Consider the following 72,089-nt stretch of genomic DNA (forward strand, 5'->3'; position numbering starts at 1 on the left):
GGTTAGCATCTTCTAGTTATTCTACAAGCTAGCTTAGGTTAAAGCAAACATTCACAATAACAGAATAGTACTAGTACTACTACGTACTCCACTAGTGATACTATCATACTACGTAAGTACGTATTGAATGACAGTACTACGTATTTAACTGTTTCTCAGCAGTATAATTGGTCCCCAAGAACATTTCTGCTACAAGTCTTTAATGTCACTTCTAGATCTGATGCCTTTTATTTGGTTTTGTATTAGTACGATTACTATTTACTACTATAGCTAACGTATGATTTCTTTAAAGTACTAAAAGCAACTTTGAATTCAATGCCTTTTATTGCAAAAATTACTTTACACTGCCCAATTGAATTTGTTTATGGCTTTTACTTTTATCAACCTTTTCTTTTGTTTTCAATTTACTTCTTATAGATAGTGTGCATATAATCTTATATTATCAATAATTCAATATCGAGTAATATTGAAAAAATTGCGATGCTAAAGTTTTTGTCTGTGCTAATGTTATACTAAGTATAGAATAAGAAGGTATCTCACCATAAAATGTCAACCTATTATTACTCTAAAATTTAAGATTTTTGATAGTGATCAAGCATGTATAGATTCTCTAGCTAATTATGTTAAGTAAATATCATGTACATGCTAGATTCACATTAGAATTGTTTATTGTCGATCTAAAACTCAAGATCAAATCTTGTTTAACTTAAGAACAACTAGACTCTAAATATGAATTAAGTTACAGTAAATCACATCAAGCTAGTTTTAAATTATTAATGAGTCCAAGTAGAATAATGTAAATTAATAAAAATAAGAAGTGAAGAAAAAAGCAGGCTGGTCTTTGACATAACATAAACTTTATTTGGTGAGTGGACTGTGGAGTGTGGGCAATTATAGTCAAAGATTTGATTAACGAGCATCATGGCATATGATTAGGGTATCAATCATTTCACTGTCGCATCATTATTGGAGATAATAAGTGCCAAAATTCTATGATTATTAAAGATTACAACAATAACAAAAAAAAAAAAAAAAAAAAAAAGGTTTAGGTGCAAACAAATATAGTAATAAACTATCCAAGGTTAATTGAAGTGAAAAGGTGGTCAAATGTGATTCTTTTTGCTTTAGTTAATGATTAATTTGTTGGATTTTGATTTCGGAACAAAATAGTGTCTCGCATGTAAGCCAAAAATGCTAGCTGTGTATATATGCTAAATCACACTTTTATTCCCATTACTTTTACATTATAAAATACGGGAGTTTATTGGCTTGCTTTTTAGCCTTTTAGTCAACAAGGAGATCGATAAAGATATACTAGCTTTTTAAATCTGTTGACAACTAATCATCCGTTATTAGAGTCAATTCAATGTTTGGTGTTTATGATGAAAGAGGATGAGAAATTCTTAGTAATAGTTCCAAAACATCAACTTGGGCATTTCTTGATTAATCCTAATTATACTTGCCAAGAGCGAGCTAGCAAACCAGGCCATATAAAATACAAATAGATAATTAGAGAATTTTGCATTAATCTATACTTCTATACTTAGTATTTAAAAACACAAACCATAAATTTTTCATATGACACATGACATCACAATTCATAAGTCGCTCATCACCCCATATGTCACATATCATTTCCCTAAATATTTATGTTTAAGTCTTTATGAATTATACAACTTGCAAATTCAAGTAAGAAAATGAAGTGTTTCATTTCCACCATAATAAAATAATGTTTTAATTAATACACATTACATAAACATATAAATTATAATAAAAATTGTTTTTTCAACTCCTAGACTTTTAATATAATTTAAAATAATATGTCATTTTATATCCCACAATCTTCACGTGTATATATCTAATAACCAAATTTGCAGCCCTTGGTTTTAATTTTATGGCCCCCCCTTAAATTATTATATATATTTTTAAAGATAAGAATGTAATAGCAAATATAGTTTGTCATGTTGGTTGGGTCTTGATGCATTTTTAGAAGGGACCGGGGATTAACTTCTTAACTAATAATTTTAGTGGTACGTGTCAAATTTTATTTTATTTTAAATCAAATTTTGTGCATAGTTTCTTTTAAATTATTGAAGCAATATTGGATATCATGTAATTTAATTTACTCATCCTATTTGACAAATTTTCTTAGAACTTTTTGATAAAAAAAATTCAAAACGGGGCAAGTAAAATAAAAGCGAGGAAGTATTTACTACTACCGAGTCATTGGGAATTCATACATTTTTTTGTAACACTGAAATATTTACTGCTACGAGTCATTGGGAATTCATACGATTTAACTAATTTTTTTTGTAACACTGAAATATTAATATAATACATTTTAATTTTTATATATTTCCATCAATATATTGTGTAACAAGTCCGGCCCCCATAACTGAAAAATCCTGGCTTCACCCCTGTTCACGGTTCTACCCTCTCTCTTTTTTTCTTTTAAGTTTTAGAAATGAAACAATCTTCATACATATGAAATAATTAACCCAAAATAACAACATATGCATTGAACGGGCCAAAAAGTTAGTTATATATAACAACTATAATTGAGGGAGAGAATATCAGAATAATATAAGTGGTTCTCCTATCTTATCAATGGAAAAGTAATTTGCTTACCCATTATAATTATTAGGGGGGTTGGGTTAGGAGATTAGCTTAGGAAGTGTCCCTATTATACCACTTCATTGCCTAGCCCACTCAACTCAGTCGATCACATCTAAAATTAATTAGTGCACCTACAAGCATGATTATCATCATGTAAAATTATGTTACTATGCTCTATTTATTTAATTATAATATATCCTTTGTCATCTTTTAAATATTTTTACGTGTATGTTACATATACTCTTTTACTACCTAATGCTCTTTTATTTGAGAGCATGACACATATTTATTCATAAAAATAGTAACTAAAATTAAATCAGGACGGAGGGAGTAACTTATTAATTAGGAGAATTATATGAGACATAAAATCAGTACCTCCATCTAAAAATTTATAGAGGCAAGGTTATAATATACAACGTATAACATAGTAGGCTCGATTTTGGCATAAAGTACTTATAATGTTGGTGGTTGATTGTATATTTGAACAAAATAAGATATTGTTGGGAGAATCTTGCTTCATTCATTAAGTGGCTCCTATGATTCGAATAATTGAACGTAGAAATCCACTTATAATTATATATAAGATAAGTAAATATATATAATATGCCTGAATGTGAATGAATGGAGGACATACATATATATAGTACGTATATATTAATAAAAATCTGTTGATAATAATATAGAGAGAAGTAAAGGGGTTATGGGCATGGATGCACATGTTCTGTTGGAGAAGACATAAATAATATTGATTTAGATTGAAATGATATAAAGTGGGGGCAAACCAAAAAGAAAAATGTTACCTAAGGATGGAAAATACTAAGCAATCAAGGTAATCGATCACCAAATAAAATGAGTTGTTTCCCAATTAAGTGATATATATATATGAAGGTGTTTTTATTTTATTTTTTAAAAAGGCGACCCTCCTCATTTGTGCGATGTCTAACAATAATCTTTCCTTGTTTATTTGTGTTGACTGTTGTGTACTCTTGGAACATGGATTTGATGGTGGTTACCTTCGCATTTTCTCACTATATATGTCATCTACGTACTCCTTTCTTTTTTTGACTTATTCAACTTGTTTTCCCTTTCTTCATATCATGCATGCGGGTTACTTTAAACTCTAGCGCCTTGATGCTAATTAACGATATCTATCTATGAAGATAATTATTGTTGTTGTTGTCGTCGTCTATCATCGATATCTATTATTTGCATGATGCCAATTATTGGTGTCACTTGAGAGGCTAATTAGAAATATGCATACTCATTATTATTGTTGAAGAAGTAGATAAAAAATGGAAGCAATTAATTTTATTAGAAATGAGAAACTGATTGTGAATGTGAATTACATGTGTAAGTTATGAATTAATTGTCTGTAGGAGCTGGGTAGGACCATCAAAGTTTGAAAGAGATGTTAGAAAAATGATTAGCAAGAATAATATCAAACGTTTTGAGACTCACATGGGTTCGCCAATGCAATATACAGTCACCTGATATTTAAAAATTAAGTTTGGTCTTGCTATTGGTGATAAATAAATATAGGTATATAAAAATTTAGATGTCCAAATTAAGTCTTATCAACGATAAAGCTTCTTCTTATCAATTGAAGTTACACTTACAAATGAGATCTATCATTTGTTTCATCATAGCTTAAATATACAAAATACTATACACATGTTATGTTTTAGTGTAGTTAATACACATATTTTGATTGTATATATATAGTAATGCTTACAAGTTACAATTGTGATATCTTTACTTGTAATAGACTTATTATTAAAGTTAATTAGCAACCTTAACATAAATATACTGTATTAGTCTTCTTAAACTTATCAACCTTAACTTATTACAAGTATTTAAATTAAAAGTCAAATACATATTTGTAATGATTTCTTCACGGAATTTCTTCTATATATTTTAAAGGTTAAAGAAATAATGATAAGATTGTCCGGTAGGATTTACTGAATCAATTTGCTCAATACCATCATTATCATCCGATCATCATCATCATCATTATTATTATTATATAAAGTTACGGGAGATTAGGTTGCAAAAAGCTCTATCCTAATCAATGCAGTAGATTATAAATTAAAATTACTTTTTTTAAAATAAAAGTTACTTCTTAGTCCGCTTTATATTCCTAATTAGCACTTTTTTTTATAATTTTTTTTAAAAAAGAAAAGAAATATATTAAGGAGAGATGGAGTAACAATATAATGTAACATCAATCACAATCAAATTCCTGAAAAACTTGGGTCTTAAAATGGCAGGCATGATTGCACGTTTGCACATACCCGGCTTCTGCATGTCCTCGCAATCGATCTACATTCATACTATTCCATTTTCACATACCTTATTCCCCTACTCTACTTAAATCTTACTCTCTCTATTTTTAAATACGGAGTACATTTTTTCATGTGTGAAATTTTAGAAGAAATTAGATAAAGTATTTAAATATGGAGATAGTGGGGTTGGTGGAAGAATAAAAAATTGTTAAAAACCAAAAGTAGTGGAGAGAATTGAAGGAGAGAGAATATGAAATTAATATTGTTGGATTTATTGAGAGAAATTAATTAAATATGTAAAAGCTTTCTAAATAGGAAAATAGAGAAAGTATTTAAAAACGGCCGAAAAAGAAAAGTAAAGCTAGTACGTAGTATTTAAAAATAGAGTGAGTATTTGGTTTGTAAAAAAAAAAGTCTATAATTAAAGATTAGAGTATGTTAAGGGCATGTTCACTTCAGCTTAATTTTAGTTCAGTTTAGTTCAGCTCCAAATTTTCCTCTCTCATAAAATATTCATTTCAGCTCAGTTCAATTCAGTTCAGCTCCAATCAGTTCAGTTTAGTAAATGTGAATAGGGCCTAAGTCATGTTGATTTTGATATCATGCAACACACTATAATCCCCTTAAGTCATGCTCACTTCACCTTAAAAAAAATATTTAAAAATAAATTTAGTTCAGCAAAATTAATTTCAGTTTAATAAAAATAATTTTAGCTCAGTAAGGGTTTGTTCTGATTTATTGAATAGAACTAAGCATAACTAAAATGAATTGTTTATGAGAGAAGAAAATTAGGAGCTGAACTGAAATGATTAAAGTTGAACTGAATTAAAATTAAGTTGAAAAGAACGGACCCTAAAAATCAGTAACTTTAAAGAAGATGAATAAATTCAGTAGTTCAAAAAAAAAAGTTCAGTAAAAATAATTTCAATTCAGTAAAAATTATTTCACTTCAACAAAAATAAGGTGAATTGAATAATTGAAGTATTCTCATTACCTTGATATTTACTAAAATACACTAAAATGTTTACTAAAATACACTAAAATGTACAAAGTATATTTACAGTATATTTACGGAGAATATGGCTCCATAAGTTTTTTTTTTTTGAATAGCAAAAATATTTCATTAATTAAAAGTCATACGACATCTACAATAGAGATTCGACGTTAACAAATACATAAGATAATGAATCAAATAGAATTTTCCTTCATAAAAACTACGATCGTCGAGTAGATCTTGCACTGCGGAGCATCTCCCGCTTATATCGCTGAAAATTACAACCTTGTTGGAGAGACAATCTAACGATCCTTTGTAGTCGTGAGGATGTTTTCCTTCTGATTCATCTGTTCGTATTCGAAAACTTGATAACTTTTTCACCAACGAAATAATTTCACGATAATCCATTAGATCTGCTACCATGGATTCAAAACTAAGAAATTTCTCCCTCGAAAAGAGGAGATAAATCTTGTCTTTCGAAGGAGATCGGAAGCCCTTTCTTTCGAGGGAGAAAAGTTCCTCCCAAAAGGAGGAATCATTATTATAAACCTAAAAAAAACAATAAAGAAATAAGGATTGGGGCTTTCCACCGATTAAAATCGATGGAAGCCCCTTCAAAATTCAACAATGGAAGCTAGGGTTTTGGAGAGAGAAAGGAGGAAAGAGAAAGGAGAAAAAAACAGAGTTGCTCACAAATTATAGTAGTAATTATCTAATTATATATGGCTCGGTAAGTTTGTCTTGTGTGTATATGGTAAACTGACCGTGTTATGTCATGTATCAATGTATGTCCGGAGAGGGCCGCCAATGCAACTTAATTAACTTTAGGTAAATACTCGAAACTTCTTTTCTTTTTAGAATTATTTTAAGAAATTATTATAACAGCTTCTTTTGATTGTTTCACTTGATCAATATTCTCTTCTAGTGCTGGCATATCCGCATATATATACAAAATGCCTAGTTACTAGCTAGGCGAGGTCCAAGATACCATCAACACATAACCAAAAATGATAGTCTTACTTTATTTTATTTTTAAAAAAATAAATAAAAATATGATGTGTATTACATAATGTGTGTAATATATGCTCCACATATATACTTGATATTTTGAGATGATTTAACGTCCAACACTATTCAATTTATCTTGGTTTCCTTATTGTAAGCTTGTACTACAGTAGCATATTGTATATATACACAGTTCCAAGTTAAGTGTTATTAACCTCAAATATGAATTTTGGAGTATGTAGTAGTAACTAGTTAGGTATAGGAAAATATTTTTTGTAAATTGATTTCATTTTTTTTTCCCTCTTTTTTAATTCCCAGCAAATTTCAAAATAAATGGCATATTGTTATGACTTATGAGTGTACGAGATTAGGGTTTCATATGTGCTGCTTAACTAATTTCAAACCTTTGATTTTTGTAGTTTTATTTATCTATGTATTTTTATTGTTAATTTCCATAAAACCACCTCATTGATCTGATTTGATTGATTGTTCGTTCGTTCCTAAGATGGGAGTTTTTTTTTTTTTTTTTTTTCAAAGCTAAATCAATTAATTAATTTGATTTATTTAGTATATTGATGTACAAGTTGTTTCTTTATGACTTGTGAGTAGTAAGGAGTATTTGTGATGGAGCCAAAAGAAGGTCAATTCTTGGAGAAGATAAATCAATCAAAGATCATCTTCACATACGTCTCACTACATGTTTAGTAGTAATGCATACACTATTCAATTATTTTGTAATGTATTGAAAATGTAAAATGAACTTAAAAAAGTCCAAGAAACTTCAAGTAGATGATTCCAAACCAAGCGACATATTTATGCTAAAAAGTCGACATGACTAGAGAAATTAATAAGTAAATACTCTCCATTAATATTGTTAAATAACACGACACTTGGGATTTTGGGGGAGAGTTTGTGTCTTAAGAGGTGAATGCTTTGAGTAGACTTCTGATTGGGACTATAGTTATACAAAATGCTTAAACCTTAGCTATTCTATGACCCACGTGATTGGAGAGTTAATTCACGTGATCTAGTCTATCTAAACATTGTTTATGTCTTCAAAAGGGCTGACACCATTAATCATTTATAATTTTTATCAAGGTTCTGTGTGTAATTTGAACAGGATGGGTTTTAGTTATCTTTTAATCATTTAGAAATTTGGTACCAACTAGCATATACGTACAATATTATTATTATTATTATTATTATTATTATTATTATTATTATTATTATTATATTTTCGCAATGAAAAAACAATTACATACTATAATTAAATTGACAATATATAAAATATTTGGTACTAAGAAGTACTATTATATTTTCGTATAATGAAAAAACAACTATGCCCTATAATTAAATTAACTTTATACTACTACTTTAAACTTTATTTAGCTTAATTATTCATCTAATTTTTCAACCAACTTAATTTAATTAAATTAATTGGCTAGAATGATTTATAATGTCTCTTAAGAGGTCTTGATGTCCTGCTCACCTTATTTTCACTTATTAAACCTATAATAAATTTAAATTAATTTAGTCGTAATAAGGGATATTCAAGCTAGTTTAGAGTACAATGATATTTTAAAAAAAAGTTTTACCAAGTAAAACCAAATTAATAAAATGCATCATAAAAGTCACTATATCCATATATATGTACAAGGATGGTATAATTTATATTACTTATTCCTTAACATTTTTTTATGCATAGGATGGATTCGAATGATATCATGTTTTATTTATTAGTCACTGTACTTAAAAAAAAATACAATGATTTGGTATTAATAAAAAGATCATATTGTATTATTGCACCACACAAAAAAAAAATAAAAAAAAATGATTGAGTTATTGTTAATGAGAAATGAGATAGACAAAGAGAAAAATGCAAAGAAATAAAAAAAGTGTTATCATCATCATGATAATGTAACTTTCAACCGGCCAACTGCCAATAGGCAATAGCTTAGAATAATGATATAAGTGGTCAACATCATAAGATAAGTGTCAAAATTGAAATCAAGTCTATTTTCTTTGTTTTGTTAATTAATAATTAATACGATGAGTTTGTACAAGCTAATAATTAAGTATGTACACGGTTTTGGTAGGACATAGTCTTGATTTTGAATGTATTACGTATAAAACCCCATGGCAGTGGGGGAAGCGTTAGTTGAACATATTGCCGACATGTTGATTTGGGCGACTGAGTGGATGTTATGTTAATCTGTTGAATAACTAGGACACAAATATGCCCACATTTCACTCATTACAAAACTATTACATACTTGTATTTATATATATGGACCGGGGGGAAACTATATATAAATTAACTCTAATTTAAATTTGCATGCAATGGCATATCTTGTACTGTATGTGCGAGCTAGTCCATGCATACACCTGTTTGCTTAGCAAACGTTGCCGTCTTTTGGCTTTTCTTCTCAACAACCCGACGCAGCAGCCACAAACACACTTGCCACTTGCTACTTGCAACCTCGCTTGACATGTGCTCATCAGTATTCGATATATATATTATGCAAAATAAAAACACTTATACGTAGTACGTATAAAATATAATGTCCACTTAATAAATTAATGTACTTCCAAGTTCCAACCTCAATATGGTTGGAGGTGTAAAGGAAAGGGTTTAATCCACACTTGTGATATTTTAGAGAGGATTCCCTTAATATACGTCTATTTTTAAAAATCAGGTCTATTCGAATCAGGTTTATATGTAAGAGATAAATTTAATTTGATTTTTATTTGAGTATGCCAACTAAAAAAACAAAATAATAAATTAATTTAAATGTACTTTGCATTATGCTTGAATATTTATAGTGACACAATAATAAATTCAGAGTACAGAGATGGACTAATTAGTACAGACGACTTACAGTAGACGACAACGAACAGGATTGAATTGAATACTCTGTAGTGATTTACGAGCTGAGTAAAGATTAAACACGGTGAGTATCCTCTATAAATTGAACACGTAAGTAAAGAATGTGTGTGTGGTGGGTTCAAGTTAATGCAAAATAAAAAGAGGAAAGAACGCAACAACAGAGTACGAGTCGAAGAAACAGTAATCGACTACTACTAACGTGTTGCTTACCACATGTATGTGGCACAGTAAACCAAAACCCACGCTTGAAGGATTTTTTAAAAAAAATTTACTAAACCTCTTTTTTAATACAGTAGTAGTATACCCGTATTAAAATTAATTTCAGTACAAGTGAATAAATTCCATGTAGAGTACATGCATAGTTTAAAGTGTCATTAGCCCTTTAGCTGAAGCAAAGGGCTCCTTTATTTTGGTGGGGAATTTCATGCTCTTTGCTACTATTACTACTGTATTAATTAATTACTGCTACTCTTATTATATTTTGTTTTTATTCACTCAACTTGTATGTATATACTTTAGCATACTTTACCACCCCAATGATTTTTAGTCTCAATTTCTAGACATTTTAATTTATATTTTTAGTCCGTGTTCTCCACGATTTCAGATTTATTTAAACATCATATCAACTAAATTCATATTCGACTTTAGGCCGTATTATTCTTTACCTCTTCTTTTTTAATAATATTTTTCGATCATTGAACGCATTACTACTCTTTAATTAGGGCATAGTTTGTTCAACTTAATTTCAGTTCAGTTTTTATTTTCCTTCTCTCATATACAATTCATTCAACTCAGTTCAATTTAATTCAATTCAGTTGTTTTCAAGAAATCGAAACATACCCTTAGTCCTTACTAATTATGGTAAATATATATGTCTATTGTTGATTGTTTTATTAGTTATCTTTTTAATTTGTCTTTTATCTATTTTGTTGAATTGAAATGAGTGTATTCTATATATTCACATGAACTTATATGAATTTAAATTGAGCATTTGTAAAATGAATTATCCCTTTTTAACCCGTTTTAAGTCTAGTCCCAATTTATATAGAATTAAATCTTTTCTCAAAAATCTCTTATTTGCATAGATCCAATTTAAACTCATACATCATGTAATATATAAGAAATACAAGTATATGAAAGTAATGTGAACGAACTTTTATTAAAGGTGAATGAAAGTTACTTAATTTCGATCGACAATTAAAATAAATTAGCCTTCTGGCCCGTTCCATGCACGGGTTATTACTTAGAATATTTTCCTTGTAATGTGTTGCTTATTTGTGTTTATATGAGTCAGCATTGTTTTATTGTACTTTATATATATGTTTATATAATGTGGACTAATTAACTCAACTTTTTTTTATTTTTTTTTATTTACTATTACTTTATTTTAAGTTTAGGAGATGAAAAGTCTACGACTTTATTTTGGTGTAGTTGAAATACTTAATTTCCTTACTTAAATTTGCAAGTTACAGAATGCATAAAGACATGAACTTTTTTTTATATATATATATATAAAGAAGGTGGTATGTGGCATATGAATGATTTGTGGTGACATGTGGCATATGAGTAGTGTGTGGTTTGTGTTTTTAAATACTAAAACTAAGTATAGAGTATAGATATAGATATAGATATAGATTGTATTAATTTATTAATATGTGAAATGATGTAAATAAAATACATCAATCTTTAATAACTAGGAATACTATGACATCAAGAAAGAACTGTATGTAATAACTTTACTGAGTATTATAATACGTTCCGTGATGAAAAGAAGTAAATAAAATACATTTTAAATTATTAGAGTGCTACGACATCAAGAAAGAGAGAATTAATTTACAGCTAAACAAGAATTTATATTACTAATAATGATATACTCCGTATATATGGATCATTTAAAAAGGTGCAGTATATATGTGCATGGTCCAGTTGTAATATATATCACCCACAGACAAGAATAATCTCGTTTGGTACAAAAACCAGTAAATTTCATGGCGTATGATTTAGTTTATGTTTAGTCGACACTCCCCACATGTTAACATGAACTAATGCTTGAAATTGAAGGCAAGTTTTTTGTGAACTGTGTGCACTTATTTTATAGTACCATATAATCTTTTATTTCTAGTAATAGTATGCAACATTTACTATATTCACCTTAGATTGTTTGAGCTAGCTATATTGATCTTCTGGACTCCAATGACTAGTAATATAATAATGCTCGTAATGTTTATAACATGCACACTCCATTCCAAAGTTATTCTCGCTTAATGTAATTTCACATATCTAGGAAAACATATAAAATAATTTATGTAAGTGTTCACTAGTGAATTAGTGATTACCTCTCAAGAGAATGAATGAGTTTAATAGTTTAATAAGGAAACTATAAAATAAATATATATAAAATGTTATTAGATTTGTTTTAATATACATTTTCAATCCACAAGAGTTATAAGTTTAAAACAATTAGTAAAATTCAGGTGAATAAAACACACCCTTATAACTTGTTTTACTCACCTTATTATTTTTAGGTATTTCGGGAAAAATAAGCCAAGCTAAGATAAGATGGGCAAGGAAAAATAAATTCTAATAAACTCTATCAAGGGCCACAAATAAATTCAATATGTTACAACTAATGTAAGTTATACTCCATAATTAGGAAAATTTGCCAATTACTACCGCAAGTTAATACCACTTTGTAAATTACTACCGCAAATTAAAAAAGTTGTGAATTACTACCGCAAAATTTTTTTAAAATGTTGCGATTACTACCAAACCCCCATTAAACCCAACTATGACGTCATTATATCACTTTAACCCATGGTTAAAGCCCTTAACCATGACGTCATTATATCCCTAACCCATTTCTTTTTTTTTGGGGGGGGGGCTGATTAAAGCCCTTAACCATGGTCAAACACGGGTTAAAGGGATATAATGACGTCATAGTTGGGTTTAATGGGGGTTTGGTAGTAATCGCAACATCTTAAAAAAATTTGCGGTAGTAATTCACAACTTTTTTAATTTGCGGTAGTAGTTTACAAAGTGGTATTAACTTGCGGTAGTAATTGGCAAATTATCCCCATAATTATGTCTAATAAGTTTTGATAAGATACAATAAGCAAGATAGTTTCAAATAAGATAATTTAAATTAAGTAAAAATCAAGTGATATGAATTTAAAGGCACTAGTGAGTGTTGGCTCTTGTAGGCCTTATTTCATAAGTTAAAGAAAAAAAGATCTAGCTAGCAGACGCCTCTAGACATTACGTTTTAAATTTAGAATGCATGACAAAATTAGATATCGATCCATTCTCTTATCTAACACCCTAAAGAGCACTAATTAGCTTTTGCTAAAGAAAAATAAGGTCTGATAAGTTGTACAGATGTTAGATTTATATGATCCGAGTACATGTGAATTTAAAATAATACTGGTATAAATTGAGAATTCTCCATAACAGATCTGAAATACTAAACCAAGAAGAAGCATAAAAACAAGCAAAGTACCCATCAAATGTTATACTTCGTAATACGGAGGCATAGTATTTGGGTATAGTGATGGTAAAACGTAGGAGTATTAAATAAAAATGAGAAAAAGAAGAAACAAGCTTTTTGCTGTGAATTCTCCTCTTCCCGGCCCCCCTCTATGTTTCTCTCTCCACCGCAAATCCACTCCCCAAAACACCATTTCGCAAACTTCATCATCACTCATAACCTTGCTTCTTTCTTCATTTTTTTTTTAATAAATATAAATATATAAATATAAATAAACGACTTGTTCATTCATTGATTCGTAAATAAGATCCCCAAAAATATCCCACATTTTGCCATTTCTCCCCAATTCCCCCGATTTTCTCTCTCTTCTATTCTTAATTTCACAGCTCAACCATTCAACCATATCCCCCCATAATTATTATCTTCATTCATTCTTTTTAATAAATTTAATTTAACCCCCAAATCCCTTCCTTCTTTTCTTTTTTCCCATCATTTATTTATTTATTTGACGATCAAATAAATCATGCGGGTTAAAGATATGCATCCTCTCTGTTGCATTTCATTAGAAGGCGGCGGCGGCGGCGGCAGTGGCAGCGCCGGCGATAGCAGCCCGGGCCCACGTATCGGGTCATTGGAATTAGCCCTATCTCCGGCGGGAAGCCTGAAGCGAAGCTCCACCCTGCCCGGATCCTTTACGGGCAATGCGGGCAGTTTCCGGCGATCTGAAATGAGCGTCGCCGGAGCATTATTCAAATGGACGAATTACAGCAAAGGATGGAGATCTCGATGGTTTCTGTTGCGTGGAGATGGGTTGCTTTCTTATTGTAAGATTCTCTCCCCTCAATCCCTCAATTCTCTCTCCTCTTCTTTGGGAGATGACGTCACTGTCATCGGTGATTTGACGTCACCGCGTCTTATTCGTTTGGATAGTTGTGGCCGGAAGAAGGATTCCAAGAAAAACTCCGTCGTTCATCTCAAGGTACTAAACTAATGCATTTCTTTTTGTCAATTATATTTATTCATTTAATTTTTTAAAATTGAGAATTTATCCATTTTTATTTCCAGGAATTGGTAATTAAAATACTCGTAGAAATGGAAAAATAGGGGTTAAAAAAAGAAAGAAGGGGGGAGGTGGGGTGGGGAAGTGGGTGTTAATAAGGAGTGGGTCACATCAACAGGTGGGTAGGCCATGAAATAGAGAGGGGGGGCTATGAGTATGAGTATGAGTATGAGTATGAGCCCTATATTACTTGTTATAAATGTTAGGTGGGGTCACCTTTCACTTTCACTCTCACTCTCTTCCATCTATCAGTCATCTCTATCATCCACAACTCCTCAATATTTGCTCTTTCTTTCTTTTTCTGTTTCCCTTTTTTTTTTTTTAATCACTTGTATTCATATTTGTTGCTCTTTTATTGGCACTGTATTTTTTGTTGCATGTCTTTCTTTGCTTCTTCACATATCTAATGTGTGTGTTCTGGTAAGTTGTAATTCTAAATGTCAAATTTAATTTTAATTATTGTTATTATCAACTTTTAGTATTGTAGACATTGTCTGGATTGTTGGCTTTAAATTACTGGCTTGCTGATATTTTTGACCTCACATTTGGTGTTATAAGAATTGTATGATTATCAAGTTTCAATTTTTTATTTTTGTATATTTGTATGTTCATTTTAAGTGTATGTTTATACTTGTATATTCTTCAATCATGTACGAGTAATTTAAATCTCTTCACTGTTGTGGGATTTAGGAATTTTGGTTTCAATGTGGGTCTTTCATAGTGTTAGCTTGACATAAACATTACTTTTTTCTTAGGGTTTTAGCCTTTGTGGTTATAATATGCAAAAGATTGTCAATTCCACCTTTATAAAAATGGGTGTTGGTGTTTCTCCATTCGTCACATAGCTGTGATGTAGACGATTGCATATAGACTCTTCTATTGTTGGCCATTTACATAAGACACCAATGTTTGCTTCTTTCTTTCTTAGCTCTTCTTTCCCCTCTACTGTAAATTGGATTGTATCAACTCTTTTCCAGATATCTTTATCTGTTATTTTAGTAAATAGACGAGTTTTCTCGTTTGAATATGTAATTTGTTAAATAAATGTGGATAGGAAAGTAAATTGTGATATGTATGCTTGATTTTATATTCCTGGTAAAAACTAAGCAGTTCAGTAGTTTTCCCTTTGCAGAACTATTTGGTGTGTATTTGCAACTTGAATCAGTTTGTCAAGGCTAAGATAACTGACTCTTTCAATTTTTTTCTTTGGCTATAGATCTGATTATATTACTCCCTACCTTTCCTGAAATTTAAATTTGGGAGGACATATATGCGTGTTTGTGTGTGCAGGGTGTAATTTCTTTGTTGTCTAGCAGCCAATGTTCTCCGTAGTGATGATTGCCTAAATTTAAGGATTTAGTTTGTGTAACTTAACTGTTATCCTATGATGATAAACTCTCTTTGTTTGTGCATGTGTGTGTGTGACAAACAAGTTATTTTCAGCTATTATGGCTTAAACTTCTTAAAATTGCCATTCAACATGGAAAATGTTCTAGTTTAAGTGCTTAACTTTACCCGTGTATATAACCCTAATGGTTTCATTTGAGTGTGTGCACTAACATTCGGGATTGGAGATGTTGATGATTTTGAACATAATATTACTCGATACCCATCGTCCTCTTTTGATATTCTAGATAGAATTTGTGTTGAACTAGCAAATTTTGGATGATTGGTTCGTAATCTAAAGGATACCCTACATATAAAGTCTAGAACACACCTAATTTTTTTTTGCTGGATTGGAGGAATACTATTATCTGTGGAAAATCTTTCAATTCATTTCAAAAATTTGATTGTATATAAATTGTAAGCAGGTATCATCATTTCGAGAGAGCAGGTCTGATGATAGGAGGTTTTACATATTTACAGCTACAAAAACTCTCCACCTAAGGACTAATTCAAAACGTGAAAGGGCGCTTTGGTTAGAAGCTTTGGCATCAGCAAGAAGTCTCTTTTCCCTGAGAAGACCACTGAATGATAATCTCCCGCTTTCTCCTGACAGCATTTCCATTTCAACTGAAAGATTAAAGAAGCGATTGGCTGAAGATGGGGTCAATGAGTCGATTGTAAAGGAGTGCGAGCAGATTATGCTTTCAGAGTTCTCAGACATACAACGAAAGCTGAAAGTTCTTTGTGAGGATAGATCCAATTTGCTGGACACATTAAGGCAGTTGGAGGTAATGTCTAATGCTCATATAGCCTCTACTATGATTTGATTCGAGTTCATTATTATCACGGTGGCTGACTGGGCAAACTCTTACAAAAATAATTAACAGTTCTCTGTGATCAGTTATGTTTTCCATTAGATTATCATCCCTCATTCGTACTACTTACTTAAGAGCAATTACCTAAAATTTGAAGTCTGTGTATCTTTATTGTTGGCTATTAGTTAAGATGTACAGACTGTGGATTACATAGGCTCGGCAATACTTAAGTTGGTCAACCAAACAAAACTAGGTAGCGTATGTAGGGCTGTCTTCCTATGAGGGTTGGTTAACTTGGGTCTTAGGTTATAAATTAGTTTGTTAAGATCAGAATCTTCACAAAGACTCTCACATTTTTCTACAATTTTTTGAAATAAAATTAGTGAGTCTAATTAGTGAGTCTTGACTATGGACCACCAAAGTCAAGTGGTTGTTTGGTTGCAATCCTTGAATCTACAATTCCTATGTTATTCTAATAAAATGAATAAATTTGTTTGATTGACCTAAGGGGATTTAGGTAAGCAATTCCCCCCATCAAGGGAGAATTAGAACATTTTTACTATACTTGGTTATGCAATCAAACAACTAGTTCCTACTTCCTAAGATGTATTGGAAGTCAACTAAAGAAATAAACAGCTACAAGTTCAAAATTTGACATTTTTATAAAAAAAAAATAAAAAAAAAATAAAGGTACTTCGTAGTATACTCCGTATGTATTTTCTAGTACAATTTAGTGTATGGGTTTAAGAGAAGAAGTCTGGTAAAGGTATGTTATTGAAGAAGTTGGGTACAAGCATCCAAATTGAGTCTGAATAATGACGAAATGATAGGGCCAGCTAGCAAAGAGGCCCAATAGTGAAAAAGACGTCCCCAATCCCAAATAGGTTAGGCCCAGCTTTAGCTTCATACTTCCTTATTCAGAAAGGAGAAGGAGAAGACAAAATGTCTGTCAACATTCAGGGTTGCGTCAAAACTTGTTGCTATATCTATCATCTATGGCCACAATCGAGCTTAATTGAATATCTGCTCAAACATTTCATTGTCTTAATAAGATGTGCCATGCTTCTGCTATCATGTAAGCTCATCCTCTTGAATTTTCATTTCTTTTTATTTCTCTTCGTTTATCTGTTCATTCTCATCTAAGCTCAATGTTATTGCAACTCCAAATTACTCTATTTTGCTTCTTCTGGGCAGTTTCTAGTCATTACGAGATCAGCCTTGCCATACTGTTTTTAAGGAGAAACGTCAATTTTGCTTAATTTGACAATCCTATCCAAATTTCGCCAAATCCTCATTTATGACTAGAATAAAGACTTAAAATTATCAAGTATTTCTGAATTTTGTTTTTCTTGCTCAAATTTGCCTATCTTTACATGCTTTTTTGGTTTGATAAGTGCTATACATATTTATAGTCTCAAGATCCTTGACTCGTAAACAAAGGGAAATGAAGTTGATCCTCATTAATATTTGTTTTGTGCAATTGATGTAGGCAGCAAATGTCGATACTGAAGCTCCAGGAATCAATGATAATGAATATCATCTTTCAAAGAACGAATACTCCAGCCTAGAGCGTGCTAAATATAGTGGTATTAATGCTATGGTGCTCTTTCTGTCTACTCCTCTTTTTCTTATGTCATTAAACAACATAGAATGAATATACTGTATTTATAAGATTCACCTTCTGGTTTATTTGCACTTTCTGGTGTAGTTTTGAGTTTTGACTGCTTAGCATATTAGAGATGTTCCATACTACTTTTGTTATTTTGACTGTGTATTCTTTTATAATTTTCCTATTCTTCTGAAATTAGATTCAAGATTTTATTTTCAGTTGATCTCTGCTTATTCCCTCTTCCTGTTCCCTCTAGCTTCATACATTGACAATACTTCAAAAATCTCTGTTACGCATCATTATAGTTTTACTGATCCCAGGTTTGTTAAAGTAGTATACGTTGCTGTTATTGATTGAGAGTTGAAGCTGTGGACGTATTGTTGGCTATGTTCTATATTTGAGTTACATATTCAAATCTTAACTAAGGCAGTGGATGTATTGCCCATTTCTTTTGGATTTTGTCTTGACTCTTACACTTGGGAGTTCTTATTTATTGCTATCCTTTTTAATTATGTGCTTTGTAGAGCTAAAGTTTTCTGATCTTGAGATTTTAATAATAATCTTCACTTCCAAGACCACGTTCTATAATTTTATTACTTCTTGACTTTTGTTTGCTTTTGGATGTCTAGAATGTAGTACCACTGAGTCATCTGATGACACTGAGAAACAAGACGTGGAGGAGGCATCAGATGAAGACAAATCTTGCTATTATGATTCGAAGGACTACTTTACTGAATCTCCATCTCGTCTTTTTGGCAGTGGTATGGACACTGAAGGTCAAGTTGGTGATGTGAACTATGCTTGGCCTACGGAGGCCTCAGGTGAAGCTCTATGCTCACACATTGAAAGGCGTAAAAGACTTCCTGATCCAGTAGAAAAGGAAAAACCTGTCAGTCTCTGGTCCATGATCAAAGACAATGTAGGAAAAGATCTTACGAGAGTATGTCTGCCAGTGTACTTCAATGAACCAATATCATCACTTCAGAAATGCTGTGAAGACTTGGAGTATTCTTACCTTTTGGATCGAGCGTATGAATATGGTCAAGAGGTAAGTTCAAGAGTCCTTAAGTTTCTTGGTCTTACTCCATGGTTTAGGCATCCAAGGGCTGGGAAAGGAGATCCTGATTTACTCTGTTGGTTGTTAGGAGTTATTCAGTATCAATATTAATATTCAATTATATCAGTGCTCTTTCAATGAGAAATACAGAGTTATATTTTATTCTTCACAAGAACTAAATGAAAGTAGACTCGGAATGCAATTTAAATTAGATTGAGTTGGGAGTGGAGGCTTTTTCTGAAGACCAATGTTTTCTTTCTTATCTTTCCTATTTTGTTTGTTCAATACCTCTATGTTGTGTATTTCCACCAAGTCAAAATCCTGCTTCAGTCTCAAATTATTGCATTCTCTATTGTCTGTACAATGTGTTAACAGTATTAATGCTGAATGCTATGAATGTTCTAATGCTATTTGTTAGGGAATCTTTATTTTTTTCTTTAGTTCCCTAGTTAGATTGGGATGTATAATTGGTGTCAGGAATATTCAATATAGCCAAGAACTTTTTTTTGTCTAGTCTCGACAAATTCATCATAGCTGAAGTACTGGTAGAGAAGTAGTAAACATAGCTTTAAAATATTCGTCATTGGCAATCTCTTGAATGTGTGCCCAGTCAAATTTTCTTTTATGGCACTGCATATCTGATCGTGTACTCGTTTCTTGCAGGGAAACAGTCTTATGAGAATTGCGAACGTTGCAGCTTTTGCCGTTTCTGGCTATGCATCTACAGAAGGCCGACTCTGTAAACCATTTAATCCTTTGCTAGGGGAAACTTATGAAGCTGACTTTCCTGAGAAAGGAATTCGGTTTTTCTCTGAGAAGGTTAGTACCTGCAAATTTAAAATGGGCTGAACTGCTTGAGTTTTCTTGTGTTTATAACCGTTCCGTTCCTTTTCATTTGTTTCCTTCAAAGTTAAATTGAAATATTGTCCAAAATCTTCTTTTGCATCTTATTTAATAGGGAGGGTACAAGGTTGTCTACTCTTTCAGAAAATTCTTGCTATTATGATAATCACCTGAATTATGTATTAGATTACAAGCATTAGGAAAGAAAAGGCTTTGTGTTCAAACTTTATTTGTGAGTTTATGACCAGTGCAAGTAGCAAGCACGAATGTCCATGGAGCTGCTCCTTTGGCCCAAAACAAAAGAGGATTTTATTTGATTGTTGGAAGCTTTTAGAAAATATTAATCACTATCTGATGGATGTCCTAATCTCCTAATTATGTTATCATTGGTTATCATAGGTAAGTCACCACCCCACTCTCATAGCCTGCCATTGTGATGGTAGAGGGTGGAAGTTCTGGGCAGATAGTAACTTGAAGACCAGCTTTTGGGGTCAAACTATTCAACTTGATCCAGTTGGAGTATTGACTCTTGAGTTCGATGATGGAGAGATATTCCAATGGAGCAAGGTGTGGTCTTTTATCTCCATCATTCTAAGATTTAATTGCCTTAATTTGCTTCTCTATGAATGTTACAATTTAATGTCTTTTATATTTTATTTTTTTGTTTTAGGTCACAACTAGCATTCATAACCTTATCATTGGAAAAATTTATTGTGATCATCATGGAATGATGCACATACGTGGTAATCGTCAGTACTCATGCAACCTTAAATTCAAAGGGCAGACTTTTCTTGACAGGAATCCCCGCCAGGTAAATTGTCTATTGTTTTAATCTTTGAAGAAGAGAGGGGTTTTCGCTTGATTTATGGATTTTGTGGAATAATATATATATATATATATATATATATATATATATATATATATATATATATATATATTTTGCATATATTTTTTGCATATGCATTGATTACTCGGAGTAATCAAATTTGGTTTATGTAGCCGACCCCACTCATGGGATTAAGGATTTGATTGATTGCATTGTATGGTTGGAAACCTATACTAGTAAGAATATCTAGTTGTCTTGACTAAACAAGATGAAGGGTCATCTAGATGATGAATGGTATTCAGCATCTTTGTTGTGATTTATTGATGCAGTATTTAAAAAAGCTTGCTTGATTGAGGCACAAGGCACTACGGGTTATGCACCTTTTTGTGGTTTCTTTGAAGCATACCTAGGAGGCTAGGAGTACACCATTTTTTTCTCAATATTTTACTGTTTATAAGGTGTGCCTCACTTCAATGAGGTGCGTCGTCTATGATGTAGGGAACCTAAAATTTATTTTCTTGGCTCGCCTTGGGCATTTTATACACCAATCTCATGTCATTGTTTCTAATATGGATCTTGATGACCCAATAGAGAGAATTTAGAAGGTAGTGACATCTATGAGTGAAATAAATGGCAATTTTTTGAACTCTTAACAAGAATTCTTATGCACAGACGCTCAACTCAGTGTCATATATTATATGCTCAATTAAATAAACAATGACCCCCTATATACATGGTTATCTGGCTAACATTAACTCTGACCAAGATAAAATTTTAATGTGATTCTTAGTGTTCCCATAAGTCCATATTATGAGTTAATGAAGCCGTGATATATTTTTTTGTTAATTAGCCCAGAAAGTATGATGAATGTCACTTTGAGTGATTAACTTTGGGTCATTTTGCTCCCTCATTATTCCTCCCTTTTTGGAAAAAGGATCCATCCTCGAATTAATGCCCCTTGTAAGATTTGGATTAAGAACACTCACAATGTCATGAATCAAGGGTACCTTTGGATTAAAATATAGTCAACTTGAGTTTTAAACATCTTTATTTTGATCCATCATCCTCCCATTAAGTAGGGTTACCCTTTGAAATTAAATTGCTATAACAGATGAAGGAAATACTACGTAATTATATTTATTTTTCCACTTGTGCACCAGTTTCTATAATCAATTTTTCCTGCAGGTTCATGGTTTTGTCGAAGATGGCGAAGGGAGCAGAGTAGCAACAATATCTGGAAGGTGGGACGATAGTATTTATTGTATCGAAGGAGATGGAAAGAATAAGCGTAAAGATTTAAATTCATCAGATGATGCTTCTTTGATTTGGAGAAGGACCAAACCTACTCCTAATCTTACTCGATACAACTTAACACCATTTGCCATTACTCTCAATGAACTGACTCCTGGGCTTAAGGTATTCCCGTCACTTTGTTAGGCCTGTCACTTTGTGCATTCTATATAAGTTTTTCTGTTTCTCTAATTGTTTCTGATAGTTTTTTGTGATTCTTGATATTTGATCACGGATTAAGGAGAAGCTTCCCCCAACAGATTCAAGGCTTAGACCTGACCAGCGACATTTAGAGAATGGGGAGTATGACAGGGCAAATGTTGAGAAGCTACGCCTGGAGACGAGGCAGCGAATGGTATGCTTAATCTCAAATAATGTGTCGAGTATAGTGTTTTATTCTTATTTTGAACGCATATCCTGCCTCAAAGTTTTTGTGACAGTGCCAATTTTCTGGTGAGATCTTTATTTTAATAACTTGTGAAAATGGCATCCACGATTAGCTGTTCTCGTTCTGATAACCATTTTTTAGTGGCTTGCATGCCAACACAGTCAACATACTTTGTATAGAACATTCTTCTGTTTCAGGCTTGCTTACTGTTGTCTTACTATCATTATTCCTGGATAAGTAGATATAATCTGATTATCTATGTTACTTTGGCTCTTTATTTTGTCTCGTGTACCCTTCCTAGAAACTATAAATTGTTGATTCCTTATTCAACACTTAAGTTTACATTTAGCACCTTGATTATTTTGAGCTACATTATGGGGAAAATAAAGTGTTTAAACTAGGTTTGAAAAAAAAAATAAATAAAACTGTCATATGCAATCTAAAATGGGCTTGAAATAATGATTTATACAAAGTACAAGAATTTGCGAACAAGTCAGCCTAAAATATGTGTTTATGTATATTTAAATGTGTAAAATTACATGGAAATATTAATTAAGAGTATGTGGCATGTCTCATGAGTTCTTGGCTACCAAACCCATGTCAGTTTTAGGATGTGTCTTACATTTGGGCCTGATCTTGTCTGAGTAACAGTGGATATAACGGATTTCTGGCTATATGTATGTCAAAATAGTTTCTGGTATTTTCAGTAGTATTTATACGCACAACGTTTTGAATATTCTAAACTTCTGGCAGTTCGGCAAGTAGCCTTTTCAGAGTTTTTATCAAGTCAACTATACAGTTGTGACTCAATTAAATTCCAGCAAGCACTGAAGCTGTGGAGATTTGCTTTTTACGCAATGTGATCCTAAGTATTTCAGTTCTTTTTACCTTTCATCTCTTTCTTAAGTTTCATCTGAGTCTGTCTCGATCAATTTATATCATTTTGGAAAGTATTTAGTGCAAACAACCTCTCTTTATTATTTATTGGCAAGCCTTTATGCATTCTACCCTTTGTTGACCTTCACTGAGCTACACATCTTTAGAGACGTCACGACAAATGTTGATACTGTTCTTGACATTGGATTCAGGAATGCCTGTGAAATAGATTTGGTTGTGCAAATGTCTGTGAATCGTATTTGGTGTCAGGAAGGATTGGAAAGGACTAATTTTTTCATTGTTTGCTAAATAGGAATCTGTTTGTGTTTTATGAGTTCATCAGAGTTGGTTTCAAATGTTTCTGAAATTTATCTTCTTGCATTGCAGTCAAGGAAAATACAGGAAGATGGATGGCGACCTCGATGGTTTGAGAGAGAAGGTGAAGACGGACCTTACCATTATAAAGGTGGATATTGGGAGGCTAAACAGAAGGGAAATTGGGAAGGGTGCCCAGATATTTTTGGAGAAATTATTGAAGCCTCTGACAACCTCAACCCAAGAGGCTAAAATATGAACATAGTTAACTAAGGTATAAACTCCTTTTCTTACAGCTTTTCCCCTGGAGTCTTTAGTTTCTTGCAGTTCGTTTCAACATACACGTGATCATAACACTCAAATTAGTTAATATACATCTTAAGAGCTCTCTCTGACATATATACTCTTGAGTATCTGAAGTATTGTAGAGAGAGAATTAAGTTTTCATGTAAACATCAGAAAGTTGTTCAATTCAGAAAGCAAGTTGGAAAGATATAGTGGCTTTGCCAGATTTAGATCTTGGTTTGATTGTCAGGGGGGGTGACTGAGGAGCATAGCAGTCTCTCTTGTTGCCTGAGGTACACAGGATGGAATCCCCAACTTATCTTAGGATTTTTTTTTTCTAAAAGCATGATCAAATACCGTAGGTTTATGTTATAGAAGCTCTAGAATGATCTAAACTATTTTGTTCTCCCTGATCCAGAAGCTGTCTGAACCTGGTGGCACTACCCAAATCTGAAACTGTTACAGCCGCCCTTGCTGCTATCATTTAAAGCGCACCATTTTATCAGGAAGTGGGAGAGACTTTCAAGTTAATCCACTGCTCTCTTTTGCTGATGTATGGAGATTCCACAGTTTTACCGGCCAGAAAATGGGAGTAAGGTTGGCAAAATTCTTGTGGAGCCACCAAAGTAAAGAATGTAGTCCTTGTTATAGTCAGATGATTTTTTTGTATTTTCAGAGGAATAAATGTGGAGGGATCTTTTAGGGTGCGGGAATCACAGAGATGTATGTAGGAAATTGTGGTAAATATCTGCAGCTTAATGTTTCCATTACTTAGTTTTCCAGCCCCCAGTTGTATCACCCCCTTTATTTTCCCTTTTTCCTCCAAAGTTGTAAATTTTTATAAGTGTAGTCATAAAAAAGGTCGCAATGAAATTATTTTTGTAGTACTACGTCATGTCGTTCAAAGGCGTACATTCAGGCAACTCATAACAATTCATTATTGATTTTTGTTACTCAAATATTCTCATCATTGCTACAGATATACTTCAATCACTAACAGGCCATATTTAAGTCTATTGATATACCTCCTAACATGGCAAATTACAAGTGCTGTACGTTATAACATTATTCCATTTAGTTACAGTGCTAGAGTCGAGGTGTGAATAATCTAGCCTTTTGGCTGAACTTGTGATAGAGCTTAAGAAGTCTTGTTCATCATCTAACAATTTTCAATATAATAAGTATAATAGATTTGCAATAGTGAATTAATAACTGTTTCAAATGTACATTTAGGAATTCGATTTTTCTGTATAGGTGTAATTAAAGCAAGTAAGTAGTGTAAATCTTGTTGATTATGAAAGTTGAGGTAGAAGTAGGCTTCAAGTAAGAATATGGATCCATATGACTGTACAAATGTTGAAGATTGCGTGAATCGTGTTTTGGGCTTGCCCAAATCGTTTGACACATATGCTTGTCTTGGTGGCCCAAGTTACTCATGGTTTATGATTGTGAATTGTTCTTTTACAGTGTTTGGTCAAATCCCATTTGTTCTTCTAGTCTTCCACTGAAGAATAGTACTGTGATGCTGCATACACGGTACACTCTATGGATCCATTCTTTTTTAGCAGAGTTAAGCTAAATCTTATCATCCATAATATCGTCAAGCTTCTATAGTTCTATACGAGAATTATTTGCGTCTTTTTTGTAAGTCAATTCAGTTTTAGGCTTTTAGCACGACCTTAGTGTACATATACTAAGATTCAAGTATGATTTTCCATGGGAGCTAGCTACTCATGGTGATTTGGTGGTTCATGGTTAGCTAACATGCGTTTATTTACTAAGATAAGATCCGATTTAAGTATACATACTAAGGAGTTGATCATATCGCTAGGAACAAACTACTGAACTGCTTGTTGATAGATACATACTGGTGAGCATATGTTTGTTGACAGCATATACTTTAAATTAGTGGACGAAAGTGTTAAAAGTAAACTGTCGTTACCTTGATGAAAATTGGTATCTTTTATAGTTTCTTAGAAGCATTATACAATTAAATTAAAAATAACACAAGGAATGTCTTTTATGCTGCCAAACAACTTAGATAAATTAACATAATGGATAAGCATGCATTAGTATTTATATTTCCCCTTAACTTCCAAAATATATATAAAAAAAAGAATATAGATGTACAACCTTAACTTCCAAAATAAAGATGTTTTCAATCAACAACCACCAATCTTATAATGTGGGCAATTATAAATTGATCCACTTCATAGCACATAATTAATAGTAAAAAGTTTGAGTAGTCGGTTTAATTGAACAAGTCCAAATCCATCTAGAATAGAGGTATATCGAGAAAATGGGAAAATGATTACCTAACCCAACTACAAACACTAATTAATGACAGCTTTGATCACATATGCATGTACCATATTAACTCTAAACGGCACTCAAGTAAACCAGCTCGACAACCACCTTTATTTGTAATTTGTCTCTCATTATTATTAGTTACGTACGATCATAATCACCTAGAGAACAAAATTACATTAGGACTGTCCCTAGTAACCAACTAACTATTGTTTCTATTTCTATTATTATTGGTTTACTATAAGAAGAAAGAAATAGCTTAGATCCCTTTATTTTCTATCAAATCACATGCACGCACCCAAGTTGGATTGAAGAAATTAAGATGACATATAGTAGCTAGCCTACTTTGTAGTTCGATAACAAAGTTTTTTATATAACCAATATGGCATCAGAGCCCGGGTTACTTATATATAAACCGATAAACGTGCCACATCATGTACTCATGTATTAGATGTGAGTGACAACCAAGAATTGCTTATACAAATTAAAGGCTTGAACTTGAGACCTACAACTATTACATTACACTACGTAAGTCTTAACGTCTTCATTACCTTTCCATTTAATATGCCTTTGTACGCATCAAAAATATAGTCAACTTTGATAAGATGAGTGCTTAAATTAATTGTAAGTTTTTCTTCAAATATGTAATGATCATAAGGCAATTTAGCAAATTTATTTCGAGGTTACATCCGGGAACCAAAAAAAAAAAAAAAAAAAAAGAACTGTTCAATGTTTTGAGGTTACAACTTTAATATAGGGAAAAAAGGAGTATGTTTTATGTTTTTAGACCGCTTGGTAATAATAGTAGGATAACTCTTGTACCATATAAAATACTTTGATTTACATATAAGATTTCAGGAGGTTCCATATTAAAACGAAATGGTGAGATATAGTTGTATTAACTTCTCTATTTTATAAAGTGTTACTTCATCTATCTTTTTTTTTCAATGTGAAACATTCACAAGTAGGATTGCAATGAGTTTTTAACATTTTTGTGCAAAGTTTATATTTTTGTTTAACTTATGTAATGATAAGTTTGTAATAGTATGTTTGTATTTGTTAAACCCCATAAGCTGATTTTGACACGACCTTAGCTTGATTGATATTGGCACATATTCGTGTGAGAAGAGAATAGAAAAGAAAATAGTGGTGATTGTTGGTATGTTAAAATCATTTCCCATTAAGCATGAGCAGAAGTATGTCGAACGGGTAGAAATTATTACTTTGTAGACTAGACAAGTTTGTCCAAGTATCAGAGAATCACAAGAATTCTGTGGTAATACGAAGTAGTTCGTATAAGTTAGGGGCCGATAAAACAGTAGCACCCACTTAGATATACGAGTATATTAATGACTAAGTTGTGATCACTTAATTTGATGAATATAATGATGATAAAATTAAAAATAAAAAGAAAAGTCAATGAAATCCAATTTTATTCATGAGCCACCTGACAGATTGAGACAATTATGATTATGTCTTGTAATTTTATATGGCTGTGCTTCGATTGATATCTGATTATAACCTGTTGTGTGTTTGTGCTTCACACAAACTTAGCTTGAATTCAGAAATGCTTTTAGTTGCCCACTCCTTAAAATTAAAGGAGTAATACATTCCAACAATTGGAATATTAGCTAGCTTCTTATTGTTACAAAGTCAACCTTTGTTTATTTGGAACAGTCTCAACTGCACTCAGTTGATCTCCAACGAGGTTGTGATTTCACAATACCTGGAGAAGAAGTGTGGTGTGTAGGGACTTCTACATTATAATCATCAAGAAACTAATGATTACAGTTACGTCCAGATCGAACTAATAATAGATGTATGTATTACTTTAGTCTCTCAATATATTTGATCTTGCGTCAGCATGGTTATCACTTTGTTAAGACAATAATCCACATGTGAGTAATGGCTAGGCATTCCGCATTTTACCATAAAAAATTTCTTATAGAATAAAATTAAATCCTATGTTAAAAGTTATTAAGTTTTTTTTTTTTAAAAGGAAATTCTACTGACAATAATTCTTATTACATACAACTACGATTTATGAAAAGTTGAGCTCAGATAATCTAATAAAACCATATCCGTAAGGTGTAAGGTGTAAGGTGTGAGACTGTGATAGTACTTTTAGACTTTCACTTCACCAGATGTTTCCAGCAATCCAAGAAAAAGTTTATGTCTAATATTCAATGTGTTGAAGTACTAAGGTTGTGCATCTTCTTAAAACCCACTAGGTTGAAAACTGGAAAGGGAAAATTTTGGGGAGAACGATCGAAGGTCTGATTATGCATGGGTACATATAGACCTCCGTCAACAAAATTAAAACACGATTATCCATCTAACTCAATGGACAGTACTTTGGTGATGAATTAAATTAAGTTGAAGGATTGAAAGTAAGGAAGTAGTTGCAAATGACGATCAATATAATATAGCTATATATTAATGTAATTACTATTGTGACACAGCTAGGATGATGGAGCTTAGAAACAAAAGCTGATTCGCAATGAATGTAATGATATTTTTCTGAGCCAATAAGATAAAATAGTATCTTAGTAACCATTCGTTGAAAATGGCAATGTAACTTCCCCAACTAGAGAACCCAAAATGAAAACTCTCACCACGTAATTGGCTAGTGTAGTACTACCCCCACCATTAAAGAAAACATCACACATTCTTCAAGAATCAAGATAGTGACTAAATAATAAACGGGTTCATTCGTTGTTATATATTATATGTGAATCTCCCTCTAACTTTAATTTTGTCAAACACGTACTCTACTGCTGTTAGTGTTTTCTCGTCTTTTTCTTGTTTAGTGAAGCTTCCTTTTCTACCACATGGACTCACTTTAGTCTCCACTTCATTCATGTCATGTTTTTCTCTTCTTGTTTTTTAAGTCAACTTCCACACAAGTTATCAATCAATAATAATACACTATAACTGCATTATAATTTACAATTTTATTACTCTATATCTTTCTGTATAACTAGCTACTGAATACATATTTAATAATTAATAGTATATGTTATACAAATTGTGTAATTCTCTTACTATTGAAACTGGCATCAAAAACTTATTAATTCTAGGAAACTATACACTGTTTTATATACTTTTTATAAAAAAAAAAACTTGTTTTACTCTAAATAATTATCCTTGTAAATTGTAGAATAGGTTATCAATATATTTATAATAATTTGTTACACCATATAGCTAGCTAAAGCCAGAAAGGATTAAAACTTATTTGATTTAAAATCCATAACAATAAGGAAAAAGTCTTATTTTATTCCTTCTCTGCATTTTTAAAGTTTTTATTAAACCAACCAAAATTCTATTATCGTTTATTTCTATGTACTTTAAATCAACTAAAAAAAATACACAATCTTCTTTAGCAAAAATTAAATTACACAATCCTTTTTATTATACCTACAATAGTCAATCAAAGCCACTAATTGATTCATCGTTATATAATTACTACCAAACCCTACTATTTAAAAGAAGAAAAAAAAAACGTGTATGAAATAACAAATGAATTTTTATTTAGGGGGTGAAGGAATTTGATGAAGATGTGGTATATTAGAGTACAATTATAGAGATACAAATCATACAGTACAATACATGATTTTCATGTTCTCCCTTTTGGCCTGTGACAACTAACTAATCACTCTCCCTGTATCATTGGTTTTGGTAGTATAAATTCCTTGAAAATGACTTTACATATATATATATATATATATATATATATATATATATAGACCTTAGACCTCTCACCTTTCACACCCATCCATGGAAAGGAAATTAAACCTAGCTCGGAAAACTACAACTAGAACAAGTAGTGACCAACCACATCAACAGTACATGTTCTATTCTTCTAATGTGCCCACAAAGTATTTATAATAGGAAAAAGAGAAAAATAATATGATTGAATTGCTAAGTCTTACTTCATTCATATGTTTTTTTTTTTTTTTTTTTTTTTTTTTTTTTTTTTTTTTTTTTTTTTTTTTACAACCATACTTCATATGTCATATGAAGTATCGATCTAGTATTAGACAATATTAATCAAAATATTACAATGGTCTATTGCAATTCGCAAAACTATATATCTTACAGAGTATATAAATATTGACAATCGTCCTAAATTTGTGATCATTTACATGATAACGAAGCAATACATCTTTTGAAAAGCTACACTGTATTTGCAAACTTTGGAATATAATGAGACCATAGTGATTAAGCAAAAAATTACGGAGTATTGTAAGAGCAAATACATGAATGATAGATAAAATTAAAGAGTAGGATAAAGACAACTGGGACTAGTCGATTCCACTATAAAAACTAAAGTATAAAATAAATTAGCATAGCATTGGTTAGAAGAACATGCATGATATGATAGAACTAATTGGTCGAGATAACTACGGAGTATCAAGTAAATGCCAAAATCCAGCAAATGCCGCATCTTTGTTAATTCCACAGCTCTTACTTTTAGTTGTTCACTTGTTAATTCGGCTTTTCCATACTTCATCCTAAGGAGTGTCTTCATTTTGTCTCTTTTTTTTTAAAAAAAAAATTTTTATTTTATTTTTATTTTTTTAAGTGTACTAAGTTTGACTGTAATTTGTTTGTTTTCCTTATGTCAAAAAAAAAAAAAAAAGAAGAAGAAAAGAGTTTTGGTAGTCTTCATATAAACCTATTATGGTGTTAGAAATTATTTTTTAACAAACCTATTTTTCGAAGTGATCCACCCTATAAGATAACTATCCGTTTCATAAGAGAATATGGGAGTAATTACCTGTATAAAAAAAGTTTTCTTTCTTAGTTGCGACTTTCTAGTTTGGCAGCACCTTAAAGCTAGAAATTGGAGTGTATGCTGTAGTGCGCTAAATGAGAAAATATCATTCCCATGGAATGTAATTTGTGGGGCAAAACCTCACTCACTTTGAACTTCGCTAGTCGAAGCCTTTGCTTTATCAATTCTCCTATTTTCGAGCTGAAAATATACAACTCATTCTATCACTATTACGACTAATAGTTGAAAGAAGTCATGCTATACCTATTCTACATGGGAAGGTTTGAGATATATTTTGCGTTTCATTAAGACCGTAACGATTCAACCATGTTACATGATTTTCATGTATTCTAGGTTTAATTTGTATATAATTTAAGTATTCTAACGAAAAATATAAAAGATACATTTAAATTTTGTATACTCTAAAACACATACAAGCTTAACACAAAGAACATAAAGTAACAAACAAATATGAGTTGAACATGTAATTTAAGTTTTGTATTATTGAAACCCAAAGCAAATTTTTAGACTATAAACATTAAAAAAAAGATAATTTATAATGTAACAAACACATAATTCATACCCAAAGAACATGATGATCAAATTCAAATAACATATTACGCTCGATTCTTTGTAAATATATGTAATGTTCTATTTTTACGCGCGTCCTTTATATTTATGTGTCATGTTCTTTCCTGACTTAGTGTACCATGCGCATGGTGCATCCGGGTATACCATAAAAAATTTCAATAATTAAAACGTATATAATGATTGAAGAACGTTGTTACAAACAAAAAAGCAGACTACTCTGATGGAGTCGATCTATATATCCTTATGCAAAAGGGTGGACTTTGCAAATTAAACAATAGAATACTGCTTAGCTAGTACGGAGTAGAAGGGAGTAATGGTAACCTACATACACTCGTAGTAGACATGTTTCCACTACATCAATAAATCGCACTATATATCCAATAATCCAAATATTCTTTAGTCGCTCAGATGAGTCCATTTTTTTATAGATTAGAATAGATTCTGCATAATAATGTTTGTGTTTGGTTTTTTTCTTTTTGGTTCTATTATCAACTTTTTTCGTTTGATGGAGACAGTCTACATACATAAGATACATATCCAATCCATCCAAGTTATTGTAAAGTGATCTATGCATAAACATGTAAATTAGTATTAAAAACCTACTCTCTCGATCGGATTTTTTTTTTTTTTTTTTTTGTTTTGTTTTAAGTATTATGTTTTGACTTTTTGCATCATTCACCTAATTCAATTGACTAATATTAGTGATTTATATATGAGGGAAAAAAATATAGTAATCATGTGAATAGCTGTTGGAATCATCTCAAATTACTCTTAATGAATAATTTATTAATGTTTAATTATTATAAATTTTACTTATAAATATTAAAATATATTATTGATCAAAGTTTTATATTAACATAAGTGTTACAAATTATGATCAAAGTTTTATATTGTACACTTAGAAAAAAAAAAAAAAAAACAAATGGTGTTACCAAAATGTTCTTAATTGTTTATTTATAATGATAAGAGCAGATAGGATTTGCATCAACTTTTTGTAACTTGAGTGAGCTCACAAAATTTTCATTTGTAAATACGTGTGTAGCGTTTCCTCTGTTTCAAAAGAATACCATTAGATCGCTTTAACTAAGTAATCCCTTTGAAATTATTACACAAGTTTCACCATAAATATATTTTTATTATTAGCAAAAATCGAAAATTATAAAGATAAGTGACTAATTCAATATCAACATATATTTTGATTACTTGATTACATTTGCTTTTGATAAGTTAATGAAGATTTAGAGTTGTAAGAATAAAAGTGTTGCAAGAAAAAAGTATCTTTATTAGATACATTATTATAATTATAATGTAGTGCAAGGCTATTGTCTCAAATATATTTTATTAAATAAGTAAAAGTTAATAAGATTCAGTTTAGTGCATACTAAATAATTAGTTGGTACTATATAAAGCAAATTTGAATGTCGTATTCGGTTAATTGATTTGTGGGGTTGGTTGATTTTCATATACTTCGTATGTTCCAGCAAATTATAATAACAGTAGTGTATAGTATGATTTATGAGTGTTAAAATGCAAGATGTTAATGTTAGTTGTGCTGGGGTGATGACAATCTAGTAGAGCGCGCCATATTGGACCAATAATAATGTAATAGCTGGGTGTTGTGTGGCCAACTTTAAATTGTGGTGATACATTATTTTATGTTTATGGCCTGCATGCTGCTGCTATTCTTATGGGCATTCATTTTATTACATTCGGAACTACTCGTAGCTTTTTGAATTTGCAATGTCTTTACTAGCAACAAATATTGGATCAAATTTTGACTTTTTTGGCAGCTTATATTACCAGATTATTACAATATCAATGATTTGTCTTCTTTGCATGATCTCACCTATTATTACAATACCAATAGTTTAGCTCTACCACTTGAGTTATCTCTCACTCTCTAATACGTTTGATAGTGATAGTGCTTGATAATTGAACATACTCAAAAGCTTGATATTTTTATGAAATGATAGGAATATTAATTTAATTTGTGATGTTACGAAGAGTATTGAACCTAATAATTTTTTAATTTTTGAAACAATATTAAACCTCATATAATCACTAAAATAACATAAAATTATTAATAATCATATCTAGTGGCGGATCCAGGATTTTCAACTAGGGGTAGCGAGCGCGTAGTTGTTTAAGAAAATCATCAATTAACCTATACTAAAAGCGGACCTAAGATGACATTTGTCACGATGTCATTAATAATTTTCCCTCCTTTTTGCATTTTCCTTTTTTTTTTTCCAAATTTTAATGACTTCCATTTTATAAGCTACAATAATACTTATTTCTATTTTGACAACATATCTAATCCAAACATACTGTATTAATATTTTGTTTTTAACATATATTCTATATATACTATTAATCTTTTAGTACAAGTATACAAACATAGATTAAAAATAAGGTATTAAATATTAAGGAGTATCAATTTTTTCCTCCAAGCTCCAAGATTAATCATTTGACATTAATCGTTATGCAATGTGATTATTAAAATTAAAATAAAAACCGCTACTACTCACTATATATACATTTTTAAAAAGTTGATTATGGAATACTAATTATCCTAAAGTAATATAAATCAACTAAATTTTCATTTAATGCCGGTCAAAGTGTGTCAAAAAAAATATAAGGACGAATGTATATGAGTTCGTATACGGGTACTAACCTTTTATTTATTTTTTTCCTTTTTTTTGAAGACATATACGGGTACTAACCTAAGCTTATATTTTCGTTTTCTTATATAAAATCCAATAGTATCTAAATTTCTATTAATAAATTATTTTTATAAAATTCAAAACAATAACCTTTACGCATTTGGTATAAATTAAAATTCAAGTTATTTTGTCACAAATATTTTTTTTTGGATAAATTGTTAAATTAACAATCATTCTTTATTCCCCTCAAAATAAAAATAAAAAATAAATAAAAATCATTCTTTATAATTTTTGTTGTAAAGTTTAATTATAACCGTGCATGGCACGGGACTTAACCTAGTTTAAAACTAAAATTAAAACTAGACTTTATTTTAGCTATTCATATTGAAAAAATTCCCACAAAAACGATTAGCAATATAACAAACTGAGTGGTTTTATTGATGCAATGCAATGTGTTAGTAAATTGTTGTGCTACTTATTAATTGACAATGTGATTTTGAACATGCATACATATGACCGAGAACTTAAAACAATTACTAAGATATATTATACTTATTAAAAATAATTACGATAAAAAAAAACTACATAATGGTATGAGGTATCATATTAATTATTTTTAGAAATTGATACTAGTGTTTTTGCTGGTACTTTTATTTTAACAAACAATTCGTATCTAATTATCATTATAGTTCATAAAATACTCCATAAATCATAGATAATTTGTGAAAATGAAATAAAATCTTTATTAATAAGAGTAATGAGAATTTTAAATTACTATTAATCTTATTAATGCTTTACTTATACATGTACATTATTATGCTATAAGAAATAAAGTCTAGGGGGGAATTGATTTGGAACAAAGAGTAAGAATAAGTTAAATGTTAAAGTGCTTAGAAAGGGAAAAAAAATGAAAAAATAAGAGGAAGCGGGGCTCGAACCCTTGCCGCAAAACACCAAACTTGGGAAATTCTCTTCCCACTTCAGCATTGATAAGCATCTAGTATAAATGTTTAGTATTAAAATTTTTATACTGAAATTCTGGGGGTAGCTGCTACCCCTTGTTAGTACATGGATCCGCCACTGTTCATATCATAAAAATTAATAAGAAATATGTTCATACAATAATGTGATAATATAATACTCGTATATTATTATATCATAATAACTAATACACCAAGAAATATATGATACTTTGTACATTTCTAATAATTATACACGATTAGCTAGTATGAATTTAGTCGTGAGATATTGTTTGTAATAATGTAATATGCATGGATTTTGCCAATCTGACACTGCTTGACCACTATATGAGATTGTGTGTCCGAAGACAAAGTCCTTAAAAAATGATGATATTCACTTAAAAACACATGCAATAAGATTATATTAAGTTGTTTATTACGTTATTTATCTTATAATGATCAGTAAAAAATTAATAACTTCAAAACAATAATATCATACTCATATATAATACCACGACAATTAATACATACGTACAGTAATATAAACAAATTAAAGTCGGCTAACCTTGCAGTTGGAAAACATACGTACGTACAGTAGTATAAACAAAAAAATTAAATTACAAAAGAGGGAGTGTAAAAGCACAATTGTTGATATTCAATTTTATTATCATCACAAGAATGTGACATGGGCAATAAGGGCCTCAAATTTGCATTGCACTTGTGAAATGTCATTTTCCCCAAAAGTACAAAGTCTATGAAATAGAGACTTCCAGCAGATAGATCATATTCATATCGACTTCACTGCTTATTTGCAACAAAAAAGCCTTACTTACAAACTTAATTGTTACACGAGCATATATTATCTACCATTACTTTTTGGTGCGCCCTTTTTATGGTGGTTGTTTCATGGCCACCTATTCATCTACAAAGCAAAAGTTTCCCTTTACAAAAGCAAACTTGGTAGTTCAAGTATGATTTTTTTTGTTTTCTTATATTACAAGAAGCAACCGCACACCACTAAAAATCTTACCCCAAAATTATAAATTATAAATTAAAAAGCGTGCAAAAAATATGTGTTGCAAATAACTTTTGCCATCCCTTTTAGGCATGACATTAGCTACTAATAAGGATTAAGATGTCATTTATTTTGTTAATGACAAGTTGGACCGTCTTCTTCTTCAATTTTGTACCCCTCCTCGGCTAGCCAAGTCTCCTTGTACACGTACCACTTGGCGAATACCAAATACACAAACAAATTGACCACGCTCAGACCTACGAGCAACCAGTAGAAGTAGTCAAGCCTTCCTTGGTTTAAGTTGTCGGCTATCCATGGGTGCTTGTTACCGGTGATGCTGTGCACCAAGGTAACAAGGGCCGAGCTAACGAAAAACCCTAGTGAAAGTGTTGTCAAAAACAGGCCTGTACTCATAGTCTTCATTCCCTTAGGGCACTCCCTTAAGAAGAAGTCAAGTTGGCCAATGTAGGTGAAAGCTTCACCGGCACCCACGAAAAAGAACTGCGGTACAAGCCAGAAGACGCTCAATGGGACCACTTGGTATGGCTTGTTTACCAACCCATGGTCTTGCGCAGTTTTTAAACGTCGGATTTCAACAAGAGCCGCGCATATCATGGAAATAATAGAGAAGACTAGGCCAACTCCAATCCTCTGAAGTGGAGTAAGACCTTGAGGGTTATGAAGGACTCTAGAGGCTATTGGTACGACCACACGGTCGTATATTGGGACGGTGAGGAGGATGCTACCAACAAAGAAAACGGTGAGGGAAGCAGCCGGGATTTCGAATGATTTACCAATGTGACGGTCCATGGTGGTGGCTTGGGAGACGGAGAAAGTACTCATTTGAGCATAAATGGTCCAGAAGATAATGGTGGTTGCCCAAATGGGAAGCATTTTTAGCACCAATTTAACTTCCTCTACATCAGTTGAAGTCGGCAAGTACCATTTGTTCACCTTAGTAACAACTGCTGGCATATTACTATCTTTGATTGCTGCCTTGTCCAAAAACCTATATAATACAATACGACCATTATTAGTTTTACTACCCCGGCACTAATGGAGAATATATAATATTAATTCTATCAATTACGATGACCAATTAAGTTGTTACAAGTAGTATATTATAACATGCATTGCATAACTTATTGCTTGTGACTATAGTCTCATCAAAATTTACCAAGTGCATGTGAATTCTTATTTTTCACCCTTATACGTTAACTTGTACTTATAATGGAGGGCTGACCCTTATCCTCTTCAATTCATTATGGCTGGGCCCCGCTTAAAACGTTCATCCAAAAGAGATGAAATATCAAGGCCTTGTCCGTATCAGAGGATCGGATAATCTATCAAAGTCTGAAAGATTTTTGTTTTAATTTTTTAAATATAGATATATATTTTGACAATTACTATTATATTCATTATTCCACAATTGAAGTGTAGCATGTGTATTTACTCCTAAGATTCCAAAAACTCCATTCATCCAACCTTGTTTGTGTTTATTTTTGTCTAGCATGAAAAGCTGCTGATTCTTTGTGATTTTATGCAAAAGGTGTGGACATATATATGGTTATATTATAGGGACGAGGGGATTTTTCTTTTCTTTTCTTTTTAATGAAAGAAACCCTTGTATAAAGTTTTGGTGTCACATTATTAACTCTAAGATGATTTTTTGTTTCTTAAATTGATAATAAACGTCAAGGTACACGTATACGAGTGCGAGTGAGTTAATCATATACTCAATTTGCTTTTAAATACTTGTTTTATTTCTCATGAGCTGAGGTTTAGGAGAAATTGAAGAAAATAATAAAATATGGAGGTAGTGGGGTGGGTGGAAGGATACAAAATTGTAAAAAAAAAAAAAAGCAAAAGTAGTGGAGAGAATTGGTGGTTAAAGTATGAAATTGATAAAATATGATTTATTTTGGATCCACTAGTTGTGATAAATGAATTAAATATTGTAAAACCTTTCTAAATAAGAAAATGAAGCAAGTATTTAAAAACGGGTGAAAATAAAAAATAGAATAAGTATTTAAAAACAAAGGGAGTACGTATGAAAATACGTGCTTGGTAAATAGGAGGATGGTGACCTCCAATTCTAAAACAGTAAGCCGGGTTCATCGGGCAGCCAAGCAAATAAGTAAAAGAGCAGTATTTCAAAAAAAAAAAAAAAAAAAAAAAAAAAAAAAAAAGTAAAAGAGCAGTATAGTAGAGCAATCAATGAGGGCACAATAATGTGTGAATAGTAATAATAAGCTGGCTGGCCAATGAAATATAGGTTATGCAATAATCATGGACGACTAGGGCCAAACTTTGTCTGGTGTTATTGATAAATGGTTTTGGATAGTCAAAATTAAAGCCAATTTTCTAAATCAACATGGCCCCATCTAGATCATCTACACGTATGTTGTTCAAACAATCAACTAACACATTTTCATATACAAAGACCTTTATCGACTAAATACTTTGCTCATCCTCCAAATCAAATTTATCATAATTGATTTAATTATATACCGAAAATAGATTTTGCTAATTCAAGATTTGTCTTTGCTACAAAGGAGTTGCTTAATTTTACACATTATTTTTAAAGTTGTTGAGAAGGAAGAAAATTCTGTTAAGTAAAAGAAAGTAGGCATAAATACCACATTAGCCACTTTTAATGTTTGTCTTATCCTTGTTAAAAATAGCCAATAATGACTATTATTAGTCTAGTATACTTAAAAATTTTAATTTAATGTTTCACACACGACCTTGATTATAATTATATTTATGTGGCCAATAAATTAGTAGGAATAACTAGGCTTGTACGATTCCACTGCAATATTTATGTGTCAAATCATGGAAAATAATTAGAAAAATCTTGATTTGACAAAACTTTTAACTTGGTACACACGATGCAAGTAGTTAACAAGGTTTGATACTATTGACAAATTATATTTTGATGATTTTTTTGTGATTTTTTACAACAAAATATATTCATGTGATAATATAGATTTTTTTTACGGGAATGATCAGGTGACTAATTTTAATAGCCTTAATGTATAATTTATTTAATTCATTTTATATAAATTTTATGTATTGATATTTTGAGATATTAATAGTTAAATTTGTACTTAATTGTGATGCAAAAGAAAAAGATTTTGTAAGGCATGTCACATGTGCGTGCAAACTGTTGTGTGGTGTAGATCTCATCATATATAGTTTGATCAACATATCATGTTACGTCTCCCTTTGTCTAATCTTCAGGGCACCGAATAACATGCAGCTACTTCATTTTTAAGCTTTCTTTTTTGTGGTGTGCCTCTTACCCTTTCCTATGCTAGTTGATTGATATTTTTAAAAACCTAACACAATACATCCTTCACTTAACTTGAAATATTAAGCATAAATTATCATATTAATTGTGGTTAGGTATTGTAAAATGAATTATCATATTCTTATAAAGCCCTAGCTAGCTTAGGATTGACATATTTTTTTACTTTTCACAATAAGTTTTTTAAATTGCATTTAATATTACTTAATAGATAAAGTGATACAAATTAAAAGAGTAGTGGTCGTCCGTTAATTATGTGTACTTTTTAGTTAATTTCATAATACAATAAACTAGTCGAGTTGTCTTATCTTGGAGTATCATACATGATATATTTAAGAGTCGGCCAAAATAAACAATTTAAACATGACTCCGCGTGGAATGACCTATACATGTTACCGAAAAGGAAAGAAATAAAAACGGATAGACAAAAAATGAAAGTAGTGACCTGAATTGTTTGCTGTGAGGCAATTTTTGCTTCTTATGTTTGCCACCATCAGCCAAATCATCAATATTGAAAAGAAGGGATGAATCAGAAGGTAACTCCATATGCCTCTTCCTCCAAGCAGCGACAAAAACAGCAGCAATTTGAGTCAAGGGACTGCCAACAAGTTTCTTAAAACGGTACCGTCTTGTACCGCATAGAAACACAACTAGAGCCAGCATAATACAGCATGCACATATACCATACCCCCACTGCCTTCCCATGTTGTCTTGGATGTACACCAATACTGTCACTGCTGCTAGTGACCCTAAACTTATGAAGAAAAAGAACCAATTAAAGAACTTTATCATTTGTATCTTTTCCCCCTTGTTCGTCTCATCAAATTGGTCCGTCCCAAATCCTGAGACACTTGCCTTCACACCACCCGTCCCTAGCGCCGTAAGGTATAGTGCTAGGTAGAGCACCCCTAGTTGCATGTCTGAGGCCGGAGTGCATGTGTCCGAACCCTCTTTGCAAGCCGGTGGACGGAGGCTTGGGATTATGGTTGATATGGTCAACACTGTCACACCCTAGTAACAAATAATCATAAAACACCATCAGTACATCTATTTTTACTTTTAAATTAAGGTTAATGGAACATGCACAAACTTTGGACACATATTCTTTCAAAAGGTCCTTTATTATAGGACTTTACTAATACGGGTAGTTAAAAAATTTAAATTATAGAGAGATGCTATTTCGATGGGAATCTTATGAGCATGCACCCAATAATTTGCTTGTAAAAAAATAATTGCTTGTAAAAAAAGTTCATTCATAGTTGATAATACTTCGTACCTAGTATATCAATTGCTCATTGTCTACATCAATTATTTTATAATTAACTCCTATAGTTAGATATTAAATATTAATTCCAATAGAGTGGGAATGTGGGCCTTAGTTCCTTGTCTAAGCCAAAAGAATAATAGAACTTGTTCTTAAATTACTCATTAATACTCCAATAATTGTCATTTTTTCTTGTTTTACATCTTTAAGTAAAAAACAATGAAATCGCGCAAATTTCGCTGTTTCTTAGTAGCTAATTGTCCTCAACATTTAGCAATAATAGTGATGCATTTGCGCACTTGCCGCATAATTTCTTCCACTCATGAAAACTTTAATTTATATTATAGTGGTCGTGGGGGGTCTTATGATATGTTCATGTATCCTATAATCCTTTGTTTAAAATTGAAGTTGTTAAGAATACACTTAATATATTCCAATACAGTAGGAATGTGGGGTTGAATTCTGTTTCATATAAATATACAGTAATAAACCAAGATCTACTATCACTTTTTATAATTATTAAAATATCAATTTTTGCTTAATTATAAGTTATCTGCTTACAAGTAAAAGATTTGTGCTTGTTAACATATCTGCTAAGGTTGTATTACTTGCATAGTTGCATACATACATATCCTATATAATTAAATTGTGATGAAATTTAACTATTTAGGTTGAACCAAAGCACTTACCAATGCTTGAACTGTGGCGAAGATAGCAATGGTTAGATACCTGTCCAAAACAACAAGGGAAAATAAGTCACAACATTAAATGGACTAAATACAAACTAAGCTACAACATTCAATCATATTCATATTCAATAAAATCACATGTCATTTTTGTTTATGTTACTAAATACTAGTAGAAAATAAAATTGTTGATAGGCTGAAAACTTAATAGCAAGAAGCAAAAATAAACTTGTTGGTTGTCTCATGTATTTTATTATTGAAAAAAAAAATCCATGAATACTATAATAATGGTTTCAGGTCCAATAATTTTTTTTTTCTTTTTAAAATTTACTAAAAAAAAGGTAGTTTTTTTGTAAATGAAAGAGAAAGAAAAGGGAGGTAGGTAGGTAGGAGGAAAAAAAAACGGAAGAAGTAAAAAAGAAAAAAAAAAAAAAAAACACTAACCGTCCAAGAAAAGTGTCAGCAATAAAACCGCCAAGGAGGCAGAGCATGAAAGAAGTGCCCATAAAATTAGTGACGGTATTAGCCGATGCAGCATTGCCCAAATGCATCACTCCCGTCAAATATGTCACCAAATTAACCGCTATCCCAAGTGTCGTCAACCTTTCACATGCTTCTCCTCCTGAATCAGTAACACACTTTTCATTAGGATTTCTGTTTTTTTTTTTGTGACAACAATCTTAAAGAAATGAAAGTAATAGTAGAGTGCAGGTTAAAATGAAGTGAGAAAAAAGACCTAAGATCATGGCAGCACTCTTCCAGCCACCAGTCTTGGATCTGTCAGCAGGGTGACCCTTGTAATTCCAGGCGTCAGAAACAATATCTTTACCCGATTCCATATCCATATTCGAACCCGTTTTTTTACTAGCTATGCCAGGTAAAGCCATTTCTTAGCTTCTTCTATATTATAATCAGTTAGTTCCCCTGTTTTCGGAGGAGAGAGAAAAGAGAAGATGAACAAGAGAGAGAAGAGAAGAGTATGAATATTTGATGTTTGAATTATGAAAGAGTGCCACCAGAAACGCCCTTATTTATACAAGCCTTGGACTGCTGTGTTGGGCGCTTCCCGTCCACGTCTCTCTTTGCATAACCGTTAGATAATTTTTCATTTTTTATTTTTCAATGCACTTGATTATCAGATTGTTAATTCAAAACCTTGTTTCATTAACTGACACCTGACCGTCCATGCCAACATCGACTGACACCTGTCAATTGCATCACTACATTTTTTTTTACATAGTTTTAAATCTTTTACAATTATACACTTGTACCGTCATTTTTTAACACTTAATCACACGGTTCAGATGATCACACCCCTTTAAAAGCCTAATTCTTAAACCTTGTGCTTAAGTAATTTTTTTTTTTCTTTGGTGTTCCAAACAATTACCCTTTGGACTAATCTAAATTTGAGAATCAATTGGGAGTGGTTAAATTTTAATCCTCTTCAAATTGTTGTTGCGGGGGATCGAACGAGCAGTTTATTGGTACAGTGAATTAGGTCGGCAATTCTTTTGATTTTGGTACAGTGATTGAGTTTATTTAATGGAGAACTACAGCTTAGTTTCCTAACAATTTAGATTATTAATATGATGAAAATCACTGAATAAATGTAGATGATCTCTCTGATTAGACCTTTCATTGTCAAACTGCGTTTCCATTTTAATTTAAGTGGATATAATCAAGGAGTGCTACATTTCTATTGTTATTCTCGTATCCCATGTTCATTATTTGATGACTTGGAAAGAGAACCAAATTATTATAATATTGTATTTTTGTTAAATTCTGTCTAATCAACATTATTAAATTATTTGTCTAGCCATTATCTTTAAGATTTCTGTAATTTAATCTGGGACATCTATCTTCATCCATAATCTCTTTCACCTAGTACTCCGTATTACGTATATATATCATCTTAGCATTTAAGGTTAATAGCAACCTTGTTATATTTCTTTCATATTGAAATCCATTTTCTTTATTACCAATTTTTTTTATTTCTTATTTTTGCATGATTCTAGAGTATACGTTTAGCAGCCTAACCCTTGTACCCTACAAACTCTTCTCTCCCTCTAATTTATAGTTATATTTGACTAATTACATTTTGCATGTATACCTTTATTTCTACTCTATTTGTTTCAAAATAAATATATATACGTCATTTGGAACTACACAAAGTTTTAGGAGTGTTTATTTCTACTAGTAGTACAATATTAATTATTGAATCAAACAAGTATTATTGTCTGAGTGGAGCAAGCAAGTGATGATCTATTTATTAAACAAAACAAAGGAAATATAGTTGTGCTCATATTTGTGCATTTGTATGCAGCTATGCAACTAATGCAAGCGTGACAATCGAACTGCTGCAATGCAACTCCGGCCTTTGTAACCATGAGGTTTTATTATATGATCGAACTATTCTAAATACCTTTCTTCCTTGGCATATGCTCATAATCTACTATATTTAATTAACTTTCTGAATCAACTTGTTTGTATTTTATACAATTCAATCATAATGCATAACAATGCAAATGACTACTTGTGAAATTTTGAGATGATATGAAATGGGTCTATACAACTAACCCAAACAAGGATGGAGGATAGTTTGGTCCACAAATAAGACGAAGGATGTTTCTATTAAAATTAATTGGTGATAGTAGAGGTAACTCCTATACCTTATAAAGTAAAAAAATATCTCTTTGATCCTCTTTCTCCAATAATGTGAAAAACTTTCACAAAGTGGGATAAAATGTGTTTTAATATGACCACTTCCACATGTATCTATAATAGTGCCTAACCCACATCATAGCCAATAATAATTGATAACGATTGTTTGTCCAATAAACAATATAAATCATAAAGTAATAGTCTTATAATCTATCTATGATCGAATTGAAAAACAAGGAAAACTAAGGTGGAATCCTAATGTCATTAAATGTAATCAAATTACTTGAAGCGCAACAACAAACAAATAATCCAGCAACTTGTAAAAACTCTATCGTAAATTACGTTTAGGATTCTGAGCAAATTTGTCCGAGAGAAGCTAGGTTAATCAATTAAGATTAGCTTCAATTCCCTGAAATGGTACCCCCCAAAAATTAAAATATTCGATAATGATGGTCTTGAGTTAGCGACAAAGAATATGTCCAATGTTATCTGGTTGTCATTAACAACAGATTACTACTAATTATGTTGCTTGGTTTCCTCAAATCAGATCATTTGAGTGTTTAATAATTGTTTTGATCGTATCCATGTGATGTGAGTATACTTTTATTAGCAATCAAATGGTCTCTCTAATATCAAGATATTTATGCACGTGACTTTCGCACTTTTAAAAACGCCAACGTAAACCCTCAAACAACTATCTGCGCACTCACTTTTATTTAGATTCCACACATACTTGTAATAATTTAATGAAATTATTGCAGTTTACTTTAAAACAATTTATCCACAACATTTGGAATTTTAAACCTATTGCATTGCTACTTCATTGGGTAGATATTCAATGGATAATAATGTAGAATCTTTATTTTTATTTTTTTTACTTGTGTCATTGATTCTATGTTAATGATTATTGCTCGATCTAATTACAGTGTCTTTCCAAATCTTTGATCTGCTCATTAAACAGGTAGTCAAACAATAGTAATTGTTGATCTAGATGCATGAAAAAAAAAAAAAAAAACAATAACAACTTTAGCTTGAGAAGCTTAATTCGATTTACTCAATTTATCTGATAAATATTGACGTATATGAATATGTATTGTTTTTCAAAAAATTAAGTTATGTTCAATAAAATAAGGTCTCAATTATACCTCAACAAAAGATCCAGATCAGTTTATTAACTACTGTTTTCACAATTACTTTAATTTACATGAAGGTTTTGTTGTGGAATAACCAATTTTGTTTAAAAAATGCTGTCTTTTATAATCAAAGTTCAAGGAACTTAAACATTTGCTAGAAATTAAAAGAGATCGATGTTGGACCTAATATGAGTGTATAGTCGGAATTAATCATGTACACTTTAATATTTAAGTTGGATTCCTGTATAAAAGTTGTTGGATTTTTAATATTTGACTGCATTTCAAAATAAAATGGTTAAATAAGCAAGCGTCACTTTCGAGAGGGTGATAAGCAAGTTGGCAACAAATAGCCCATTGAAGCTGCTTCTAGCCCTTAGCTTGTACACCATAAGTTCAATTTAATGTAAAGAAAATCTTTAAATTTTGATGCTAACCAACTAAAATCGTGACATCCCCTTGAGCTTTAATCTTTTTGACACAGGTTGATAGGGAAGCAAACACTTTAAGTGTGCATATTTGTGGCTAGGAAGTGAAGGTGGTCACATGAAAGAATTACTCAGGCAATGTATCTGGGTCACTTCCTAACTAGCGTTAGTTGAATGTATGACAGAAACTTCTAGCTATTTTTGTTGCGTTAATAATAAATTATTGATTACCAGCATCAACATGATCTGATCTAGATCTTAGTCATATATAGTAACTCACTCAATAGCGTCTAATCCCAGGTAGATACATATTATTAGAAGATTTTTACCATTTTTAAATTAATAACCGTACAACTTCGATCAAATGCATGAGTATAATTTTATTACTCCCTCCATGCAACTAACAACTCAAACTTTGTGTAATTAAAATGCATTGGGAATTGTAAATTAATGGTACTCGTATTAAAATCAGAAAAAGTGTTGACTGTAAACTACACTATAGTTGATGAGTTGGACTAATCTAGACAGCGTCATAACGATGTTACGATTCCATTGCAACTTCGTCTTTCACCTCCACCGACAACAAACACCAACATCATCACCTTCTGCTTTCGTCTCCAACCGACAACAACCACCGACACCACCTTCTTCCTCTTTCATCTGAATCATCTCCACCGACGACAACCATTAGCGACAGTGAACATAGGCGGATTCACCACCAAAATCAAACGACAAACCCTAAAAGAAAGGGTAAAATTTATGGCATGGTCAACCCCAAAGGGTAAGGGTGACTGTCCTCCATTAAAGCTGTCATCGAGCTCGAATTCATCCATTCAATTCAAACTTGAATTCCTCCATTAAAGCTTATTCCTACTGTTAGTCGTTCTTTTGGTCGACACCTCGGATTGATCTCCCGCTTTCGACAATCAATTGCTGGAGGTGGAACTAGGTAATCTCGGCAGTAGCAGTTGAACAAGGGGGTAAGTTGAACAAGGGTAGAGATAACGTCGTTAACAAGCCCATTAACTTCAAAATAGACAAAATTTGCAAAAGTTGCTTTTATACCCTTTATTATTCATGGGGTAATTTCAAATTTATCCTCATGAGAAACGCTTCTTGTTTCTCAAGCAGAGAAACTTGGAATCACCCCTTAATCACTCTTTTATTACTATAAATGTCTCAATTCAAGTGTGAAAAAAATTCATTAATGACACACGTTGCACCCCAATCAATATAGTTGGTGGTGTGTCAACTAATCAAAGTTTGGGATGCTTGGTTCACCCAAATTATAGTTCAGGGTGTATGTTAAAGTCAATTTTGTCTAAAATGGTAAAGATTTAGGGCCTATTCACATTTACTGAACTAAGTTAAACGGAACTGAACTGAACTGATTGGAGCTGAACTGAACTGAGTTGAGTTGAAATTAATATTTTTATGAGAGAGGGAAATTAGGAGCTGAATTGAACTAAACTGATTGGAGCTGAACTGAATTGAACTGATCTGATTGAAGCTAAACTGAACTGAACTTAACTGAAATTAAGTAAATGTGAGCAGACCCTTAAAGCAATTATAATAGCTACATTTTATTATAGCTATTAAATTGTTTTTCCAGAGTTTAACCTGGTTTTATATATATATATATATATATATATATATATATATATATATATATATATATATATATATATATATATATATATATATATATATATATATATATATATATATAAAGGTAGTTGAAACATAGCTAATTTGGGGTTAGCTCTAGATTTACAAACCGTTTCTACGTGGATTATGTTTTTTTTTTTTTTTTTTTTTTTTGTACCACATGTAGCATCAAGCCATCAATATAGTTCAAATTTTAAGAATCTCTCTTGTTTATAATAAGAAATTGAATATTATCTCTTGTACAATTAGTTATTCCACATATGAGTTGCAAACATAAATAATAGGTATAGGTATATAGCATGTTACCAAGGTATTACAGGAGGAGAGGATCAGAGTTGCACCATCATAGACGATGCTAACCCAAAGCTCCTGTATAAAATTACATTCATTCACATTGATCTTCAATCCCTACACACATAGAAGATAATGTGATGAGAGAGTTCATACGAGTGTAGAGATAAAAATCATAATAAAATTACACTCGAATATAGGATAAAAATTATAACCTCAGGACATGCATTGACAAAATATTAATACAAGTAACAATATCATGATCTTCACATTCCTAAACTACAACCACATAATCGGAGGCTAAGGAGTGGTAGAATGAAGAAGAAGTATTGTGAACATTAATTTTGATACATAAACACAAAGTAGGTGTTTGATGTGACCCATATCCAATTCTCCTCCATCCATTAAAGGAATGTGAAGTTTTCTTTCTTGCTTAAACGGTATAAAGAAACCTCTAAGAATAAGAAGGTTGTTAAAAATTTAATACATTTCATCATTCGATAATAAATTAATAATTAACCTCAAAATAATAAAATCTAAACCCTTAATTGCTATTCGCCTGTTCCCTTTCTTAGACTTAATCCGCCACCATATGCAATTCTGACAAGTTGTCCAATCAGAGGTTGGAATAATGACTTTTTTTTAATGAAATAATTAAGATTACTATTAATCAAACTGAATTATTGGCCGTCGGCTACCAATCAAACCTTAAAAAATATAGGTTTTTGCTAACTTGGGTAATTATAAATTCAATTATTTCTCGTCAATTTTTTTTTTTAAAAAAATCAATTATTGGCTTCCAACTACGTCAACGTTTACGTTGCAATAGCAACACTAGTTAAGTAAATATTTTCCTCTTCTCTCTCTTTGTTAATTAATTCAAAAAACCAAATTAAAGTATATAATATTACACTTTTGACATAGAAAATCGACAACGCAAGTCTTGTATATATCTAAGAATTAAGAATGCAATTATTTAGTTATATAATACAAACCTATGGAAATTACTTAGTCTTTGCTATAAATTAGTTGTTAGTATTATTATTATTATATAGAGACTGTAGTTGGAAGTCAACTTGAACAGAAAGCAACATATACATGAACATGATGCATGGTACGAGAACAATATATTGTGACAACACTAGTTTCATCTACGCCTTATTATCTCCACCTTTTGGATATATAAGATCATTTTACTCCTAAATGCATGTTATTCAATACTCATTTGACGTTTTTACATTTTTCATTTTATTATTACAATTTAAGGTATTAAGAAAAAGCTAGCTTAGATTACTTGTGCTAGATACATTCGCACGGACATGTCAAGTAGAGCATAGGCCTCAGTCAATATATAACTTCCTTATCTTTCCTGGCTTAGATTGACTAGGGGCCTGTTATCTTACGTTGAAATTAAGTTCAGTTCAGTTCAGCTCAGCTCAGTTCAGTTCAGTTTAGTTCAGTTCAGTTCAGTTCAGTTCAGCTCCTAATTTCCTTCTCTTATAAAATATTCATTTCAGTTCAGTTCAGTTCAGCTCCTAATTTCCTTCTCTTATAAAATATTCATTTCAGTTCAGTTTAGCTCAATTCAGTTCAGTTCAGCTCAATTCAGTTCAGTTCAGTTCAGTTCAGTTCAGCTAAGTTCAGTCAATGAGAACTGATAGAGTATATAACATATTCCTGGGCCTCAACCATCAGCTTAAGCTTTTGGTTGACTTGGTCCACTAACATGGTATCAGAGCCAACGTGACATAGAGGTCAGGGGTTCGAATTTCATCCACCCCTCCTTTAAAGTGGAATTAATTCGCGCCAGGTATGAGAGGGCCTGTGCTGCATCCACATTTCAAGCTCAAAGGGTCTTTCATGTGAGGGGGAGTGATAGAGTATATAACATATCCCAGACAATGTATTCCACCTCTCACTATTAATCTCCCAACTGGTGCAACATCCCAAGTTTCTCACATTGGTATTGTTGAGTTACCTAACTCTCTTTTTTTTGAAAAATGTGCTTGTTGTGCCAAATTTTAAGCATAATCTTCTATCAGTTCACAAGCTTATGAAAGATTCACATTGTGAGGTCATATTCAGTGATACTCATTGTGTTGTCAAGGATGCTGTAACCAAGAAAATCAAAGGAATAGGAAAAGCCAAAAATGGCTTATATTGTCTCTCACCTTCTTCTTTTCTTGCTGTTCATGATCTTCAGAATTCTGTTCCACCTCAGAACTGCATGGCAGTTCATTCTAACACTTCTAAAATCTCTTTTGCTCTCTGGCATCACGGACTTGGTCATGCATCCTTGGGAAAGCTAAAACACATACAGTGTGTTAAGAATTCCATCTCTGATAACACTCAAGTCTGTGTAACCTGTCCTATGGCCAAATTTCCTAAATTACCATATGATCTAAGTTCCACTAGAGCATCTCAACCCTTTGAACTGATTCATATGGATATTTGGGGCCCATACAAGGTCTGTACTAGAGGCAAGTTCAGGTTCTTTTTTACAATAGTTGATGACTATTCAAGAACAACTTGGATTTATCTTCTGCAATATAAATCTGAGTCTCTTTCTAAGCTCAAGGAATTCTCCGTGTATGCTCAAACTCATTTCAATCTGAAAATCAAATTCCTTAGATTAGACAATGCTCTAGAGTTTCATGACCAATATTGTCAAGAATTTTTTGCAAATCTTGGTATTGTTCATCAAACATCCTGTGTGGACAGACCCCAACAGAATGCTAGAGTGGAGAGAAAACACAGGCATATTCTTGAAGTTGCAAGGGCTTTAAGGTTTCAGGTAGGGCTATCTTTGTCATACTGGGGAGAGTGTGTTATGACAGCTGTTCACTTGATCAATAGACTTCCTACTCCTGTTCAGCAGAACAAAACCCCATTTGAGGTGCTGTTCAAAGCTATTCCAGACTACTCACATCTTAGGGTGTTTGGATGCCTTGTTTTTGCTTCTAATCCAAATTGCACCTCAGATAAGTTCCAACCTAGAGGTGTACCATGTGTTTTCTTGGGGTATCCTGCAACTCAAAAGGGTTACAGGCTTCTAGATATTCAAACTAAAAAAAATTTTGTCTCAAGGGATGTCACATTTAATGAGACAATTTTCCCTTTTCAATTGACCTCTATTGAACACTACATGCACCCTATCCCACCTGTTCTAACAAAAAAGGACAACTTCAATGTTGTTTTTGATGATGAACTCTGTGATTCTGGTCATGAATATGAACATTCAACTCTCTCTACTTCTGATTTCCCTCTCATCTCCTCTTCTTCTCTTTTCTCCACTTCTCACTCTTCTCCTTCTCCTACTCCTGAGTCTGTTTCTCCTGATCTGCAATCTGATACTGAAAATTAACTCAGACAAAGCTCTAGAATCTCAAAACCTCCTTATTGGATGAAAGACTATGTTCAACCTAAGAAAAAAAACTGAAATGCAAATTTCTAATCTAGCTGCTCAAGAAATTACACATGACTTTCACTGTTTCATGACTAGTCTTGAAAAGAACCAGGATCCTGTTCTTTACAAGCAGGCTGTAGTTGACAAAAATTGGGTCAATGCAATGAACCAGGAACTTCAACAGTGTGAAAAACATGGTACTTGGCAGGTCACTACTCTTCCTAAGGGTAAGAGAGTAATAGGCTGTAAATGGATTTTTAAAACCAAATATAAGTCCAATGGTGATGTGGAAAGATACAAAGCTAGAATTGTTGTTTTGGGTTGTAGACAACAGTTTGGTTTGGACTATGGTGAAACTTTTACCCCTGTAGCCAAAATGACTACTGTTAGGGCTATACTTGTTGTTGCTGCCATGCATGGTTGGATAACATCTCAGATGGATGTTACCAATGCATTTTTGCATGGTGACTTGAAGGAAGATCTGTATATGTCCTTTCCACAAGGCTATTCTGGCTATGGTAGCAGAATTGAGGTTGACTCTCAAGGCAAAACACCTGCAAAAAACACTCAGTTGGTGTGTAAACTTACAAAATCACTGTATGGCCTCAAACAGGCTCCTAGACAGTGGTTTGAGAAATTGACTTCCTCTCTTGAATTTTTTTTGGATATTGTCAATCTAAATCTGATTATAGTTTGTTCATTAAATCAGATGGTGTCTCTATAACAGTAGTGTTGATTTATGTGGATGACTTGCTTATTACTGGAAACAACAAAAAGGACATAAGTGATCTTAAGATGTTTCTCTCATCTCACTTTCTTATGAAAGTCTAGGACCTTTAAGATACTTTCTTGGTCTTGAAATAGACCATTCTGATCAAGGCATTTCCTGTCTCAGAAGAAGTATGTTACTGATCTTCTCAAGGTATTCTCTTGGCTTCATCTTCTGCTACTGAGCTCACAGCCTTCTGTGATAGTGATTGGGCCACCTGTCCTGCATCAAGGAGATCAACTACTGGCTGTTGCATTCTCCTTGGCAAATCACCAATCTCTTGGAAATCAAAAAAACAAACTGTGGTAGCTAAGTCATCTGCTGAAGCAGAATACAGGGCTATGGCCTTGACAACTTGTGAGGTTACTTGGCTAAAGGCACTTCTGAAAGACCTGGGTCTTACTCATCTTGGTCCTGTACTACTTAAGTGTGACAATCAGGCTACTTTAGCCATTGCTGCTAATCCAGTTCTTCATGAAAGAACTAAACATGTGGAAATAGATTGCCACTATGTTAGAGACATGGTTAAGTCTGGGGATCTAATTACTTCTTATGTTTCCTCACATGACCAAATTGCAAACATTCTCACTAAGGGATTATCTGTAAATCAACATCAACAACTTCTTCTCAAGCTTGGTGCTCGCCCCTCCAAGCACTCAGCTTGAAGGGGGGTAATGAGGCAGGGCTATCTTGGTAAATTCAGCTAGGGAATCAAGTTAGTTATGCCAGCTCACTTCTTGCCAGCTTCTGAATTTGTTGAGGGGTCAGCATCTCTCCTCAGGGAATCTTAGCCGTTATTTTCTTTCTGTTTTGGCTCATTGTAATAAAGCTGTCATTTGTCTCATTATATATTATGATTTCTGTACTCAGTCAGATTTAAAGAGAATGATCAGTTGCTTTTCTCTGCTAATTTCTTGATTTTATCCTCTTGCATTTTGCTGCTATTTTACTCTTTAAGAACAGGCCCTAGGACAGGAGGCAAGGACGTACAATGGTTGCCACAGACATGGCACCATTGCACGGACATGCGTAGCTGGCCTTGGCCTACCCCTTGGCTCAAGATATTAATTAAATTTGCACTTTATTGTCATTAATTTTGGTGTAGAGGAGTTGGTTTTTTCATGTGATAGTATGCAAGTTGTCAAGGGATCAAGTTTTATTGCTAACAAAATTTGTTTTTTTTTTTTTAAAGTAAATGTAATACGTAGGTATAATCATGACCCCCCTCACTTAGAAATTCTGGCTCCGCCACTGATGACACACTTCTAAAAAATAACAAATTAGGCGTCAGCATTTGATAGCCAAAGTCGAAAAATGGCATCAACAAAAGCATATATATTTTGTTAGCCAATTCGAGTCAAGATAGTTTATTATACGACGATTTCGTTCATAATTCGTTAATATACTATTCTTGTGCTTTTCTTATCCTGACATGTATTCATGGTGATGTATGATATTCGAACTGATTGTGAGATATTCTTTTTTTTTTTCCTAATTTTGGTGATGCATTATATTATATTACTAGTTAAATTAATGAAATTATAATAGTGTATACAGTCACATTGCAATTTTATAAATCAATCTTTACTGATCATGCACAACTAACGACCGCAACCTGACGCTTGATATCACACATGCTTTTATATGCATGCATGTAAATCAATACGAATTGAATTATAACCCAAAAAAATCATCAACACCTATTCAGTAATCATACATGATACATTGATACCCTTTCTGAGCTTTCCTCCCATATCTAGCCAAAATTTTGCTTTAATTGATTAGGTTTATAGAAACTTTATGAATAAGTAGTTCTGTAATGTAAATCAATTAATAAGATTAGCTAGTTGAAGCTAAAGAGAGGAGAAAGCGACTTTAAAAAAAAATTCAACGAAGCTAAGTAATTGTCATAATTTATGTTTGATTTCGGGAAATCTCCTTATATCAAAGTGAATGTCACACTGATCAATATATGTAGGGTTACAATACTAGTTCTAATTATGTTAGGATACCAAGTCGTATGTTTAAATCTCATCCAACACTCCTTGCAAAGTGAAATTTATTTTGCACTAGGTAGGAGGAAGGCCTGTCAATTCGAATCACCAGATCGATTTCAAGTCAAAATTTAGGCCGTTAGGTTTGAGTGGTTTGGATTGTTTAGTTTACTACAAAATATGATAGATGGGTTTAATACTAGTTGTAAAATATATAATGTTTAATATTGTTATTTTTTAACAAAAAGATAAGACCAACCCCCTCCCTAGAGCTGTCAATTCGGGTAAACGGGTCGGGTCATCAATTCAGATTAATTCCATAACCTATGCATGTACAATATTATTATTCTTATTATTATTATTATTATTATTATTATTATTATTATTATTACTATTACTATTATTAATACTATTATTATTATTAATGTTATTATTATTAATGTTGCTATTATTATTACTATTACTATTATTAAGTGCATATACCATTGATTTAGGTGAGTGAAAACATAAATATATGTATACCATATTTAACATATGTTAATAGTAGAAAGATAAAAGACAACGGTTTACTTATATTCATTTCACCAAATTTTAAAAATAAAATGATTTATTGAGTAATAATGATTTTACTTATAAATTTGTCTTAATAATATATTTTTAACCATTAAATAATAATGATATACAAAGAACTACTTGAAAACAACCTCTTTTTTTTTTTTTTTTTTTTAATTCTTAAATTGTATGGAAAGATTTGGAAAATAATTCAACTCAATGAACTAACAATCAATACCCACATACATATAATGTTTCTACACATTGTGGATCTAATATCAAATGTTTATAAAAGAAATTGTTATTATTATTATTATTTATTTTTTTTTGAAAGAATTGTTAAAATTATTAGAAATTATTAATTAATAATATTATTAAGGTTATTTTGACTTTTACCACCTTCAAATAACCACTTAATTGAATTTACCACCTTAAAAAAAAAAGATTTACTTTACCACCAACAAAATTTCCAAAAAATCGATTTTACCACCAACTAAAGGATTCCGTCCACGAATCCGTTAGTAGGGCCCACCTTTTTTACGTTTCTTCTTCATCTTCCCCGATCTTCCGTGTAAACCAACCAGCAACGAAATCAATTACCTCGGTTGGTCGGAATTTCGTGTGTGACTAAGGAGGGGCCGGAATTTGGTGTGTGGGTTAGGGAGGTGGTCGGAATTAGGTGGTGGTTAGGGTTTTAGGAGTGCGAAATTTGGTGGTGGCTAGGGTTTTTAGAGTGGTCGGAATTAGAAGGGGATTTATGGGTGGTCGGGATTTGGTGGCTGCCAAAAACTAAGAAGCCAAATCACCAACAACAAGGATACAAATCGATTATCATCAACATTTCTACAAACCAAAGCAATTAATCCATTACAATACCCACAAATCGAAACCTCAAAACCAGAAAAAGAATTGGGTAAATCAAACCTTGTCAATCGTTTTTAGCATCAAGCTCAGAACCCCACTTCAATGGAGTCGATTCCAGGTGACTTCCATGGTTGAGGATAAGAAGACGACGGTCAGAGGAGAGAGAATGAGCGAGATGAAGTCTGATTAAATGGGTGCTGTTGATTGATTAAGGAATGCCAAGCCTTGGAAACGCATTTGAAGCGAAGTAGTGATTTAGTGGGTAATCGAAAAGAATGGAGGTGATTAACTCCATTGGAAGAGACGCCATTGTTGTGGCTTTTGAGAAAACAGAGCAAAAAAATAAATAAAAATTGGTGGAAAGGTGGTTGTGGCTGTGCGGTGCGGTGGTGGGGCTGGTCGTAGCGGTTAGGTGGTGGGGGCTGGTCGTAGCGGTTAGGTGGTGGGGGCTGGTCGTGGCTGGTCGGCGGTGGGGGTCCTGACGGTGGCAGCAACACCGGTTGATTAATGGGGATTTTTTTAATTTTTTTTTTAAAACTTACCCAATAATATGGCGACACGTGTGCAAGGTAGGTCCCACTAACAGATTTATGGACGGAATCCGTTAGTTGGAGGTGATTGGTGGTAAAACTGATGTTTTATTTTTTTATGAGGTGGTAAAGTAAATCTTTTTTTTTTGGAGGTGGTAAATTCAATAAAGTCGTTATTTGAAGGTGGTAAAAATCAAAATACCCTATTATTAAATATTAATTCTTAATAGTTTGAATTATTAAATATTAATAATGATAACTATTATTATTAATTATTATTATGATGAATAAATATTAATTATTGTTAATATTAATAATTATTTAAAATATAATAATAAATTATTATCATCAATACAATATTAATTATTATTATTAATGAATATTAATTATTATTTGAAAATATAGCAGAGTAGAGCAGAGCAGAGCAAATTTGATTTGAGCAATGCATAGCAGGGCTCAGCAAAGCAGAGCAAAGTAGAGCAGAGCAGCTCTAAAGAACAGGGCCTTGGTCTCCCAAGACAAAATGCTTTGATCAACAATAATAAGGTGGTCTAAATTGCATTCAAGGTGATTTGAAATCGGGTCAGAAATAATTTGGGTTGAATTAAGGCCGTGTCAATAACAAGTCGTATTAATTTCGAGTTGAATTACTAACAAATCAGGTTGAATTTTTGGGTCGGGTAAGTAATAGGTCTGGTAAAATTTGGTCGGGTCAACAACAATTCAAGTTTAATTTGGGTAAGGTCAATAACAAGTCGGGTTGATTTTGGGTCGGATTTGTAACAGCTTGGGTTAAATTCGGGTCGGGTTAGGAATGGGTCAGGTTGAATACGGGTTCAATTTCGGTTCAAGTCGGGTTCGGTGCAAGTTAATTAAATTGGCCGTTGTAAACCGGTAAATCGGTGCAAGTTGTAAACCGGTAAATTGGTCATTTAAAGGCAAATTGGATGGTTCTACCCCCAAATTGGACTCCCGTAGGATATTAGGGACCATGATAAACATTTCGGCAATTTTTATTTCGAGCGAAAAAAAGTCAAAAATTTGCAAAATTGAAGGCTAATGTCCACGCTTTTTGAGAAGTTTTGAAGGTTTCGGGGTCCGGTGTCTCAAAGCCTTGAGATTTTACGGAATAGATTTGGGGGGGTCATAAAATGCCGTTTGAAACCATATATGATCATTATATTTTGTCATAGATGTTCGTGGTAGGCTTGAATTAATGAAATCGGTGCAAGTTGTAAATCGGTAAATTGGTAGTTTAAAGGCAAATTGGATGGTTCCACCCACCCAATTGGACTCTCGGAGGGTATTAGGGACCATGGTAAACATTTCGGCAATTTTTATTTTCAGTCGAAAAAAAGTCAAAAAATTCCAAAATTGAAGGTTAATATCTACGTTTTTTAAGAAATTTCGAAGGTTTCGGGCCTAGTGCCAAAAAAAATGAGATTATAGGGGACATCTTGGGGTCATTTAATGCCATTTGAAACTATAAATGACCATTCTATGTTGTCATAAATGTTCATGGTAGGCTTGAGTTAATGAAATTAGTACAAGTTGTAAACCGGTAAATTGGTCGTTTAAAGGCAAATTGGATGGTTCTACCCAACCAATTGGACTCCCGGAGGGTATTAAGGACCATGGTAATAAACATTTCGGCAATTTTTATTTTCGGGCGAAAAAAAAAACAAAAAATTCCAAAATTGAAGGCTAATATCTTGTTTTTTGAGAAATTTTTAAGGTTTCGGGACCCGGTGTTGAAAAGACTTGAGATTTTAGGGAATACATCTCGTGGACATATAATGTCGTTTGGAACCATATATGATAATTTTTTGTTGTCATAAATGTTCGCGGTAGGTTTGAGTTAATGAAATCGATGCAAGTTTTAAAGCGGTAAATTGGTCGTTTAAAGGAAAATTGGATGGTTCCGCCCTCCCAATTGGACTACCGAAGGGTATTAGGGACTATGGTAAATACATTGGCAATTTTTATTTATAGGCGAAAAAAAGTCAAAAATTCCAAAAATGAAGGGTAATATCCACGCTTTTTGAGAAAACTTTTAGTTTTCAAAGCTCGGTGTCGAAAAGCTTTGAGATTATAGGGGATACTTCTTGGGGTCATTATATGTTGTCATAAATGTTCATGGTAGGCTTGAGTTAATTAAATCGTTGCAAGTTTTAAACCGGTAAATTCGCCATTTAAAGGCAAATTGGATGGTTCCACTGTAATACCCCGTATTTTTATACGTATTTTATTTAATATATATATATATATATTTTATACGTATTTTATTTAATATATATATATATTTTATAAGGGTATTTAAATAACTCTAGCATTTTAATTATGATATTTTAATTATTTATCCCATGTAAATTGGGAATATTTTACAAAAGGAAAAGTCGTTTAATTAATTAATTAATAGAAGTTGGGGTTTTATTTTAAGAAATTATGATTTTTAACAAGTTTTAGTAGGGAAAAGATTAGGAAAAACTAAAGGAGGAAAGTTTAGGATAAAAGGGGAGATAGAGAAGGGGTATTAATATCCCTCTTATGAGGCAATTCAACGTTGCCCAGAGTGGAGAAAACCCAAGGTAAACTTCTCTCCCTTTTCTCTTTATTTTTCTCTTTCTTTTTTTTCTTTCTCTCTCCTTCCCTTCCCCTCTTGCCGTGCACACCACCACCACCGGTGGGCCGCCGGCCACCAGCACCAGCCGGCAGCCGGCAGTGGCGCCGGCCCCCCTACTGTCGTCTGCCTCTTTTCGAAAAAAAAAAGGTTTTTCTTGTTTAAAAATCAAATCTTTATTACCTAAAACTAATCTATGATATAGTCTAATTATAAATTATGAGTTTGGAGATTTAATTTTGATGTTTGGTTATTGTAATTGTGTGAATTAATTTTCAGATTTGGTTTTTAATTAAAATGCCCCAATTTTTGAAACCCTAGGTTCTTGTTTCATGATTTATTGAAAGATTAAGATGTATAATAGGGTAGGCCTTTGTTTTAAGTGTTTCAAAACCAAATTACAGCAAGTTTTAAGTATAATAAAGTGCTGGAATTTTATATAGAACACTTGATATTAGGTTTCTTGAAGAAATTTTAATTACCCATTAATTGAGACTTAATTTATGGTGTTTTAAATTTAATTTCAGCTTATTCTAATTAAATTATGAAGGGTTTTAAAATAGTATATATTGCTGAAAATTTGTTTAGAGTGGATATTAATACTCTATTATGAATTTAATGTGTAGGAGACTTTGAAGTAAGCGATTTGTACTAGTCGTGGCAGTTTTAATATCGTACTCAAGGTACGTACGCGTACTTAGCATATTTTGGTGATGTAGAATCATGCTAGGTTTGTTTGTAATTGATTATAAGTAGAATCATGCTAAGGTTTATGTATGGAATTGTGAATTTATGGTGGTTATGATTGAATTGTGAAGCATGAATTATTTGTGATGGTTTTAGATTGGAAAATTATATTTTGGGCATGTTGCGTTTGAACCACAATTTTATTTATGGCATGTTAGAAGGCATGATTAATTAAACTACGTGTTTAATTATGTTTGGAATATTAAAAAGGAATTTTATTATGGTTTAAATAATTTTTATTGATGCTTTAAGCATGAGGAAAGAGCTATATAAGTGTCTATGTACACAAAGAATAAATTGTATGTTGGTGCCTTTATGCACTTAAGTTGTTTTTAACACCGAGGGATAGAATTTTTGGCGCATTATGCGTTTAAGGTGTCTTTGACACTGAGGTAGAATTAAAAAGGGTTCAACAATAAATAATATGTGGTCACTAATTATTCAAGAATTAAATTGGTATGTTTGTTTGATTGAATATTTATTGTTGATTGTCTTATTATGCTTTGAGAGTCATCACCAAGTCTAATAATATGTAAATAACGTAAAGTGAAAGAGATTACGCACCAAAACTCTTGAAACGTATATACCTTGAGTATGAACAATGGGGGGGGGTTATGGGGTTTTATATTTAACCATAACTTCCAATGGAGTACAGGACGATGTATATTCCTTTTTATTATTTATTATGCGCAGGAATTCCGCCACCTTTGTGTGGTTTTGTCGCTGGCACGGTTAGCTCCCGTGCCAGTTAACCTCAAATTTATTTGGGGAGGTTAATAGGTGGAAACCCGTTCGATGCGTAATCAATGCAAAATGAATTAATTAGGGTCTAGTCATTGTATTGTGTTGATTGGTGTGTTTGTGAACAGGTGCAATGAGGTAAGTGTGTATTGATAGGTGAAAGCATGTTAGTGTGGCTATTTTACGCTTATGTACTCAGCTTTGCTGATTGTGTGTGTTTGTGTTTTGGCCATGTCTTTACCTTGGCCCTATGATGACCCATTTTTAATGGAGAGTAGTGGAAACAAGTAGAGATAAACTTTTCAGGTATTGAAGCATGATCATGATGGGGCATGAGTGAAGAGTGAATCCTATTAGTTTTCATTAGATTACAATGTGTTTTATGCTTTATTTATTTATGATATATATTATGTGTGGACTAACATAAAGGTTTGATTTGGGAACGGTTTTTCGAATAAGGGCCTTTAATGGTTCCAAGTTGTAGTTTGGTTTTATTTGACTTGTTCGTTTGGTTTTAAACTTTATTTTCGTTTGGTTGACTTTCGGTGGACTTGTTTAATCGGTTTTTAATTTTGATTCTTCCGCTGTGTATCTTTGATAATTGCCTTAGCCGTTTTCACAGTGGCGGTAATGTCTTAGTTATTCCTAAATCGTATTTTAAAAAAAATATATAGAATGTGTATTTAAAGGAAAGGAATTTCTAGGGTGTTACATCCACCCACCTAATTGGACTCCCGAAGGGTATTAGGCACCATGTAAACATTTCGGCATTTTTTATTTACAAGCGAAAAAAAGTCTAAAAATACATACCAAAATTTAAGGCTAATATCCACGCTTGTTGAGAAATTTTGGACGTTTCGAGTCTCGTGGTTGAAAATCCTTTAAATTTTAGGGAATACATCTCGAGGTCATATAAAATAATGTTGTTTGTAACCATATGTGATCATTATATGTTGTCATAAATGTTCGTTGTAGGCTTGAGTTAATGAAATCGGTGCAAGTTGTAAACCGGTAAATTGGCCGTTTAAAGACAAATTGGATGGTTCCACCCAACCAATTGGACTACCAGAGGGTATTAGGGACCATGGTAAATATTTCGACAATTTTTATTTACGGGGAAAAAAAGTCAAAAAAATTCCAAAATTGAAGGCTAATATCCACGATTTTTATGAAAATTTGGATGTTTCAAGGCCCGGTGTCGAAAAGTTTTGAGATTTTAGGGGATATATTTTGGAGTCATATAATAATGTTTTAAACCATAAATGATCATTATAAGTTGTCATAAATGTTCATGGTAGGCTTGAGTTAATGAAATCGGTGCAAGTTGTAAACCGGTAAATTCACCATTTAAAGGCAAATTGGATGGTTCCACCAAACTAATTGGACTCCCAGAGGGTATTAATTAGGGACCACGGTAAATATTTCGGCAATTTTTATTTACAAGCGAAATAAAGTCAAAAAAATATCAGAATTTAAGGCTAATATCTATGTGTTTTTAGAAATTTTAGAGCTTTTGAAACCCGGTGACGAAAATCCTTTATATTTTAGAGAATATCTCGGGGTCATATAATGTCGTTTGGAACCATATATGATCATTATATGATGTTATAAATGTTCGTGTTAGGCTTGAGTTAATTAAATCGATGCAAGTTGTAAATCGGTAATTTAGTCGTTGAAAGGCAAATAGGATGGTTCCACCCAGCCAATTGAACTCACGGAGGGTATTAGAGACCATGGTCACCCTTTTGGAAATTTTTATTTACGGGCGAAAAAGTCAAAAAATTCCAAAATTGAAGGATACTATCCACGTTTTTTGAGAAATTTTGGAGGTTTCGAGCCCCGGTGTTGAAAAGCCTTGTGATATTAGGGGATAAATCTCGGGGTCATATAATTTCATTTGGAACCATATATGATTATTATATGTTGTCATAAATGTTCGTGGTAAGCTTGAGTTAATGAAATCGGTGCAAGATGTGAACCGGTAAATTGGCCGTTTAAAAGCAAATTGGATGATTCCACCCACCCAATTGGACTCCCGGAGGGTATTAGGGACCATGGTAAACATTTAGGCAATTTTTAATTACGGGTGAAAAAAAGTCAAAATTTTCCATTATTGAAGGCTAATATCCACGCTTTTTGAGAAATTTTGGAGGTTTCGGGGCCAAGTGTTGAAAAGCCTTGATATTTTTGGGGATTTCATCTTGGAGTTATATAATGCCGTTTGGATCCATATATAATCATTATATGCTGTCATAAATGTTTGTGGTAGGCTTGAGTTAATGAAATCGGTGCAAGTTGTACACTGGTAAATAGGCCATTTAAAGGCAAGTTAGATGGTTCCACTCACCCAATTGGAATCCCAAAGTGTTTTAAGGACCATGGTAAACATTTAGGCAATTTTTATTTCCGTGTGAAAAAGGAAAAATATTCCAAAATTTAAGACTAATCCACGCATTTTGCGAAATTTTGAAGGTTTCGGGAATTAGTGTTGAAAAGTCTTGAAATTCTTAGCAATAAATCTCAGGGTCATATAATGCCGTTAAATTGGAACCATATATGATCATTATATGTTATCACAAATGTTCGTGGTAGGCTTGAGTTTATGAAATCGGTTCAAGTTGATTGTAAACCGATAAATTGGCCGTTTAAAGGCAAATTGGATGGTTCCACCCACCCAATTGGACTCTCGAAAGGTATTAGGGAAATGGTTAACATTTTGGCAATTTTTATTTACGGGCAAAAAAAAGTCAAAAACTTCCAAAACTGAAGGCTGATATCCACGCTTTTTGAGAATTTTTGGAGGTTTTTGGGGCCCGGTGTCGAAAAGTCTTGAGATTTTTGGGATACATCTCGGGGTCATATTATGCCATTTGGAACCATATATGATCATTATGTGTTGTCATAAATGTTCGACGTAGGCTTGAGTTAATGAAATCAAAGAAGGTTTGAACTGGTAAAGTGATCGTTAAAAGGCAAATTGGATGGTTCCTCCCACCCAATTGGAATTCCGAAGGGTATTAGGGACCATGGTAAACATTTTGGCAATTTTTATTTCCGAGCGAAAAAAGTCAAAAAATTCCAAAATTGAAGACTAATATCCATGCAATTTGCGAAATTTTGAAGGTTTTAGGGCTCGGTGTCGAAAAGTCTTGAAATTCTAGGGAATACATCTTGGGGTCAGATAATGCCGTTTTAGAACCATATATGATCATTATATGTTTTCATAATGTTTGTGGTAGGCTTGAGTTAATGAAATCGATGCAAGTTGTAAATTGGCAAATTTGCCGTTTAAAAGAAAATTGGATGGTTCCACCCACCCAATGGGAATCCCGGAGGGTATTAAGGATCACGGTAAACATTTCGGCAATTTTTATTTCTGGGCAAAAAAAATTCAAAAAATTCCAAAATTGAAGGCTAATATCCACGATTTTTGAGAAATTTTGTAGGTTTCGGGGCCTGTCCAAAAGCCTTGAGATTTTAGGGGATACATCTCAGGTCACATAATGTCGTTTAATTGGAACCATATATGATCATTATATGTTGTTATAAATATTTGTGGTAAGCTTGAATTAATGAAATCGGTGAGAGTTGTAAATCGGTAAATTGGACATTTAAAGGCAAATTGGATGGTTCCACCTACCCAATTGAACTCCCGGAGGTTATTCGGGATCATGGTAAATAGTTCGGCAATTTTTATTTGCAGGAGAATGATGAATCACATTTATATAGGATTTGTAAGCACGTTTATGATAGTTTATAGTAGCTTTTATGTCTTTTTACGTCGCAAATGCACAAGTTGTTTTTTTTATATGCTGTATTACGCTCCGTTTGTGTTTTTCTTAATGTTTCAGGTAATTTTTTAGTCATTTGGACGCTTTCGTACTGTTTGGAGTTGATTCGCATGATATTTGGATGGAAGTCGATGAATTGAGTTTATTAATCTAAGATCTCATGTTCGTGGATGTTGACTCTGTGGATTTTATGCATGAGAAATGAAAATAGCATTCACTATAATCGTTAGGCACTTTTCGGAATTGAATTTGAGTTAGAAACGAATTTACACGATGTTTTACAAAGTGGCAAAACAGACCTTTGTTCACAGCTTGAGTATTACAGATCCAATTGAAGCAATTCAAGGTATATTGGAAACTAGGCTTGAAGAGATTTCCGACAATAGGTCACACGCCCTTATAAGATTCCTAGAACTCAAGATATAGCCCTGAAAGATTACCTTGCGAACCAGCGAAAACCAACGCCCGAAGCTCGACTCTCTCAGCCACGAGCAGCTTCTGCTTGGCCCGCTGGATACCCAGCAGCCGCTGGTTTCAACACCTAGCAGGTATCCTTGGCTTTTGGTCGTTGCATTAACCTTATTTGGCTATGTGTCACGGACCGGGAGTCTTGACCCCGAAACGCGTGGCGCGCTCTAGCCTTTTGGCGGCAGGAACGCTAGGCTTGAGCAGAAGAGGGACTTGTGAGCACAAAGCAACACAAGCGGGCAATTAAATCAGAGGAGCGCTCACGTCTATTTGGAGGACGGAGTGCGAGTGTTCGGGGCTTGTGACGGCCGATACTTCAAGCTGGGCACAAACGGGTTCGAACCACGAGTTCTTAGTGCATCAAGTTGGTTTGGAGGGAAGCTATTATGCAAGTAAGACAAAATATCTATAAAGGTCTAACAACAAACAAGCATAAAAAGCAAGACAACACTTGGTAGAAGGCTTAAGATTTCATTAATAATTCACCGTCTAAAGAGATTTAATTTGATTACAAGGAGAATCCGTAGTGAACATTGAACTGACAATAACACAATAATGGGACCTCAAGCTAAGAAAACATAAAATAAACTTTACAAAAGCATCTAAAGGGAATCTAATACATCAAAAGGAGTTGGATTCGAACACTATGACTCCTTTAAATCGCCGACCAATCATTAGACGACTTATTTAAATGCTATTTTTCTGATTTTATTTTATTTATCTATCTTTAGATTAGTTTTAGGATAATATAAATACTCAAGGGATTATTATTTTCCCTTAGGCTTTATATATAATATATATATTTTTTTTTATTTTACATTCCTTTTAGTTTTCTCTCTAGCTCTAGTTTCTCATGGACAATTCCATGGATTCCTCCATGGTTTTGTTCTTGATTTTTTTTACTTTAATTTATAGATATAATTTTATTTCTTTACTTTAATTATGTTTTTTTTAATAGATTTAGTTTTTATTATTTATTTCATGCTAGAGTAGTTGATTACTAAGGTTTGGAAATCCATGTTTTTATGACAAATCTTGATTTATAATTTTAATATTTTGATTATTACTTTCTCTAATTGATACTGTTTTATTGTTAATCTTGTTACCTGATCAATTGTTTGATTAATTATTGTTTATAAAAGTTTGAATCGAAAGATTTTACTTTTAGAGGCTTACCTACAATTAGCAATTCTGATTATGTCAGCGACCGAACTACATATGTTGATCTGAACTGAGAGGGTTAAGATCCGACCGTAGGCTTAAGAATTACTCTAGGTAATTGATTGATTGAATTGTTATTGACATTTGATAGATTTAGAACTATAAACTTGGTGAACCATAACCCTAGGTCTTTTTATTAATTGTATTATTCCTATTATATTTAGACTACTTTTCTACCCCAAGTTCGTGACATAGTTTAGTTTCACCAAATTTTTAAAGGTTAGCTTAAATAGCCATCTCTCTGTGGATTCGACCATACTTACCCTACTACATTGTTAGTTGGTTTTGTTAGGAATTTTTTTTTGACAGGTATACGACAACCTATCAGCGAAAAAAAAGTAAAAAAAAAAAATCAAAAATTATTGAAGGATAGTATCCACGCTTTTTGAGAAATTTTGAAGTCTTCGAGGTCCGGTGTCTAAAAGTCTTGAAATTCTAGGGAATACATCTCGGGGTCATATAATGTCGTTTGGAACCATATATGATCATTATTTGTTGTCATAAATGTCCATGGTAGGCTTGAGTTAATGAAATCGGTGCAAATTGTAAACCGGTAAATTGGTCATTTAAAGGCATATTGGATAGTTCCACCCACCCAATTGGATTCCCATGGGGTATTAAGGACCATGGTAAACATTTCGGAAATTTTTATTTCCGTGCGAAAAAAGTAAAAAAATTCCAAAATTAAAGGCTAATATCCATGCTTTTGAGAAATTTCGAAGGTTTTGGGGCCCGGTATTGAATAAAAATGAGATTTTAGGGGATACATCTAAAGGGGTCATATAATGCTGTTTGGAACCATAAATGATCATTATATGTTGTCATAAATGTTCGTGGTAGGCTTGAGTTAATGAAATCGGTGCAAGTTGTAAACCGGTAAATTGGCCGTTTAAAAGCAAATTGGATGGTTTCACCCACCCAATTAGACTCTCAGAGGGTATTAGGGACCATGGTAAACATTTCGGCAATTTTTATTTCCAGGCGAAAAAAGTCAAAAAAATTCCAAAATTGAAGGCTAATATCCACGTTTTTTGAGAAATTTTAGAGGTTTCGGGACCCTGTGTCAAAAAGACTTGAGTTTTTAGGGGACACATCTCGGGGTCATATAATGTCGTTTGGAACCATATATGATCATTATATGTTGTCATAAATGTTCGTGGTAGGCTTCAGTTAATAAAATCGGTGCAAGATGTGAACTGGTAAATTGGTCTTTTAAAGGCAAATAGAATGGTTCGACCCACCCAATTAGACTTCCGAAGGGTATAAGGTACCATGGTAAATAGTTCGGCAAATTTTATTTCCGGGAGAAAAAAAGTCAAAAAATTCCAAAATTGAAATCCATGCTTTTTGAGAAATTTGGGATGTTTCATGGCCCATTGTCAAAAAGTTTTGAGATTTTAGGGATACATCTCGGGGTCATATAATGTCGTTTGAAACCATATATGATCATTATAGGTTGTCATAAATGTTCGTAGTAGGCTTGAGTTAATTAAATCGGTGCAAGTTGTAAATCGGTAATGCCGTTTAAAGGCAAATAGAATGGTTCCACCCATCCAATTGGACTCCTGTAGGGCATTAGGGACCATGGTAAACATTTCGGCAATTTTTATTTCCAGGTGAAAAAAGTCAAAAAAATTTCATAATTGAAGGCTAATATCCATGCTTTTTGACAAATTTTGGAATTTTCGGGTACAGTTGTCAATTAGGGTAAACGAGTCGGGTTTAGGTCGGTAAGAGTGGGTCGGGTCAATTCGGATTAATTCCATAACGTATGTGGATCGGGTTTGGGTTGGGTCATGCTTGAGTCGGGTAATGTCGGGTCATACTTCTTATCGGGTTTAGGTCGGTTTACATTTGGGTCGGGTAAACAATAGGTCGGGTTTAATTCGGGTTTTCACGGGTTAGGGTAATTCTCGGGTTCGAGTCGGGTTCGGTTCAAGTCAATAATTTGCGGGTTAAAATCAGGTCGGGTCATTCTCAGGTTTGAGTCGGGTTCAGTTCAAGTCAATAATTTGCGGGTTATAATCAGGTCGGGTCATTTTCAAGTCGAGTTAGTCTCGAATTCAAGTCGGGTTCGGTTCAAGTCAATAATTTGCAATTTATAATCAGGTTGGGTCATTTCCAAGTTGGGTCATTATCGGATTCAAGTCGGGTTATGTTCAAGTCAATAATTTGCAAGTTACAATCAGGCCGGGTCATTTCCAAGTCAGGTCATATTCGGGTTCAACTAATTACAAATAGATAATTATCATTTTTATCAAGCTAATTATTTCCTTTAACTATAATATATATGGCAATATAATGTGGAATTATAGTCTATAATTTAGGAAGATAATTATGTCCTTTGACCATACAACAAATATATACTATATTTAATTCTTAAATTTGAGGATGATGCTCCTTTCTTTTGCCTGGAACGACTTGGTCTCCCTAGACAAAATGCTTTAATCAACAATAATAAGGTGGTCTAAATTGCATTTAAGGTGATTTGAAATCGGGTCAGGAACAATTTGGGTTGAATTTAGGTCGGGTCAATAACAAGTCGTGTTGATTTCGAGTCGGGTTAGTAAAAGATCGGGTTGAACTTTTTGGTTGAGTTAGTAATAGGTCTAGTAACATTCGGGTCGGGTCAATAATACGTCGGGTTGAATTTGGGCCAGGTTAATAACAAGTCGGGTTGATTTCGAGTCGGGTTTGTAACAGGTCGGGTTAAATTCGGGTCGGGTTAGGAACGAGTCGGGTTGAATTCAGGTCAGGTTAGTAACAAGTCGGGTTAAATTCGGGTTTTGACGGGTTAAAACGGGTTTAGGTCAATTTCGGTTCAAGTCGGGTACGGTTCAGGTCAATAATTTACGGGTTACATTCGGGTCTAGTCAACTGCAAGTCAATTCATGTTCGGGTTCGGGTTTCACATACTCGGGTCTAGGGTTGGTTTCAGGTCGGGTTTAGGTCACTATTTTTTCGGGTTCAGATGGTTCGATTAATAATCGGGTTTGAGTCGGTATTTGGGTCGGGTCAACTTTTGGCAGCTCTACCCCCACCCCACTATTTATAGGATGAGAAACTTTATTATTTGCTAAAAAAAAAAAGTTTGTGGTAATAATGGCATTATTTGGTCATGGTACGTAATTATTGGTAATTGAAATTAGATATAATAAAACTAAATTTAAACTCTTACCCTCGCCTGAATGGATTGAATACTAGTTTTTTTTTTTTTTTTTTTTTTTTTTACAAAATACTACCTCCGTTTTTTTACTAGTTGACACGTTTTAACTTTAGCACTATTCGCACACTTTCATTTGACCATGTTTTATGATTTATATGTGATGAAAAATATAATCATGTGGGGTCTTGTTAGATTTGTCACGGTATACATTTTCAATATGTCTACTTTTTATAATTTTTACTTATTAATAATTTAAAATATTAACAGTTGAAATCGTGCACGGGCAAACGTGACTAAAGAAACGTGTCAATTAAAAAAAAACAGAGGAAATACTAGATATCCAACCTACCACTGCACGTCTACACGCATAACCCCACTTATTAAAAAAATAATAATAATTTATGAGGCAAAATTGGCCTCAGCCTATGAAATAGGGCTTAAATGCACTCAACACCATGTACTTTGTGTAGTAGCTAAAATACAACAAACTAACGACTTGGGTGCAAAGCGTACCTTCAAGGGTCCAAATAAATTTATTTTTTGATTTGTGTACCGAAAAATATCCCATTAAGGTTTTAGGTGTAATTTTAATTTTTAAGGGACCAAAATTGAGCTTAGAATAAGCAAAAATGGCGTATATGACTTGTTTGATCGAGTGTTAGAAAATATTCCATCCGTCCTTTTAGAGGCTTGTATTCCTTTTTTAGCAAATCAAAATTAAAGACCCATTTCTATTTTAAGGTTGTACTACAATGGGGGAAGATGGTAAAATTGATCCTTTGTCTCCTTTCTATCTTGGTTCGGGTGATCAACCCGGAAATTTGATAACTCATGTAATCTTGAAGGGTGATAACTATTTGGCATGGTCTAGGGCTATTACCTTATCTTTGAAATCTAGGAGGAAATTTGGATTTATTGATGGCACAATTAACAAACCAATTGAAAAGAAGAAGACGCTAGATTGGGAAACTGTGAATTCCATGCTAGTGTCTTGGCTTTTAAGGGCTGTTGAATCGAAACTTGCGGCCTCCATGCCTTATTTTGATGAAGCTAAGAAATTGTGGGACTATTTGGAGAAGCGTTTCTGTGAGGCTAATGGCCCCTGTCTCCAACAACTACGGTCTGCTATTGCTCTGTGCAAGCAGTCCCCAACCATGAGCATCGAGGACTACTACAATACTCTGATGGGATTATTCGACGATCTCGCTCGCCTTAAACCACCACACGGCTGTGAATGTGGTCAGTGCACTTGCAATGTGGCTGCCAAGTATGAGTTAGATAAGGAAGAAGAAAAATTACATCAATTTTTAATTGGTGTCGATGATGATCGCTTTGCGATGGTGCGGACTAATCTCTTATCTCAACAGCCCCTGCGACCCTTGATCTCGCGTTTCAAGCTTTCCTTCAAGAGGAACGCTCTCGTAGCATCGCTCAAGCTAAGGCACATACGGCAAAGGAGGATGCCCATGTGTTTGCTCTTCCTTCAGCTGACCGTAGGCAATTTCAGTCCACCCCTCGTGTGGATAAATCAAAGCTTTCTTGCTCTCATTGCAAGCGCTTGGGTCATGATAACTCGGGGTGCTTTATGTTACACGGCTACCCTCTCTGGTGGGTTGAAAAATACGGGAGGAAGGGGGCAGCCCCTGCTTCGTCTAATGCTGCTGCTGTTCTTGCCCACCGCACCTCTGCCTCGTCAAATTCTGCTGCTGTGTGGGACTCGAGCAAACCCACGGTGCGTGCTAATGCCGTGGGCTGCTCCATGGGTGATGCTACTCCTCTCTCGCAGGACAACTTCTCTGCTCTCTCTGCTCTTCAGCCAGAACATGTGAGAATTTTGTTGAATATGGCAGCTTCTCGTCCACAAGAAAAATTGAGTGGTGAGTTCTTGTTCTTTGCCTTGGATTATAGACATCGGCGCCTCTCATCACGTAACAAGGAATGAGTCTTGTTTGATTGCTGCTCATGTCATATCTCCGTGTCCCGTCGGGCTCCCGGATGGTGCACAAGCTATGGCTACCAAGGAGGGGCGAGTGTATTTGACCGAAAGAATTACTCTTGAGAATGTTCTATTTGTTCCCCAATTAAATTGCAATTTAATATCGGTCTCGAAAATGATTGATGATTCTTCTTGTTTTGTCCAATTCACTGACTATTTGTGTGCTATACAGGACCAACACTCGAGGAGCCTGATTCGAGGCGGTGAACGGATAGATGGCCTATATTACTTCCGGCGGCTACCATCAGTATGTGCGGTGACTACTCCGGAGATATCCACCTTTGAGTTATGGCATCGTCGTCTGTGGCATCCGTCGAATTCTATTGTCAAGTTAGTTCCTGCTATTAGTTCTAGTTCTAGTAGCAAATATTTGAATAAAGCTTGTGAAATTTGTCCGCAAGCTAAGCAAACTCGTGATAGTTTTCCTACTAGTGATAGTAGAGCTAGTCGTACTTTTGAGCTGATACATTGTGATTTGTGGGGGTCGTATAAAACTCCTTCTTCTTGTGGTGCACGCTATTTTTTTGACAATTGTTGATGATTTTTCAAGAGGTGTTTGGGTTTATTTATTGAACGATAAAACTGAAGTTTATTCTTCTTTTTGCTCTTTTTTTGCTATGATAAAATGCCAATTTGATGCAACTGTGAAATGTGTTCGGAGTGATAATGGGACGGAATTTAAACACATGATTTCGTTTTTTGATGAACATGACATTCTTTTTCAAACCTCTTGTGTTGGTACACCACAACAAAATGGCCGGGTAGAGCGTAAATACCAACATATCTTAAATGTGAGTCGTGCTTTAATGTTTCAGGCAAATTTTCCTATCAGTTTTTGGGGAGAGTGTGTCCTTGGGGCGGTTTATTTAATAAATCGTACCCCCTCTCGTTTTCTAGCCAATAAAACCCCTTTCGAATTACTCTTTGATAAGCCACCTAATTTTGATGTTTTACGAGTGTTTGGGTGTCTATGTTTTGCTCACAATAAAAAATCTAAGGGTGATAAATTTGCTCCTAGGAGCCAGAAGTGTGTGTTTGTAGGCTATCCTCACGGTAAAAAGGGTTGGAAATTGTATGACTTGGAATCGGGTGATATTTTTGTTTCGCGTGATGTCAAGTTTTATGAACGTGAGTTTCCATTTGTGGATAATGTTGGGGTTGCGGATACTCATATGGGTACGGATGATGTGTCTAATAACAATGTTAGTGTTGATATTGATTTTCTGGACGATCTCGAGCACGTGCTAGAGGTTGGTGAGGGCTCACTTAATCCCGATAATACTCATGATCCTACCAGCCCTGCTACGCCATTTACGGCTGTTCATAGCTCTGCCGAGGCTGCCCAAACTGCTGCTTCTGGCAACCTGTACCACAACCCTGTTGCGGTGTCCACTGCTGGCCGCGGCTGCCACGCAGAGCAGTCTACTTCTGCCACTGTTCCGGACAGCAGCCCCCA

At 33.0% G+C, this 72,089-nt stretch overlaps 2 protein-coding genes across 9 annotated transcripts; one reads left to right on the forward strand and one right to left on the reverse strand.

The window, feature by feature from the left end:
* Positions 1-13,252: 13,252 nt before the first annotated feature.
* On the forward strand, positions 13,253-24,971 carry LOC110704623 (oxysterol-binding protein-related protein 2A-like). 8 transcript variants are annotated; one of them, XM_021882438.1, is made up of 12 exons: positions 13,884-14,092; positions 14,199-14,247; positions 16,140-16,502; positions 18,019-18,115; positions 18,768-19,186; positions 19,859-20,014; positions 20,438-20,605; positions 20,709-20,849; positions 22,050-22,280; positions 22,390-22,509; positions 23,806-24,007; positions 24,437-24,971. In XM_021882438.1, the coding sequence occupies exons 1-11, from the start codon at positions 14,022-14,024 to the stop codon at positions 23,983-23,985; spliced, it is 1,995 nt and encodes a 664-aa protein (XP_021738130.1). In that variant the 5' UTR covers positions 13,884-14,021; the 3' UTR covers positions 23,986-24,007; positions 24,437-24,971. The 8 variants fall into 8 exon arrangements, with proteins under 8 accessions (XP_021738129.1, XP_021738126.1, XP_021738125.1 ...); XM_021882434.1 differs by having other exon boundaries at positions 13,258-14,247; positions 24,440-24,971; XM_021882433.1 differs by having other exon boundaries at positions 13,260-14,247.
* Positions 24,972-35,949: 10,978 nt separating this feature from the next.
* LOC110704624 (protein NRT1/ PTR FAMILY 6.3-like) lies at positions 35,950-42,716 on the reverse strand. Its single transcript, XM_021882441.1, has 5 exons — positions 42,327-42,716; positions 42,035-42,212; positions 41,594-41,633; positions 40,086-40,651; positions 35,950-37,339 (listed from the first exon to the last, which is right to left on the reverse strand). Exons 1-5 carry the CDS (start codon positions 42,475-42,477, stop codon positions 36,466-36,468), a joined length of 1,809 nt encoding a protein of 602 aa, XP_021738133.1. The 5' UTR covers positions 42,478-42,716; the 3' UTR covers positions 35,950-36,465.
* Positions 42,717-72,089: the final 29,373 nt, after the last annotated feature.

Source organism: Chenopodium quinoa, unplaced genomic scaffold (genome assembly GCF_001683475.1).
Source record: "Chenopodium quinoa cultivar QQ74 unplaced genomic scaffold, ASM168347v1, whole genome shotgun sequence".
In the NCBI taxonomy this organism is placed as follows: Eukaryota; Viridiplantae; Streptophyta; class Magnoliopsida; order Caryophyllales; family Amaranthaceae; genus Chenopodium; species Chenopodium quinoa.

Bases quoted from the DNA above. Each gene is read 5' to 3' on its own strand.
- LOC110704623 (XM_021882434.1), top strand. From the start codon at position 13,792: ATGCGGGTTAAAGATATGCATCCTCTCTGTTGCATTTCATTAGAAGGC. The intron at 16,503-18,018 runs GTAATGTCTAAT...CAATTGATGTAG, and splicing joins ACACATTAAGGCAGTTGGAG to GCAGCAAATGTCGATACTGA. The intron at 18,116-18,767 runs GTATTAATGCTA...TTGGATGTCTAG, and splicing joins AGAGCGTGCTAAATATAGTG to AATGTAGTACCACTGAGTCA.
- LOC110704624 (XM_021882441.1), bottom strand. From the start codon at position 42,477: ATGGCTTTACCTGGCATAGCTAGTAAAAAAACGGGTTCGAATATGGAT. The intron at 42,213-42,326 runs GTCTTTTTTCTC...TTACTGATTCAG, and splicing joins GAGTGCTGCCATGATCTTAG to GAGGAGAAGCATGTGAAAGG. The intron at 40,652-41,593 runs GTAAGTGCTTTG...ATTTGTTACTAG, and splicing joins TCGCCACAGTTCAAGCATTG to GGTGTGACAGTGTTGACCAT.